Below are 72,089 nucleotides of genomic sequence, written 5' to 3'. Positions count from 1 at the left end.
ACTTTTGGCATGCTTCAATAGTCTCCTTTGGAGACTAGAAGCTGGCATAGCCCGATTGCCTCTGCTACATAGAGGCAATGATCAAATAACCTGTACGTAGCAGAATATCTCACTTGCTATGAGCGCCTACCACCGGGCAGTAACAATCATAGAGGTTGTCATGCCAACCCAATTCATTATAGTTAGATACCACCCAATTCATTATAATAACATACCCCAAATTCATTATAATTACATACCTCCATTCATTATAATTACATACCCACGATTCATTATAATTACATACCCCCATTCATTACAGTTACATACCCCCAATTCATTATAATTTCATATCCCCAATTCATTATAGTCACATACCCCCCTATTTATTATAGTTACATACCCCCAATTCATTATAGTTACATACCACCCAAATCATAATTACATATCCCCAATCCATTATAGTTACATACCCCCAATTCATTATAGTCACATACCCCCCCAATTTATTATAGTTACATACCCCCAATTCATTATAGTTACATACCACCCAAATCATTATAATTACATATCCCCAATCCATTATAGTTACATACCACCCAATTCATTATAGTTACAGACCCCCAATTCATTGTAATTACATACCCCCAATTCATTATAATTACATACCCCCGATTCATTATAGTCACATACCCCAATTCATTATAGTTACATCCCCCCAATTCATTATAATTACATACATAGTTTTTTTTACATAGTTACATAGGTTGAAAAAAGACTTAGGTCCATCAAGTTCAACCTTTCTTCGCTCATTTTGTCACTAAATTACCACATTCTGACTGATCTAACTGTAAAGAACCCTTTCCTATTTAACTGTCGGAATCGCCTTTCTTCCACCCGTAATGAGTGTCCCCTGGTCGTTAGTATGGCTCTTGGAAGGAATAAATCATGCACCAATGTATTGACCATACATCTACTATATAATTGTCTAAGGGTCACTTCCGTCTTTCTGTCTGTCTGTCTTTCTGTCTGTCACGGATATTCATTAGTCGCGGCCTCTGTCTGTCATGGAAATCCAAGTCGCTGATTGGTCGTGGCAAAACAGCCACGACCAATCAGCGATGCGCACAGTCCGGAAGAAAATGGCTGCTCCTTACTCCCCGCAGTCAGTGCCCGGCGCACGCATACTCGCCTCCGGTCAGCGCTCACACAGGGTTAATGGCAGCGTTGACCGCGGTGTAACACACTCGGTTAACGCTGCTATTAACCCTGTGTGACCAATTTTTTACTATTCATGCTGCCTATGCAGCATGAATAGTAAAAAGATCTAATGTTAAAAATTAAAAAAAAAAAAAAAGTTACATACTCACCCTCCGTTGGCGCCCGGATCGAAGCGGCCGGTTACCGATGCTCCTCGCGCTCCGGTCTGAAGAGTGCATTGCGGTCTCGCAAGATGATGACGTAGCGGTCTCGCTTCCCAAATACTCCCTGACCTGTAGATCTGAAATTGTACGAGTATCTGGCTTATTTGACAGAACATGATCCAGTAGATCACCTCCCCTGAATTATAAATAAGAACTTGCAGCTTTTAGCACAACCAGAAGATTCTATGTCCAATTGAATGTCTGGATAGCTAAAATCCCCCATATCCCCCTATTAATATTTGCTGTCTTTTTAATTTGGTGGAGCGTTTACTCCTCTACAGTTCAGCTATATTATGAGGCTTGTAGCAAATTCCAATTAGCAGCTTTCCATTATTGCCATCCCCATGTATATTTACCCATACTGACTCTACAGTGTTGCAGCTCCCCCCAATGTTGTCATTGAGCACTGGTCTTAAGTTAGATTTAATAAAAATACATACCCCCTCCACCTTTTCTGTCTTTCCTGTCCTTTCTAAATGTAGTAGAACCCTATATGTTTGGCCTCCAGTCATTGCTTTTGTCCAGCCAGGTTTTCGTAATGCCCACCACATCGTATTCAGTGGCTAACATAAGAGTCTCCAGTTCATTTGTTTTGTTTGCAAGACCTCTTGCATTTTCCAGTAATACTATGAGCACATTTATTACTCCCTCTCACCTTCCTATGTTCCTTTCATGTCCTAACCCCCTTTAAATCCTCATTGACCCCTGCTGTCACACTCTCTCTATCTACTCTATCTACCCCCTTTTCAGTACATCTACCCTCCCCCCAGATCCTAGTTTAAAAACTCCTCCATCCTTCTGATCATTCTTTCCCCAAGCATAGCAGCACCCTCCCCACTGAGGTGCAACCCATCCCTACCATAGAGGCTGTAGCCGTCAGAGAAGTCGGCCCAGTTCTCCATGAACCCATACCCTTCCTTCTTTCACCAATTTCTAAGCCACTTATTTATCTCCTTAAGTTCTTGCTGTCTTTCTAGTGAAGCTCGTGGCTCCTGCAGTATTTCTGAAAACACCACTTTGGAGGTCCAGGCCTTCAGTGTCTCTCCTACTTCCCTGTAATCGTTTTTAAGGACCTTTCAGCTCCCTCTAACTTTGTCATTGGTACCAATGTGTACCATGGCCACTGGATTTTTCCCAGCCCCTCCCAGCAATCTGTATATCCAATCCGCAATATGCCAAACCCGAGCATTCAGCAGACAACACACTGTTCGGCATTCACAGTCTTGATGGCAGATGACTCTGTCTGTCCTCCTAATTATAGAGTCGCCTGCCACCAACATCTGTCTGGCCTTTGCTGCACTCCAATTTCCCTTCTTCCTACAGCAGTCATTTTCCTGGTTGCTAGGAGCAACGTCCTGCTGTAGTGATCCCAGTCCTGGGCCAGCAATCGTAATATCAGCCAAACAGGCATATTTACTAGGTTCTGCCACTTCAGGACTAATTTCCCTGGCACTTTTCCCCCTACCCCTTCTTGTAACATTTACCCAGCTACATACTTCTCTGTCCCGATCTTCCGCACCTCCACCATCCTCCATATCACTGGCACCAGCCAGCGCAAGCTCAGTGATCTCTAAACTCCTCTCCAGGTTTGCAATGCTCCTTAGTGTTGCAAGCTGCATGTTTAGATCCATTACCTGGGCTTCCAAACATGTTGCATTCCGCGGGCACATCAAAACGACGCACGAGGATGCATCTGCATACAACACATGTCCCTGCATGTCCCTGCGTACACAATGTTAAATATTGGTACGCAAGACTTATGCGGATCTGTACACAGGCCTACGCTGCATGCAGAAACGCTAGTGTGAAACTGGCCTTAGTAACCTCTGGTTTTATTATGTCTGAATATTTCTTCTTCAGCACTGTGCTCTGTTTCTGCCCTGAGGTAATTCTTCCTCCTAGAGGTGCAGTGTTAAGGTACCGTCACACTCAGCAACTTTGCAAAGAGAACTACAACAATCCGTGACCTTGCAGCGTCCTGGATAGTGATCTCGTTGTGTTTGACACGCAGCAGCGATCTGGATCCCGCTGTGCCATCGCTGGTCGGAGCTAGAAGTCCAGAACTTTATTTCGTCGCCAGGTCGGTGTGTATCGTCATGTTTGACATCAAAAGCAACGACGCCAGCAACGAGCATAGGGGGCGTCGCAGCGCCTCCTTCTAGCCAGTCGGTACACTCCGGCTGTTTGACATGGAGCTAACAACCAGCGAGAACGAGAAGTGAGTCACCGTTACGTCACTGGATCGCTCCTGCATCGTTCTGGAGTTGCTGTGTTTGACGTCTCTACAGCGACCTAAACATATAACATACTGTTCTCTCACCCATCACCCACCCCAATTCATTCACTTAAAAAAAAGAATAATTTGCCACTTTTGGCAATCCCCTGCAGCTCTACTTCCTTCCCCTTCTTGTTTGCCCATACATGGTAAACAACACAGCCGCGTGATGACATCAAGTCATAAAGTGTCCTCATTCAGCAACCTCTGAGAGGAAGAAAGGCTCAGCACTGATGTCGGGGTAATTGGCACGAGCCATTAAGTTCAGTGATTGACTGCAGCAGTCACATGTGATACAGACATGACATCACCACTACAGCCAGTAAATAAAGACGGGACCAGCAATGAGGATCTTGCACTGGAACTGGGGAAGGTAAGTAACGATGATTGTATTATTTTTAACACAGGAATGCTGATGATGAATACAAAGTTGAAAGAAAGAAATCTCTGTAAAGAATTATCTATGAAGACAGCTTCCATGAAGATGCTTCTCTCTACCCTTGTTCAGAGCACATTGCGATGTTAAAAAATGTAATGTGCTTTGGCCTGAGAGCAAAAAGGAATGCTGAGGATGTAATAGGGTGACAGGGACTGGCATGTGCCCTACTTTCTGAAAGAAGTTTGCAAAATGGTTCTAACCTGTGATTTTATTGTTATTTTATGACTGTCATTATATATAAAGATTAGTGTTGAGCGATACCGTCCGATACTTGAAAGTATCGGTATCGGAAAGTATCGGCCGATACCGGCAAAGTATCGGATCTAATCCGATACCGATACCCGATACCAATACAAGTCAATGGGACTCAAGTATCGGACGGTATCCCTGATGGTTCCCAGGGTCTGAAGGAGAGGAAACTCTCCTTCAGGCCCTGGGAACCATATTAAAGTGTAAAATAAAGAATTAAAATAAAAAATATTGCTATACTCACCTCTCCGACGCAGCCTGGACCTCACCGAGGGAACCGGCAGCGTTCTTTGCTTAAAATGCGCGCTTTTCCTTCCTTCCGTGACGTCACGGCTTCTGATTGGTCGCGTGCCGCCCATGTGGCCGCGACGCGACCAATCACAGCAAGCCGTGACGTAATTTTCAGGTCCTTCTAGGCATTCAGTATTTTAAAATTACGTTCCGGCTTTGTGATTGGTCGCGTCGCGGTCACATGGGCGACGCGACCAATCACAAGCCGTGACGTCACGGGAGGCAGGAAACGCGCGCATTTTTTAAATTACGTCACGGCTTGTGATTGGTTGCGTGCCGCCCATGTGACCGCGACGCAACCAATCACAGCAAGCCGTGACGTAATTTCAGGTCCTGAATGCCTATTTCTGCATTCAGGACCTGAAATTACGTCACGGCTTGCTGTGATTGGTCGCGTCGCGGTCACATGGGCGGCACGCAACCAATTACAAGCCGTGACGTAATTTTAAAAATGCGCGCGTTTCCTGCCTCCCGTGACGTCACGGCTTGTGATTGGTCGCGTCGCCCATGTGACCGCGACGCGACCAATCACAAAGCCGGAACGTAATTTTAAAATACTGAATGCCTAGAAGGACCTGAAAATTACGTCACGGCTTGCTGTGATTGGTCGCGTCGCGGCCACATGGGCAGCACGCGACCAATCAGAAGCCGTGACGTCACGGAAGGAAGGAAAAGCGCGCATTTTAAGCAAAGAACGCTGCCGGTTCCCTCGGTGAGGTCCAGGCTGCGTCGGAGAGGTGAGTATAGCAATATTTTTTATTTTAATTCTTCATTTTACACATTAATGTTGTTTCGATACCGATACCCGATACCACAAAAGTATCGGATCTCGGTATCGGAATTCCGATACCCGCAAGTATCGGCCGATACCCGATACTTGCGGTATCGGAATGCTCAACACTAATAAAGATGCATAGAACTGTACAATTGTACAATTTGAGTAATGTGTATAGGAAAAGCCGAGAGCTGGGTTTAGGACATAAGGTATAGTATAAGGCTTAGAAGTTAGATTAAAAAAGGGAAATATGCAGTGGTGGGCAGATTACTTGTAGGGAGTAGTGCACAGGCAAAGATATGGTTAATATATTTGGGAATAGCTCATATATTGGGAAGCCCTTCCTGGATAGGGATCTAAGACAGTGACAGTTGGAGGTTCCTATAAAGTTTAGGTTCAAGCTGTAGAAGGTCGGAGGCACGGAAAGATACACACCGTTTGGGCAGCATGAGGTCTCACCAGAAGTCTTGCAGAAATCCCTGTGAGATTCGGGGCCTGTGGCTCAGAGTAGGTACTGGAATGTGTGTCTCATTCTCTTCTATGCGAAAGAGGTCTAACGGAGAAGTGTGGTGGATCTCAGAAAAACTGTGTTGCTGGACACAGAGTCCCTAAGACCAACAGAAGCTGTTGAGGTATGGACAGTACGAGCAAAATGGAGGCAAAGCCACGCAATGTACTATGCAACTAGAACAACAACTGGATGGTGCTATGCCCAAAACCACATGTTGCAGACTGTTGTATCTTAACTGTCCAGGGAAGTTCAGCTTGTTGAAATGACCAAGAGTCTCCTGATGTGTGTATGTCTGATTCTGGACCAATGGACATGGGATGCAGTGGGGGGCTTCCGGCCTACAAGTGAGTGCAAAGCAAATCTTCTAGCACAACACACATGGAAGCAGCAGCAGGCCCAAAGCACCAACCCTTAGCACCACTACAAGGCAATGGCCAAGAATATCCATGTGCCCTCAACCCATCTGACTAGGGTAAAATGGATTTTTTTTTCTACAATGAGCACACTTTGAGAGGTAGACAAGCCTTAGATTCAGGATTATGGTTTAGTAGTAGAAAAATTAGGACCGATGGGTGATAAACTGCCCTCTTTGTTTGCAGTGTGTGAAGATTAAAATATAATGCTGATAGTAAGGGGCTGTTATTGCAGGAAATCACAGATGAATCAATTAATAGTCACACTGACTATACAGGTACAGCACTTCGCTCTTGACTCTTTGGATTAATTTTCACTGACTGAGACTACCATTTCCAGTTTTAATATGATTCAGATCAGATCACATTCCAACTAGATGTGCACGGCCTCACTCAATGCAAGTGAATTGATTGAGGCCATGCACTTCAAAATGTAGTCAGGAGTACAGTATTGCATACTTTTCATCATGACCGTCCACTTCTGACACCAGAGAATCCTGACTGCATGCACTGTGCACATGGAGCGCCAGCCAGGGCCTTAGGGTACTTGGTAGCGGGCCAGTTCTTAAAGGGGTGGTCACGATGGCAGTGACCTGATCCGTGGCCCTGGGCGTCCAATAAAAGGAGAAAAGGGAATTGGGAAATAAAGTCTAAAGAGTAGTAGTGTTCGTGACGCCACCTGTGGTATTCGGTCAGAGATGACTGACGCTGCTTAAAGGGGTCCACTGGGGGTGATGTTGTTGCAGCAGGGACGGTATGGCTTCCCACAGGTGAAGCTTAGTCCCCAGGGCTCCCAATGTATTGGGCAAAGATGGTGTGGTGCTGGAAAGAAGTGGAGGACACAAGATTGCAGTCTCTTTACCTTTTTACTGTAGTAGGCAGCCGCAGTCCAGGGTACGAATCACAGGTGATGGTGCGGTCCGGCCAGCCTGGAAGTGATTCAGAGATCCCCTTAGCCAGGTGGGATTGGAGGTCTTCCTTTCTGCTCTGCATTGTAGTTCTTTGCTGCCTAAGGCCTCACAGAAGGTCCTCACTTTCTCTGTCCCTTTAGTTAGGCAGGTAACTCAAGCCTTTTTACAGGTGTCTCTAAGATGACTCTGGGCTCTATGTGTTGCTGTGCCTTCGGGGGTCAATGGTGGACAGGCGACTTGAAATCTGCTGTCCGCCGGTTTCTGCTGTGGGGAATACAGTTACTCCCTCGGTCTCCACTGGTTTCCTGCGCTTCAGCGTGGACGAAGCTCAGTCGCAGCTCCCCTCCAGTTCTTTACTTCTCCTGTGCTCCTTTCTCTTCACACTCTCTGCAAACTGTCTGTTCCTCTCTTTTCCTTTCCAGGAGCTGCAGAAACACAGGTCTGCATGTCCCCAGTTTTTCTCACAGGAGCTGCAGATCCTCTCGCCTGCACGGCCCCAGCTCTCTTCCTGACTCCTCTCTCCTCTCTCACTGACTCTCTAACAGATGATTCACTCCTCCAGTCAGAAAATATATAGAGGAGCCACCCACAAACTGGATCAGAGCTCCCCCTTCTGGCCTGGAGTCAGAACAGGTTGCATGTATGTGTATCTGTTAAAGGGATCTTTCCTCGCTTCCAGGCATGGCATCACCCTCCCTGTGAGGAAGGCAATACCACTGTAACAACCGGTTACCTGGGGTGTTACACACACTGTGAGAATTTACAAGTCTGAGTTCAAAGTAAGTAAACAGTCAAAATTAGGCAGGCAGATTTCTGCTACACCACAACAGTATATCCCTCAGATGGATCATTTCACCCAGGTGACATCACTACTTTGTCTCTGACATCACAAGTGAAGTAAGCTGATGTCACCTTCTGCAGTGAGCTAAAGAGGTATCCCACAGTTAAACATTCATGGCCTCTTTATAGGTATTCCCTGATCTCAATTTCTATTGCACAAAGCCATAGCTTGTATCATGTAGTATGAATACTGCCTTGTGTTAGACCATGCAGCCATCTTACCTCTCAGGTTTGTTTTTTTCTACCTCCAAATTAATGCCAATATTAACATATTAAAATAACAGGAAGCTGTATTATATGAAGTGGCCAATAAGTAATAGAAGATTTTTTTTTCAAAGTTCAGAACATATCGGCACAGACCCCGAACTTTCGATTTCCCAGAATTCACAGCTTAAGCCCTCATCAATTCTTATTGGATCATTTGGATTCTAAGAGGGTCTTCACGCTTAATTAATCTAAATCCACAAGCAGCAGGATGGAGACTTTGAGTTGCTCCACAACTTTTCTAAAGCGTTCCAGTTTGAATCATCCTCTTTCCTAATTTTGTGCCGTTTTCATCTGCTTTTGGATCATCTGAAGAGCTATAAAAAACCGACGCCTCCTTCTAACCCCATTAGGATGAAAGCTTTGGATTTTATTATTCATGTTTAATAGGAGGAAGCTGAAATTCCCCCAGGAAGTGTAAAAAAAGGTAGTTTTTGATGTCTCAGATACAGAGACATAGCTGCAAAGACATGATGTGAGTAGGCAGCGAAACACAGAAGACACAAGGAAATAAAGAATTTCTATTGCTTGTCCCATAAAGCCAGTGTTCATGAAACAGTTATTTTTGGACAGGTAATCCCTTTATCCTCTGGGAAAATAACATGTTTGTTAGTTGTTTTTTTCCTGGAGTAAGGAGAACTGCGGTATTGATGCAGTAAATTGTCACATCAGTATGAAATTACACTGTCATTTGAGAAATGTTTCCCATGTATTTTACCTAAGGCCGCAAATTTATTTTGTTATAACATAGGAGAGGGTTGATGACATTTGCTGTTGTAGTAAATAATCTTTTCTGTAAAAGGCAAACAAGGAAAAAGCCGTACAACCAAAAGTTTCCAGATAAATTATTCTACTCCTTCCGTGCTTGTATTAGAAAGAGGTCTTTCATTTTTTCATATATTGGTGATTTGAATATTTTATATATTTTGTTGTCTCCTCTGAAATGGACTCCATCCCTGTAATGTCACCGAATTTCCAAATTTAGAAGATTTCCCCAAAACTTCTCATCTTTATCTAGTTTTAATGGTGTATTGCCGTATATACCCTGAATTCTCACCTTAATTATCAGGCCCAGTTCATCATTTGTGTTTTCTTTTTTTTTTGTCTTATATTTGCTCGTTTGTTTTGTGCCAAATTCATCAAAATGGCACATGCAGTTCATGACTTTGGTGAAAAATCAGACATTTTTGTATCCACTTTTTCTGACTTTTTGGCACCAAAACTCACAAATGCACCTTCCGGTAATTGAAAGCTTCTGCAGAACCATTACTCTATGGGAATACTGGAGCTAGCTGTGTCAAAAGAAAGAATATTTGGTAAAAGGTGCATTTCATGAATCTGTCAAAAGCCTCATTCACACATCCGTGTTGCACATACCCATTATAATTTATGGTGCTGTTCACATGTCCACATTTCTTCAGATTACTTTTTTTTCGGTATCACGGATAAAAAGACCCAATACAAATCTGTGTGTCTGTGAAAAGCACATACAGCACACAGATGGCATCAGCGTTCCATCCGTGTCATCTGTATTTAGCATTGCAAGTATTGGAAAAGCTTTGTAATAGTTATTTCTTTATCCATCCATATAAAACACAGATGAAAAACTGAAGATAAAAACAGATGCACTGATGGTAAAAACGGACACATAGACCACACACTGATGACACACTGATGGTAAGAACGGACATATAGACCACACACTGATGACACACTGATGATAAAAACAGACACACGGGACCACACACTGATGACACACTGATGGTAAAAACGGACACACAGACCGTACACTGAAGGCAGATAGTAAAAACGGACAATACACTGATGGTAAAAACGGACACACGGACCGTACACTGAAGGCAGATAGTAAAAACGGACAATACACTGATGACCCACTTAAAGGTAAAAATGAACACACAGACCATACACTGATGACACACTGATGGTAAAAATGGACACATGGACTATACACTGATGACACACTGATGATAAAAATGGACACACGGACCACACACTGATGATACACTCATGGTAAAAATTGACACATGGACCACACTGTGATGACACACTGATGCTATGAACGGACACATGGACCATACCCTGATGATACACTCATGGTAAAAACAGACACACGAACCATAGACTGATGACAAACTGATGGCAAAAACGGACACATGGACCGTAGATTGGGGAAATTTCTCATGGTGCAAGCGGTGACGTCAGTGAGGTTAAAGCAGTTCACAGGCTGGCTCACACAAAGCTTACCCTGGGAACCGCTGCCTGTGACCTGTGGTAACCTTAATTATGTCACTGATCGTCACTGCAGCTGCGATCTCATGCTAAGCTCATTGTGTCCTTTATGTCCTGGCTGCCGTGGTGAGCGGTTCTAACACCCCAGGTAACCAGTTGTTACAGTGATGTTGCCTTCCTTTCGGGGAGGGTAATATCATGCTTGGAGGCAAGGAGGATTTCCCTTTATCAGGTAAGCACCTACATGCAACACATTCTGAATCCAGGCCAGAAGGAGGAGCTCTGAACCCGGATTCAGGGGAGCTTCCCCAACTTTAAGCATTCTGGTCTGGAGGAGGAGTTAGACAGTCTGTAGCAGACAGTGGAAGATTGAGGAGGGAGAGCAGAGAGTGGAGCCCTGCAGCCAGGAGTGTGCTGCAGCTCCAGGAACGGAAGAGAACCTGAAGGGTTGGAATGTAGTGAGCATCTGAGGAAAGGAGCAAAGGAGAAGAAAGGAGCTTAGAGGGGAACTGTGACCGGGCACCTTTTGAGCTGGAGCGCAGGAACCGGGCACCGGGAGCCCGAGGTTGTGTTGAACTCTAGGTTGCACAGCAGAATCGGAGGACAAAGGACTTTATGTAATTTGTCCGCACCCACACCTGAAGGTGCAGCAGTACACAAAGAGCCTGGGTCATGATAGAGACCCTATAAAAAGGCTCACACTGCCCACCATTCAGGTATCTGTCCCTGGACAGGAGAGAGAGGACTTTGTCAGGGAGCCACAGGCAGCAAAGACCTCGCATACGAGCGTGAGAAGGAAGGCTTACGCACCTCACCTGGGAGAGGGACTCACCATTGCCTCCAGGCTGTCCAGACCACATCACCACCGGTTACTGGTACCCTGGACCAGGTACAGACAGGGGCTGAAATTCAGCCCTGGCATTTGAAATCACACAGGCCCAAGCTGTCTCTGCCCCCAAGCACCAGATGGGCATATATTACTAATATTACCCTGGATGGAGGAAAGGAAGATTTACTACAAGACCAATATTTCTAATGATACCCATAGTCTGTTAGATAAAGTGACTCAGCGACTTTGTGGTCCGTCAGAACTCTTAACAGTATGGGTGTCTTGAGAACACAGATTCAGCTAACAACGTAGCAGACAAGACAGCCCACGACCAGACAGGCCCTTCTGGTATTTGCCAGTATTGCCAGATGGTCAGTCCGGCCCTGCCCTGGACTGTGACCTGCTACCACCAGTAAAGCAGGTAGAGACGTTACAAACTTGTGTCCTCTGTTTATTTGCCGGCATTCACCACCCTTGCCATACACCTTGGGAGCCCTGGGGACCCTGCTTCACCTGTGGGAAGCATCACCATCTTGGCTGCAGTAATATCACCACAGAGGACCCCTTTAAGCAGTGTCGGTCAATTCTGACCGAAAACCAAAGGTGGCATCACAAACTTTTACCACCTTACAATTCCCTTTAACAACTATCCCTTTCACTTGGGCGCCCAGGGCCACAGACCGGGTCGCTGCCACCATGACCACCTCTTTAATTGTGACCGGACCGGGTACCGAGTATCCCCACTGCCCTGGCGGGCGACTCACGGTCACATTACTGATGTCACCGCTCACCAAACAATCCGAATGTAGCAGAGTTGGGGATCGTCATGGGACCACATCATTATGGATTAATGATGGACAGGTGGGGACTAGAGTTGAGCGACTTACTTATTTCGGATCGAGTAGGGTTTCGCGAAACCCGACTTTGTCAAAAGTCGGGTCGGGTGAAATCGGCCGATTATTGTGAAAAGTCGGGGGCCGACTGAAACACGAAACCCAATGCAAGTCAATGGGGAATCAAAGTCGGCAGTGAGTGGAGGACAGGAAAATACCTACAGTGCCCATTTTAATGCCAAAAACATCAATTCTTATTACTTAAGCTTGTCAATCTTAATTTACTTTATAATAATAGTTAGGCATTGAAAACTGGGGGTCATTTGGCTAAAGTTGTGGGGGGGTAGGGCTGGCTCAAGATTGTCGTGGGCCAGGAAACGCGGAATACGTCACGGCGGTGGAGCAGGGAGAGGTAAGTATTTCAACTTTGCAAGTGCTGTGATCCTGAGCAAGCAAGGGGGCCCACTCATTCGTAGGAAGGTGCAGATGAAAGTGCAGGTTCCTTCATCAGGTGGGGGGCATACTCGTTGGCGATGGCACAGGACCCCTCATAGTATGGCGGTGTGTTTGACGGCAGGTGGCGCCTCCCATTGGCAGAGAAACTTTTGCGTACTATGAGGGGCCCTGTGCCAGTGACATCGCCAATGAGTATGCCCCCCCACCTGATGAAGGAACCTGCACTTTCATCTGCACCTTCCTCTTTGTCCCCGTGTAAGGTGGTATAGTATGTGGGAAGGGGAACCTGACTTTCAGCAGGGTCAGATTCTGGCTGTGTAGAGTGCAAGAGGAATGTAGTGGTCTGGGTCAATGTACCAGCAGATTCATCTAGCAGTGGCTGGGCAATGGGCAGGATGAGGAGGAAACACAGTTAGTAGGCCCAAATAATAAAGTGGGATAAATGCAGTTCAAATGTGGTAACAGGACTAAACAGGCGGAATTGCTTTGTTCAGTGGAGGAAAACTGTATTGAGTGGCAGACACAGTTAGTAGGCCCAAATAATAAAGTAGGCTAAATGCAGTTCAAAATTGGTAACATCACTAAACAGGCGGTATTGCTTTGTTCAGTGGAGGAAACCTGTAATGAGTGGCAGACACAGTTAGTAGGCCCAAATAATAAAGTAGGCTAAATGCAGTTCAAATGTGGTAACAGGACTAAACAGGTGGCATTGCTTTGTTCAGTGGAGGAAAACTGTAATGAGTAGTGCAGCGCCCCAGAGTCCTGGTTGTTGCAGTACTGATGCTCCGCTGCTAAGAGGAGTGATGGTACGTCTGATGGCACTGAAGGAGTTCACCTGACCAGGTATCACAGACACCAATACACTTCACAGTCTGGCCTCCAGGGGGAGCAAAGGGCACTATGTATTAGGCCACTCCTCACAATCTGGTAAAACTGGGGGTTGGATAGGAAGTTAGTTAGAAGCTGACTGGGTTGGAACCAGGCAACATCCTGTGGCAAGGGGTGTTGCAGGGGAAAGATTCAGGGGGGTCCCTGTCAGGGGTGGGATCCTGACAGAGGCCTAGCAAACAAGACAGAGCGTTAAGGAACCGCGCCTGCACTACATTGCGACGGTATCTCAAGAAAGGACAAGAAGCGAGGTTTATTGTGAAGAGTGAGAAACGAGATCACAGCAAAAACGAGATAACACCAGTAGGAGTCGTGCCGTAAGATCGAGGCAACATCCTACTGAGGCGCGTAGCCGGTGGCCGGAACGCCGAGGAAGTATTGGGCTCCAAGCATTACTTCAAACCAACAGCAGGACAGTTAATTATAGGTTGGCTGTCTCACCTAAATTACCTAAGCAGACATAGGGGGCAACTGTGGGAGAGGGGCGTCACTAGGGTCCCGGAAGAACTCCAGGCCTACCCGTCATATGGGTGCGTCCTAGCCATATCATCTGGGGGACGGAGAAGAACATCAGAACAGATATAAGTTGTGAGAAAGAACATCAGAAACAGACACAACAGTTGTGAGGACTATCCCGTGGTGCTCAGCAGGGAAGTACTACAACACACAGGCGGTAGAAGGTAGGCACAGATTTCCACCTGCAAAGGGAACTCTGGAGGTGCCATCGGACCGGCCGGACTCAGCCAGCCCTGTTAACAGTACTCTGGATTGAGGATCTTGAAGCCTTCAGTAAAGAGGTAAAGAGACTGCAACCCTGTGTCCTCGTTATTCACCGCGACCTACACCACGCACCACCATCACATATTTCATTGGACGCCCCTTAGCAGGGTCACGGACCGGGTCTAGCCACCATGACGACCCCAAGACCGAGACAGAGAGGCCCGGTACCGAGTACCCCGCGGCCCTGCGTCTGGGGGCGCTCCAAACTTGGCGTCACGAACAGGATCTACTTAAGCCTGAAGGATCAGGTCATGTGTGCCTTGGAACTGTGTCTGAATTTTGCTTGAACTGTGATTTAACGCAAAGACTGTGTATTGCCACTTGCCGCCAAAATGCCCGCCAAAACTGCCGCCATTGCAGCCCTACAAGGAGCGCAGGAAGAAGAGGGGCGTGGAGTGGGCGTACATGAGTTGGAGTGCGCGAAAGGCAATGGCCGCCCAGTCTGAATATTTCTGTATCTTGAGGACGTGTCCGTCAGCAGCGGAGACCCGCCTCCTGATCCTCTATGGCGGGCGGAGACCGAAGAAACAAAACTATAACTCAGATGAGGTGCGACTGGAGACCAGAGAAGGCCTAAGGAAAAGGATGGCCCCGCACCGACCCCTGTCACCGGAGGATTACCCCAACATGCCCCCGTTGGAGGATTTGGATCCATGGGAGCCGTCGATGGGGCATCCTGTGCCTGAACAGTCCCCGGTCCGTGTGCCTCCCTCAGGAGAGTGGAGTGGCGTCAGAGGAGTTACCTTAAGTGAAGGTACTCAGTGCCGCGACCCCCAGGGATATCGCCTCACCTCCACACCAGACCCGGCCGCCGCTGCGACCACTGGTGCCCCAGTGTCCCCGCCACCTGGCCCCAAAGCACCGGGGGGGCATGACCTCGGGCCCTTCCCTTGGGGAGAATATAGGAACCATCTGATCGCGGAGTTCCAGCGGGAAGTAGAGCGGGAGGCGCGAGGTGAGCTGCTGGAGGGCTCCCTGCCGAAATGGGGCGTAGTGATTGTCTATCAGCCCCAGGAGGGGAAAGGCTTCGTCCAGGAAATTGGAGTGGCCCTGAGAGTCGGCATCACCCGGGACGAGGTGGAGCCCTGCCTGCGCGGAGATGGTGCAAAGTCCCTCCTGAAACCTGGAGACGTGGTGACGTATAGCCGGCACCTGAAGGGGAGAAGCTGGTGGGCCCGGGGCATGCAGCGCTGTACAGCCATCCTGGCGGTCTCCAGAACCAAAGGGGAGGAGCTTGCCGCTGAAGCAGCTGCCGCAGCCACTGCCGCCGGCATCATCCACCGGCCCACACAGACACTCATCGCGGCGCACGACCAGGTCGTGCAGAAGACCCAGACCCATGGGGTACACCTGGCAGCGGGAGTAGACTTGGAGTCGAGCCTACCTGGGCCGCAGAGGGCCACCTGCCAGGTAAAACCTCGGTGGAGGCCGCCAGAACCAGAGTAAGACACTAATGCTCTGCAATTGTAAATAGTTCATTTAACTGTTTGATTCCCTACTTTTTGCTGCTTTAAACCCGACTAGGGTTATTCTTAAAGGGATCCCTTCCTTTACCCGGGATCCCTATTGCCTTCTTATTTTTGTTTTTATTTCCTTTTCTGCTTTTTGGTTCACCCCTGTTGCAAAGACTACCGAATCATGGACGGTGAATGGTTCACAAACTGTAATGTAAATAGTTTGCACCCTATTAAGGGTGCCCCCTACTGGTTTTACAAGAAAAATAACTCTTTTCGAAGAAACTGTTCCTGGAAACAGTACAGGAGTTCCTGCCGTACACGGACTTGCAACTTGAGAAGTTGCACTACCTCAAAGAGACTTGGTCCCCTCTTAAAGGGGAGGTTCACCAGTTGCACTTAATGTATAATGTTGCCTTAAAAGAAAGTGAATAGTCATAATGTTTTACATAGGAGTATTATGTAGTTAGCTATACAGTTATAGAAAATGTTTGATAATGTTGTTAAAAGATTGAGGACAGGAAGTAAACCGTAGGGGTTAGTGGGTGAGTCCTCCTAGGAGCCATAGAGAGATGGCTCAGTGATTCTGTACTAAAAGAAGAGGCAGTAGGCCTGGGCAGATAGACAGGCGGTCCTGCATAAGACAAATCAGAGAGTAGGAAGAAACTGTTGCACTTAGAGGAGAAAAATAAAGAAAAAGTTAATTTATACTTAGAGTTTTATAATAAGCCTTTAGTGGATCCAGCTTATACGTCCTTAAAGGCAAAGTTAAATTATTGTTCAGAATTTGCACTTAGTAGAATACCCGGCTGGGTAATAGAAGTTATTTATAGTATGTTATTTAAAATATTTAACCATGTTTTGTTTGTAACGTTCAAGAGTCCTCACCTCCCATAAAGGGAAGCACTGTTATTATTACTTATTACTTGTTTATTGCATTTCAAAATTTGTATGTCTTTTGCTGACATGTATTGTTGTTTTCTTCCCAGTCCGGGAGTACTGGATTTAACCGGGGGGGAGTGCAGCGCCCCAGAGTCCTGGTCGTTGCAGTACTGATGCTCCGCCACTAAGGGGAGTGATGGTACGTCTGATGGCACTGAAGGAGTTCACCTGACCAGGTATCACAGACACCAATACACTTCACAGTCTGGCCTCCAGGGGGAGCAAAGGGCACTATGTATTAGGCCACTCCTCACAATCTGGTAAAACTGGGGGTTGGATAGGAAGTTAGTTAGAAGCTGACTTGGTTGGAACCAGGCAACATCCTGTGGCAGGGGGTGTTGCAGGGGAAAGATTCAGGGGGGTCCCTGTCAGGGGTGGGATCCTGACAGAGGCCTAGCGAACAAGACAGAGCGTTAAGGAACCGCGCCTGCACTACATTGCGGCGGTATCTCAAGAAAGGACAAGAAGCGAGGTTTATTGTGAAGTGAGAAACGAGATCACAGCAAAAAGGAGATAACACCAGTAGGAGTCGTGCCGTAAGATCGAGGCAACATCCTACTGAGGCGCGTAGCCGGTGGCCGGAACGCCGAGGAAGTATTGGGCTCCAAGCATTACTTCAAACCAACAGCAGGACAGTTAATTATAGGTTGGCTGTCTCACCTAAATCACCTAAGCAGACATAGGGTGCAACTGTGGGAGAGGGGCATCACTAGGGTCCCGGAAGAACTCCAGGCCTACCCGTCATATGGGTGCGTCCTAGCCATATCATCTGGGGGACGGAGAAGAACATCAGAACAGATATAAGTTGTGAGAAAGAACATCAGAAACAGACACAACAGTTGTGAGGACTATCCCGTGGTGCTCAGCAGGGAAGTACTACAACACACAGGCGCTAGAAGGTAGGCACAGATTTCCACCTGCAAAGGGAACTCTGGAGGTACCATCGGACCGGCCGGTCTCAGCCAGCCCTGTTAACAATACTCTCGATTGAGGATCTTGAAGCCTTCAGTAAAGAGGTAAAGAGACTGCAACCCTGTGTCTTCGTTATTCACCGCAACCTACACCACGCACCACCATCACATCTTTCATTGGACGCCCCTTAGCAGGGTCACGGACCGGGTCTAGCCACCGTGACGAACCCAAGACCGAGACAGAGAGGCCCGGTACCGAGTACCCTGCGGCCCTGCGTCTGGGGGCGCTCCAGTAGCAGACACAGTTAGTAGGCCCAAATAATAAAGTGGGCTAAATGTCTGCCAAAAAATTGTTCATAAATAAACAGGTGACATTGCTTTGCTCAGTGTCGGAAAATTGTAATGAGTAGCAGACTAAGTTAGTAGGCCCAAATAATAAAGTGGGCTAAATGTCTGCCAAAAAATTGTTCATAAATAAACAGGTGGCATAGGTAGGTACAGGGGTGGGCTCCTCTGTTGAGTAGCAGACAGTGGTAGTAGGCGCAAAGTATTAACTGGTCTAAATGGAGGCCAGGGCCCCTGTATATTTTAACTCTCATCTATCATTTCAACAAATTTGTATTGGCAGTGCCATTGAAGGATTTAACAGCACAGACTACACAGTGGTGGAGCAGGGACAGGTAAGTATTGCAAGTGGTAGAGCACTGTTCGAGCTGGGGGGAACACTCTCTCGTGGGAGGCGGTACTGGCACAGGGCCCCTCATATTACGACGGTGTGTCTGACGTTGGTTGTGCACCACCACCGTCAGAGACACTTCATTGTACTATGAGGGACCCTGTGCCAGTGCCGTCACCCAAGAGTGGGCCCACCCACCTGTCCAGGCAAATGGCACTACCACCAGATGCACCACCACCACCATCAGTACCAGCTAGCAACCACCGCCCATGGGCTCTTCTACCAGACTTCCTCCTTTTTTGGAAAATCTAACCAAAATAACAACCGTTATATGGTACTGTAAAACAAGGTAGAAGGTGTATATAAACTTGTTGAGAATTTAAATCTCCCTTTTTTTGGGGAGACTGAACCAAAACTCAGGCCCTGTGCATAAAACAACACAATGTAAGTGGCAGAAAGTGGCTGGCTGATATACGACAAACTAACAGGACTGAAGTATATCCACTTTGTGAGAATTTGAATCTCACTTTTTTTTTTTGAGACTGAACCAAAACTCAGGCCCAGTGTATAAAACAACACAATGTAAGTGGCAGAAAGTGGCTGGAAGATATATGAAAAAATACAAGGACTGTAGTACAATTTCAATCTCCCTACAATTATCTCAGGACAAGTATGGCAGCAATACAGGACTGCTGCACACAAAAGTGTGGACAAATAAACAAGATAACTGTGCAGAAAGGAGCAACAGGATTTTTGCTTTTAAAAAAGCAGTTGGTTTGCACAGCAGCGGTGCAAACAGCAATGCAGCTATCAGGGAGCCTTATAAGGAAGCCTAATAAGCTACAGAGCTGATGCACAAAAATATAGCCTCCACTGTCCCTGCAAAAAAAAGGTGGTGTTGGACAGTGGAAATCGCTACAGCACAAGCAGTTTGGGGGTTAATCTTCCCTCCCTAACTATTTCCCTTCTTCTGATGAAGCTGCAGCAACCTTCTCCCTATGCTAAGATCGGCAGAAGTAAGATGGCGGTCGGCGTGCACACCCCTTTTTAGCCCCTGTGACGCCGCAGAAAGCAAGTCAATCACTGTCATGCCCTTCTCTAAGATGGTGGGGACCGAGACCTATGTCATCACGCTGCCCACACTCTGCGTTCTCCTTCATTGGCTGAAAAATGGCGCTGAAAGCGTCATATGAAACGCGACTTTTGCACGCAGATCGCCGACCTCATGGCCGACTCCACACTAGGATCGGGTCGGGTTTCATGAAACCCGACTTTGCCGAAAGTCGGCGATTTTTGAATTTGTCCGATCTGCTTTGCTCAACCCTAGTGGGGATTACTTTGATTTTTTATTTTTAGGTTAATAAATGGGTAAAAGAAGGCCGATGAGTGTTTTTTTTGTCTGTGTCTCTTTAGTAATTGCATCTACAGGGTTAGTAATAGGAGTTTCTCTCCATTACTAACCATTGGGCTTGATGTCAGCGAAAATAAAACAGCTGACATCAACAACAAAACTGTTACCCCGCTTGCCAATGCACTAGGACAAGTTGGAAGAGCCGAGGCTAAGTGTAAGAATTGTCGTAAGAATTGGCACATCTAATGGATGCGATATTTCTGGGGCAGCTGAGGGCTAATGTTCTTAGTGTGGGAGGGGACCAATATCCATAGACACAGCCTATTAATATCAGCCCTCAACTGTCTGTTTAGCTTTTGCTAGTTAGTAAAAAAAGGAGGGACCCCACCTCATTTTTTTGTTGTCCCCCTTTTACTAACCAGTAACTGCTAAGCAAACAGCTGTGAGCTGATATTAATAGACGTGGAATCCTTATGGCTATTGGCCCCTTCCCAGAATATTAACACCAGCCCCCACCTATTGGCTTTCCCTCAGCTGGTTAGGAAAATTGTAACCCCTTGTATCCCACGGCAGGTTTTTTATTTATTTTGCGCTATACACAGATGGCAGGTGCTGACTCCAACTCTCAGCAACATTGCCTGGTCCCGCTGTTTGTATTGAGACCAGGCGACAATGACAAGAGCTGGATTCAGCACCCGGTGTCTGGGAACAGTTCTGTGTGTCATCAGTGCATTGTGGACCGTGCTGCCAGCAAAAAATGGACATGTCAACGTGTATTGCACAGATTTGAATGGGTCTACATGTGTAAGTGTCTCCAGTACATGTGAAAACTGTCACCACACATACTGGAGATGCTGACTTGTGAAGGAGGCCACACTGATCCAAAAGGCTGATTACACTGGTACCATTTTTTTCAAGTACATGTTTAAAAACAAATGTGCAAATGAGGTCTAAAACATCTGGATAAATAAGTTTGTCAAGGAAAAAAATAAAAAAGCTTTAAAAAGGAAAGACAATTTAAACAAAATATGCAAAAGGTATAGAGAATAAGGTGCAAATACTAAAGACACATAAAAAGAGAAAATTACTCTACAAAGCTGGAGAAACAACAATGATGTATCGAGTACTGCGAATAAATATGAACATGTCAGATATGCTCAGAAATGTCCGAAATATCTTTTACTTGAAAAGACATATACTTCGGAATGTTTGTAGCCACCAATAAAGGAAGCTAAGTGGAAAAATACATTTCTATAGTTAATATTGAACCCAATTGTAGCTCAATAGATATTCAATCACAGTGCTACAATGTAGTTCAGGGCATCACAGCTACATCCCTATTGCATGCCATGTCCCCCCAGACTTCTGTCTTACAACATTAATCCACAGTTGTGACAGTCCAGAAAAGAATAAATATTTGTGCCTAATACAATAGCAGTAATACAAAATAGAAAATATATAGTTCTGGATTCTATCTCACGGTGTAGACAAAGGAACCTCATTTTGTATGGTCAATTTAGGAACGCAAAGAGAATTTTTCCTTATAGTTTGTAAATTGCAGAGTGCCCATTTTCTCCTCCGCCATGGTATACATACTGGTACTCACTGGCTAAACTGAGTGATTCACTCATTATATGGCAGACAGAAGTATACATAATGAGAGTCTCTGGCTGTCAATTATACGGACAGCTCATAATTGCTGGTGTCCAGAGATAACAGCCCTCAGGCTCTCGTTCCACATAGTGCACATTCTTTCTTCAAAGTGGATATTCATGTTTGCCTTATAAAAACCTCTGAATCCTGTCATGTCCACCAGAAAAGGTCAGGAAGGAACTAAACTAAACATTAGTTATATCCACCTTTTTGTCCAGCAAAGTATTATTAAAAAAGGCAAAGTGAAGCGATTTTAGGACTGCACAAATTACACGGCCTCGATTCTTCAAGGTGTTTTTTTGCCAGAATTCTGAAGTAAAACACCTTTAAATTGCAGAAAATGCTGGCACAACTTGAAGAGTGGCATTTTTACACCAGTCTCTGGCAGCTCTGCAAAAATGGGCGATGCTTGGGTTGGGCACACAAAGCTCTCCGAGCTAGTTCATCATATTTTACTCCAGCAAATGTATGTCAGCCCTGGATAGGGCAACATTTCTGTCAAGGGTGCACACTATTTGTAAGATGTGCCTAATTCATAAAGAAGTGTATGCCTTGTAATGAAGAAGATGCATCTTACTTCAGTGCTGCCTTAATTAAGACTGGAGCTCAAGACCTGTTGTCTTAGGCTGGTTTCACACTAGCGTTTTGATCTGCAGCGCTTTAGCGCTAAAAAACGCATGCTTTTTTTTTCCTATACTTAACATTAAAAACCCCATGCGTTTTTTAGCATGCGTTTTGACACGTTTTCGGCAACGCATGCGTTTTTTGACACGTGCGTTCAGTTGCAGAAATGCAACCTGTAGTAATTTCTAGCGGCGTTTTTTTGCCGCAAAAAAACGCATGCGTTTATTCGCGGCAAAAAAATGTATTGCTGTCTATGTAAACACATGCGTTTTTAAGCACATGCGTTTGCTTGCGTTAAAAACGCATGCGTTTTTATAGAAAAACACAAGAAAACACAAGAAAACCCTAACCCTAACCCTAACCCTAAACACAAGAAAAAACAAGAAAACCCTAAACCTAACCCTAAACACAAGAAAAAACAAGAAAACCCTAACCCTAACCCTAGGGTTACTAGGGATCCTAACCCTAACCCTAAGGTTAGGATCCCTAGTAACCCTAGGGATTATAACCCTAACCCTAACCCTAGGGATCCTAACCCTAACCCTTAGGGTTAGGGTTAGGATCCTAACCCTTAGGGTTAGGGTTAGGATCCCTAGGGTTAGGGTTAGAGTTAGGATCCCTAGGGTTAGGGTTAGGGTTAGGGTTAGGATCCCTAGGGTTACTAGGGATCCTAACCATAACCCTAACCCTAACCCTAGGGATCCTAACCCTAACCCTTAGGGTTAGGGTTAGGATCCTAACCCTTAGGGTTAGGGTTAGGGTTAGGATCCCTAGGGTTAGGGTTAGGGTTAGGGTTAGGATCCCTAGGGTTACTAGTCATCCTAACCCTAACCCTAGCTATTTCTGTTTATAGTGGGTTTTCTAGTTGATTTTGATGATTGGCAGCTGTCACACACTTCTCAGCATGCGTTTAAAAAACGCAAACGCAAGAAAAAACGCATGTAAACGCGGCAAAACGCCGCGGTTTTTTTTCTGCATGCAAAAACGCATGCGTCTAAAAAACGCGGTGTTTTGCCACGTTTACATGCGTTTTTTCACCACATGCGTTTTTTTTTTAAACGCTGCAGATCAAAACGCAAGTGTGAAACCAGCCTTAGACTTTGTTCACACTTCAGTCAGCTCTTTTCCATCAGGTTTTCTTTGCTTTATAACCCCTTTATGACATATGACATGTAGGTACGTCATAGATCCTGTCCCTGGATTCCATGCGTGTTCCGGCACTGAGCCTACATGTTTTAGGGCACATGACAGCAGATTTCATCACCTGACATGTGCCATTAACAACCGCGGGTGGAATTGCGATCCACGGCGTAAACGGTGTAATGAGAAAAAAATCAAAACACCAGAATTATGTTTTTTTGGTCATCACAACATTGCAATTAAATGCAATATCGGGCAATCAAAACATGGTATCTGCCCCAAAATGCAAAATGATATAAATAAAAACATCAGCTTGGTGCACAAAAAATAAGCCCTCACCCAGCCACAGACTTATTTTTTTTGTTTGCAAACTTTGGATTTATTTTCATCACTTAAATAAGAAAAGAACCTATACATATTTGGTGTCTGCGAACTCGTAATGACCTGGAGAATCATAATGGCAGGTCAGTTTTAGCATTTAGTCAATATGGTAAAATACAAAAACAAATGCAATTGCACTTTTTTGCAATTTCACCGCACTTTTAATTTTTTCCCAGTTTTCCAGTACACAATATGGTGAAACCAATTGTTTCTTTCAAAAGTACAACTCATCCAGCAAGAAGCAAGCCATCACATGGCCATATTGACGGAAAAATAAAAAAGTGCTCTGGGAAGAAGGGGAGCAAAAAACGAAAACGCAAAATCCTAAGGACGTGAAGGGGTTAAAAAGCATTTCATGCTGCATTATTCTATATCCTAATGGATTGCTATGGGTCATGAAAAAGCATCTATGAAACAGTTCTTAACTCATTATGAGGATGTTTCTATGTTCCTATAAAAGCTAAAGATAGAACACCAATGTAAAGAAAACGTTAAATGACATCTATACATATTGTATGTTCACATTTAGTACAGGCAACTATCTGTCTATGGATCACTTATAAGCTACAAATGAGAAAATCAATAGTTCATACCTCGGAAATTTTCCAACCTGGCAAAGGAGTTGTCAGTCAAGTAGGAGAAGTTGGTGATGGTCATGGAATAGAGCTGGAGTGACAGAGGCTTCAGATCTACCATAACTATTTGCATATCATTTTGCACACTGTTTTCTCAGTAATGGAGGAACAGACTGCTCATGTAAAGGTATTGCTGGTCTATGTCTTTGAATGAGATGCATTCACATATCAGTAGTTTGGGCTGTGGAATCCTGCAAACAGATTCCGCTTAAAGAGGATCTTCAACCACATTTGACATGCTTAACTGGCCACATCATGATAAAAAGGACTAAAGATCAAAATAAAATATATTTCCTAATTTGTCATCTCCGTTGTGGAGATATAAGTTTGTAAACTATGGCAGTTTCCACTAAAGCCAAGGGTTGTTAATAGTGCTTCTTCTCCAAGGAAAAAAAGAAATCAACTCAAGAGAAGGAGGTTAAAGTTCCTCTTCAAGTCCTCTCCTCATTTTTCTCTATAAAGCACCTACTGGACACACACTTTTTTATATATTTCTTTTAATAATGGAACTTGCACCATCTAACAACTTACCTAATTGTGAAAAATATTTGCATTTTTGTGTGTGGCACTACCATAACTTCTAAGTAGCATGCACACTGTCTTGGGGTTATGTTTCTCTGAGATCTGCCCTTCACTCCCTATATGCAGTCATTTGAATGCTTTTGCCAGCTGCACCTCAAAAATATACCCAGAATCTGCACTTTTCTTACTGAGGAAACTGCCAAAACTTCTATTCACTCAAGTATTAATTATTGTAACTAACCATTAATCAATTTTCTCCACTCTAATCCATCCTAAATGCAGCAGTCAGGCTCATCTTTCAGTCCATTTACTATAAGGGTACCGTCACACAGTGAAATTTTGATCGCTACGACGGCACGATCCGTGACGTCGCAGCGTCGTATGATTATCGCTCCAGCGTCGTAGACTGCGGTCACACGTTGCAATCACGGCGCTGGAGCGATGCCGAAGTCCCCGGGTAACCAGGGTAAACATCGGGTAACTAAGCGCAGGGCCGCGCTTAGTAACCCGATGTTTACCGTGGTTACCAGCGTAAAAGTAAAAAAAAAAAAACCGTACATGCTCACCATCTGATGTCCGTCCGGTCCCTTGCTGTCCGCTTCCTGCTCTGACAGATCCGGCCGTACAGTGAGAGCAGAGTGCAGCGGTGACGTCACCGCTGTGATCTGCTCTCACTTTCCGGCCGGCAGACAGTCAGAGCGGGAAGCGGACGGCAAGGGACCGGACGGACATCAGATGGTGAGCATGTACGGTTTTTTTTTTTACTTTTACGCTGGTAACCACGGTAAACATCGGGTTACTAAGCGCGGCCCTGCGCTTAGTTACCCGATGTTTACCCTGGTTACCAGCGAACGCATCGCTGGATCACTGTCACACACAACGATCCAGCGATGTCAGCGGGTGATCAAGCGACGAAAGAAAGTTCCAAACGATCTGCTACAACGTACGATTCTCAGCAGGATCCCTGATCGCCGCTGCGTGTCAGACACTGCGATATCGTAACGATATCGCTAGAACGTCACGAATCGTACCGTCGTAGCGATCAAAATTGCACTGTGTGACGGTACCCTAACAATGGCTCTACCCAGTAACAGTTACAGTTCTGATTGTCTACCAATATAGAATAAAAAGGAAGCTATTGCAAACAAAACCTTGCATCTATTATTTTAAATGCTATTTAGTTATTATTCTTTATTATCTGATTTTGTTTGCACATATACCCTCCAAATTGTAAAATGTTGCAATGCATGTTGGCACTGTATAAGTATATATATTAATAGTAGTAGTATTGATCGTTTAACACCACCAACGTATTACCCTGGTGTTACGTAAGTACCATAATATACAGCTCACACTATACTGCAATGGATTGGACATAGTCAATGGAAATGTATCATCTATGTCTTTTACTAATAAAACCAGTGATAAATATTCTTTTTTTTTAATTTCTGATTGCGTATTTTTTGTATCTATTTTACTGTACATGATCATAGGGACAATAAATATCTGCTTTACTGCAGCCTCACAGACCAAAGGAAACCATCTGGCTTCCATGGGAGAGTTTTCTAGACATGCTCTCTGTTATGTGCTGACTCCTGCTCTTCGGCCATGAACAGAAGTGGAGCAAATTTCCTGAGCGGCAGGGTTCCTCAACACAGCATTTGATTCGCTGGCCCGGCGTTACGTCATCTGTTCATTATGCAATCCTGAGATGGAAATCATGTTGACCAAACTCTTGGCACATGAATCATTTAAATTCTCATTAAAGACTATGTTCGCACACAGACTTTTGTTTTTTTTTAATTTTTTTGCAGCCAAACCCTGCTCTGTAAGCGGTAAAGAAAAACTTGCTCAATTGTAGACTTTTTTTAAATAAATTTCAAGGATGGCCCACTACTTTTGGCCTCCTATGATTTGAGTTTAACATCCCTGATAGATAATCCCCATACGGCATCACGATTGCTTCGGTACCTATCCAAGTCAAACCCACCTGTTTTCTTAGCTGTTTTTTTTACCTTTTCATTCCATTCTTCATTGGTTTCATCTTTCACTATAGAGGATTTTTTTCTGTTTTTAATTGGGAGTGGACTGATTAGTATTGTCAATATGGACCTTAAAAAGAACATTTAAGAATTTTATTTACATGAAAGAAATAAAATGATTTTCTGGAGAGTTGCGATCAATGCTATAGACTGAAGACATACCATTCTGTGTAGAGCTGTAAAAAGATTAATGTACTTTTTTTTTTAAAGAAATTAGTAGCTTAATGAAGTGGATAAAACCGCTGTCATAGTTTTTATTGGATCTAAATTGCATGGTAGTGTAATGGTATAATGAGTCATGACTGGAAGCTGGAAGGCTAATTTGCCCTTAACTGACATGAGATCCAACGAATTAACATCTCTGTAGTTTCAGCCAGAAGAAGGAGCATTATTTCATTTTACAGCTAAGTTCTTAACAAAGCTGTTAACAGCAGGTTTATTGATCTCGACTTCTGCGAAATGATGAAATTGGAATTTAAAGAAAGACGCTTTTTAAGTTATTGTTCTTTGCTTGGCGCTGAGTGCATTGTGATCTGGGGAAGGAACTTTCACTGTGAAGAAGGTCCAGGAAATTTTAACATTCACCCAAAATAAGAAAAGGGTTTTCATTTTACTTTATTTCTTCAATTATTATCCTAAGAAAAAGATGAGATAAATGTGAGTGTGACTGCTGCATGGAGAGCTGATAAAACGGACAGCATCAGATATATGATATGTTTGAAATAAATAGATAACTTTGTACATTGCTTTATATTATAGGGACCAGTGATGTGTGAACGTGCTCAGATAAGGAGTTATCATGGCACGCGTGTGTGATAATAGAGTGTCTTCGGCGTGCTCGCGGCTGTCATGGATTACCTGTTTGTTTGGCAATCGCCGCATGTGTTGTGGCCATTGAACAGCCGAGAGAATGCAGCCACAGGGACTCCAACATAGTATCCGAGCACGCCGAAGACACTCTGTTAGCTCGCGCGCGTGCCATGATAACACCTTATCCAAGCATGTTCACTCATCACTACAATATTAAGGACCAGAAAAGTTACTGTACCTTGGATTTCTTTGGTCTCTAGAAAATATGAGTTGGCAATTTCCGAGGAACTAACCCTAAAGGGGTTTTCTAATAAATTAACCCAATAAAGTGGTCATAGCGTAATAATAGCATCCGTATCTACTTCCAAGTAAACAACATATGTTGATCAACCAGAGCACATGACTAAGTATACATTTTACAACTATATTCCAGCTAAAAAGATCAACATTTAAGATACCCCACATAAAATAAAGGAGACCAATAATTGTATGTGTTCACAGTGTATTTTTAGATAGCTAAAAACATCTTGTTTTTCAAGTGAAAGATGGTTCAGGAAAGTCGTTTTTTCCTGTCATTTTGAAATCCTGAAGCACCTTTTTTTCCCTTTTCTTAGCTCTTTTTTTTAATATTTTTTACCACATTTGTGCAACCTTTTTGGATGTCTTTTTACTCTTTTTCCTCTGAAAACAGTTTTTTGCTGTAATTTATGCAAACTTTTGCTGTATTAGTTTAGTAAAACTGTCAGTTTTCATCAAATTTGTTATGCTCTGATGACTTTTTAAGAAGTGTGTCAATTAAGGTGTAGAAGTAGTAAAAGTACAAAAAGTCAAAAATTTTGCTCAGGCATGGCTAAGTTTTTGATATTGCAAATTCAGTTACTTTCTTTTTTATAACGTTTTTGACTTTGCGTTTTTTGTCTCTTCTTGATATGTCATATTTTAAATAAAGCTGGTTTGTCTTTGATACTTACGCAAAAAAAGCACAGAAGGCATGAGATTTCTATAAATCACATTCACTTTACTGGAACTGCATTACAATATGCTGCATTTTTGCACAGCAAAAATAGGCAATGTCAAAAATTCATCAATAACTCATCATGGAAAAATATTTAGAATTGAGAGTCCTCAGTGGTTGATACCTTTCAATGGCTAACTGAAAAGATCGTAACAAATTGCAAGCTTTCGAGACTACACAGGTCTCTTCATCAGGCAAAGACTAAAAGAAATTCTGAAGAATCATATTTATGCACAACACAGCACAGAAAAACAAACAAACAAAAAAACAAAACAACCATGGACATGATGAAGAGACCTGTGTAGTCTCGAAAGCTTGCAATTTGTTACCATCTTTTCAGTTAGCCATTAAAAGGTATCAACCACTGAGGACTCTCAATTCTAAATATTTTTCTATCTACTGGCTAACACGGTACCAAGATATATATCTTTCCTGTAACTCATCATGGTAACTTTATCTGTATTTTCACTTACAATCTCACATTATTTTTGTTTCTTCAGATCTTTTGGGTCATTCTGATGAAATACTGGCTTTGGTTTTACTCATATATAATTTTGTATCTGCCTAGTGCACATTAGTCCTCATGGTGTTTACCTCTACTACAGCTCCCAACTTTTGAAGAATAGAAAGAGGGACAAATCATGCAGCACGCATAGAACGCCTTAGCAAATTCTGACCACTCCCCTAGCCACACCCCAATCCATGCCATTTACCATTTCTTTTCATCCTGGCAGGAGGAGATGTCAGAGGGGCTCTGGCAGTGAGGGAAATGCAGCAGATGCCCGAGACTGCAGGGTGTAGACCCAAATCCGGGACTGTCCGCTGTGTCCAGGACAGTTAAGACTAGAACTGAGCGGATCTATTCACGAGTCTCCGGTTCAGCGTTCAGATCAGTGCTATCTGGTGGCTTGACAAAAGGCCCACAAATTTCTTACCTCCCCATCTATTATGGGTTTAATAGATAAAAAAACAATCATGTCATTTTTTTACGCCATTCACCGATCACCATAAATAATCTAATCGCTGTATTGTGTGGGTCGTAATGATTACAAGGATGCCAAATATGTCAGTGTTATTTGCTGATTTGTGATGTTTATTATTTTAAAAAAATGCATTAAAAATGACATTATTGGAAGTGTTTTTCATTATTTTTTACTGATTTTATAGGAAGAAAAAAATCTTCCTATTATTTTCCCTCTAGAATACAAGTAGATTGAAATACACTGATATATACAATGTAGTTCTTTGTACCAGTATAATCTGCTTGTGTGTTTGGTGGCTGCAATGTAGCTTCAAATATACAAAATTCTCCCAGCTATCTTAATGAAGTCTTTGTTTTATAGCTTTAGTTATTGCCTACAATGAAGCAAATTAAACAAATTTACAAAATGAAGGAAATCCTGAGGCAGCTGGTCCTTGAGACGTTCCGGGGTCGGCACTGGAGGTGCCTCACGCAGGGCTGCAATTTGCTGCACCAACAAGTTATTGGTCTGTTGCTGTTGTTGCTGCATGCGGCATCTTCATCGCTGACCTCGGAACATCGCGAGGACCAGCTGCCCCAGGATTTCCTCTATTTTGTCCGCAGGCCTGGGTTGCAGTGTGGCAGGCCTAATGACAGATTTGCAGCTGGTGTTGGGGTATGCCTCAATTCACACTGCCTGCATTCTCCACCAACTGTAGTGCAGCGGTGCAGTGAAGAGGCAGTGACCCAGGAAAGTTCAAAAGTAAGCGTAGCTTTAATGTCCAAACTCACAAACAGAACACACAGTATCCTCCGGATCGCAGCCAGGATGCAAGACAGTCCATAAATGCGTCTGGTTGCCGAGGGCGATTGGACGCTGCAGGGTGCTAGGAGTTCTCTCTGCTTGACTCTGAATTCCCTCACACAGGCTGAGCTTTTGCATAGCCGTCTGCTCTGCACCTTGTAAACTCCACACTGACACAACCAACCCACAGCAGCAGGGGTTTTTACAATGAACCTGTGGCCGTAGGTCACATGGAAAACCCGGCCGGGGAAGGAAACGGACCGCACCACTACCTTCCTGTAGTCCATTTACAAAATAAAAGCCCATGGCAGAATTTCCTAAATCTGCCTTGGACAAATAGCTTGCCCAAGACTATTCTGGATTGCAATCACAGCTATGCCTGTGACTGCAATACACTCCCACAGCCTCAATATGCTTCTGAGCGCATCCTGGGGGACACATAGCGACCCTTGCAAATAACACCGGTGACTGTCTCACATAAGACATTTAACAAAACCCTCAAATCCATGCTAAATAAAGGTGGCTGCCAAGGACGGGAGGGATTGGGACATGTTACTGCTCTATCTAATGTTTTCGCTATCCGTGAGGTACCACAGGCGTCCACGGGGTTCTCCCCATTTGAGCTATTGTATCACAGGCACCAGAAGGGACTGCTGGATGTAGCCAAGGAGATGTGGGAACAGTCTCTGCATAAGAGTGTCAATAAGCATGTGGCAAGCATGCAGGACCGGATTGCGGCAGTACGGCCCATAGTAAAGGAGCATCTGATGGATGCCCAGGCTACACAGAGCCACGTGTATAATAATAGAGCCATGGACACGTCCTTTAAAGAAGGGGACCGGTTGTTGGTACTAGGGCCCACCGCAGAGAGTAAGCTCCTGGCCTAGTGGCATGGGCCATATGAGATACGGGGGAAGGTGGGAGAAGTAAATTATAGAGTTTTCCAGCCCAGGAGAAGAAATTCCGAACAGCTGTATCACGTCAACCTGTTGAAAGCATGGAAGAACCATGGAGGCGACTGGTTGTACCAACAGGGAATCCTCTGTCACCAGCCAAGAACGACACCGAGAGAGAGATAAAAATAGGAGACACTCTCTCAAAACAGCAGGGTCGAGAGGTTCAGAAATTAGTCCAAGAGAATGCAGATGTATTCTTGGAATTATCCGGTCGTACCTCTGTCATCTGGTATGACATTGTCATCAAGCCTCATGTAAGGGTACGCATGAAACCATACCGGGTGCCCGAGGCCTGGAGACAAGCCATCGCGAGTGAGGTAAGACAAATGCTCCAGCTGGGAGTAATTGAGGAATCCTGGAGTGACTGGGCTAGCCCCATTGTGCTAATCCCGCAGCTGGACAGATCATTACGGTTCTGTAATGACTTCTGTAAATTGAATGAGGTGTCGAAGGTCGACCTTTATCCAATGCCTGGGTGGACAAGCTGATCGAGCGCCTGGGTCAGGCCCAGTACTTCACCATGCTCAATCTGACCAAGGGTTATTGGCAGGTGCCTCTTACAGAGTAAGCAAAGACTGCCTCCATAACACCAGAGGGTCTTTACCACTATGTAGTCTTGCCCTTTGGACTACATGAGGCCCTTGCCACGTTCCAGAGGCTGATGGATATAGTGCTGGAAGCCCATCGGAAGTATGCATCAGCGTACCTAGATGACATTATCATCTTTAGTACTGAATGGCATACCCACTTGTCCCAGTTACAAGCGGTAGTAGATTCGCTCAGATCTGCGGGCTTGATGGCGAATCCCAAGAAATGTGCGATAGGGCTTGAGGAAGCCCAGTACTTGGGTTACGTGATCGGCTGTGGGGTTATCAAACCCCAAATAAATAAAATCGAGGCCATTTAGAACTGGCCCCAACCTGTTACCACCAAGCAGGTGAGAGCGTTTCTCAGAATCATTGGGTATTATTATGTTCAATAAATGCACTCAATGCTTGATCGGGGCTCCTTTTGCAACAATTACTGTATAAATGTGGTGTGTCATGGAGGCGATCAGCCTGTAGCACTGCTGAGGTGTTATGGAAGCCAAGGTTGCTTTAATATAGCAGCCTTCAGCTCGTCTGCATTGTTCGGTCTGGAGTCTGTCATCTTCCTCTTGACAATACCCCATAAATTCTCTATGGGGTTAAGGTCAGGCAAGTTTGCTGACCAATCAAGCACAGTGATACTGTTGTTTTTGAACCAGGCATTGGTACATTTGGCAGTGTGCACAGGTGCCAAGTCCTGCTGGAGATGGAAATTTCCATCTCCAAAAAGCTTTTTCTATTGCTCATGAGTGGCTTGACACAAGGAATGTGACACTTGAAGCCTATGTCCTGGATACGTCTGTGTGTGGTGGCTCTTGAAGCAATGACTCCAGCAGCAGTCCACTCCTTGTGAATCTCCCCCAAAATTTTGAATGGCCTTTTCTTAACAATCCTTTCAATGCTAGTGGGCACGGCCTTGCTCATTACACCTGTCTAGTGGGCGTGACCTCACTCAATTCACCCGTCTATTGGGCGCAGCCTCACTCATTACCACCGTTTAGTGGGCATGACCTTGCTCATTACACCCGTCTAGTGGGCGCAACCTCACTCAATTCATCCGTCTAGTGGGTGTGACTTCGCTCAATACGCCCATCTAGTGGGCGCAGCCTCACTCATTACCACCGTTTAGTGGGCACGACCTCGCTCATTACACCTGTCTAATGGGCGCGGCTTCGCTCAATACAAGGGAAAACTGGCCGATAATTTGTTTTTTTCCAATGGAATATATATATTATAATTTCACCTCTTAAGACCACTTTCACAGATCAGTTTCCCACAGTAAATTTGGTCGGTCTTGATTGATTCAGTTGTTGTCTATGAAGCCAGACCACGTGTTCACTATTACTTCCATACACTCTATTATTTGACCCCTCATGGAAAGCCTCCAAATGCCTTGTTGACCTTTTATCCATCTTTTCATATCTGCATATAAAAAAATCGCTGCAATGTTCATCCCGAAAAGTTGGCCGACTGACATGCGTATGTCCTGCATATGTCACTCCCTATGAAATGTGAGTGTGCGATTTTTTTTTTATTGCCTAGCATTCGTATGACATGTTTTTTTAACATCTTTTATATACTATAATGCTCTATGTAAGTTAAAGCTAGTTTACAAAAGTAATAAAGCAATCTTATATAAAGATATACTGTAGATAGATGAAAGACATATATTAGATTTATGATAGATCCCTCCTCCTCCAGCGGTGGGACAGCTCTGGCTAGCAGCCTGAGGCTCTGGAGGTGACTGAAACCCATGCTCCTTCGAGGAGGGGATTCCCTTGAATCAGGCTGGACAGGTGATGGCACTGATTCACTTAGAGACGACCTGAGCGGCCCGTGCGTGGAATGCTCCCAACAGGCCCCCCTCACCTGGGTTATGCTGCTACTTGGGAAGGAAGCACCTTTTCTGAAATAGCTCCCCTCCAACTGCATTAACAACCCAGCTGGGCTCCTAGCCAAACTCCCTCATCTGTCTCCTGCCCTCAGTTACCCTGCATTTAAGATCTATAGACAGCTGTTTCCAATTGGATGTCCCCAGATTTGAAGTTACAGGGGCTTGTCGTTCCTATTCTACACCCACGTTTATTCCCCATAGTCTGAGACTGGGCTAAGCACAGTTTGGCATCATTAGAGTTAATCCTGTGCTTGTTGAAATATACAGTAGGCTACTGCTGACATCTAGTGGCCATCCACTATAATTACACTTTCAGTCACAAAAGTTACTTACAACCCAAATTGTCTTTTAAGAGAGGAAGATGATTGGAATTCTAGTGCCACCTATTGGAAGTAGCAATCCTAATAGTCAATGTCGACCCTTTAATGAGCCTCGTCACACGACTTAGGATATGGCTTAGGTGTCTGTTTAACACTAATAATTTTTCCTCACATGCATCATATCTTTAATTCACTATCACTTTATATTTATGCAGTGGAAACTTTATCATGTACATAACTTTTTCATTCAGCTTTTTTTAGCATTCAAATTGCTGCTCTATTCTGATTGACCACTAGAGGGCGGAAATCCATGTGGTGCCTTTTTTTTTTTGCACGGACACTGCACTTTTCTTCATCTTTTAATATATATGTTCATTAAAGATTATACTTTTTTTATTACTTGGGCGTTGGAGCTTCCCTCCTCTCTGTACAATAAGAAGTACGCTTCTGTTCTTATTCCCCTGGGCTTAGTGGGTCCACAACACAGCATGAGCCGAACAGCCTGCAATCAGAGCAAGCTCACTGACAGATTCATGGTTCTCCTCCTGCCAGCTATGTACTGTGAGATGCACAGGCAGCAGAAGACAAATAGTTCAAAACTAGATCGCCGACATGGTTTTCAGACAAAATTATATGAATTTAAATAAATGTAAATTAGTCCATGTTTTCTCAACCAACTGGCCTTTAATGTGCTAGGTCAGAGGAGCTGAAAGACCCCTTTAGTAAGGGAAGTATATTTTAATGGATGTGTCACCCAGTTTTTGAGTTGGTGAATATGTCTATTTTTGACATATATCTAAAAAAAAAGATTGGTTATTTGTTTTGAGCTGTGATTGTTGAGGCTTAGGCCAAGTTCACATGTTGCAGATTCTGCACCACAAATCCACAGCAATCTGAAGTACAGGTAACTGACGTTTTAAAAATCCTTTCTACATGTTGTGAGAAAAAAATCTGTATGAAAATAAAATGGTGCAATGTTCAGATTTTACATTTACAGCATGGTCAATCTTTTCACTGCAGATTTCACCCTAATCAATGCTTAACAGTGAGGAAGGTGAAAGCCACAACAAACTCCACAGGTGCAAATCCTGTCTATGGATTCTTTGTGGAATTAGTCATGGATTGGTGACCCAATTACCACATACATTTTCTATAACCTGTGACCCTGCGTTTGGTGTTACACATCCAATATGAGCGGGTGGAATTCCCACTCCTGCTGAAACACTGGAGTGCATCAGCTTGTTTTGTTACTGTAAGTGCTCCCACTGTAGCCCATCTCCCCAGCCGCTGCAACCAAATGACAGGGGTGAAGGGGAGGCAATACATTGTCATGGCTGCCATATTATTCTTGGATTCAGACCCTACCCAAGGCAGGACCTAATAGAGAATACCCCTTAGCTTAAAGCGGGGGTGAGCAATTAATTTTCCAGAGGGGCCGCATGTGAGGAGGACCGAACCAATAGCCTGAAATTAATTCTGCTCAATATTAATATCAACATGTTAATTATAAATCTTTATATTAATTGTATCATTTAATATTTCCCAGAATTAAGTATGCCGACATCCCCTATATACCGTATGAGCCCACGCACAGCCCCTATATACCATATGAGCCAGCATACAGCTCCATATACTGTATGAGCCTGCACACAGCCCCTATATACCCTAATACCATATGAGCCTGCATACAGCCCCCTATATACCATATGAACCCACACACAGCCCCCCTATATAACGTATGAGCCCACACACAGCCCCCTATATACCGTATGAGCCCACACACAGCCCCCCTATATAACGTATGAGCCCACACAAGCTCCCTAGATACCGTATGAGGCCACACACAGCCCTCTATATATCGTAGGAGCCCGCACACAGCCCCCTATATACCGTATGGGCCCGAACACAGTCCCCTATATACCGTATAAACCCACACACAGCCCCCCTATATACCGTATGAACCCACACACAGCCCCCCTATATAACATGAGCCCACACACAGCCCCCTAGATACCGTATGAGGCCACACACAGCCCCCGATATATCGTATGAGCCCGCACACAGCCCCTAAATACCATATGAGCTTGCACAGTCCCCTATATATCGTATGAGCTCGATCACAGCCCCTATATACCGTATGAGCCCGCACACAGCCCCTATATACCGTATGAGCCCGCACAGAGCCCCCTATATACAGTATGAGCCCGCACAGAGCCCCTATATACCGTATGAGCCCGCACAGAGCCCCCTATATACCGTATGAGCCCGCACAGAGCCCCCTATATACAGTATGAGCCCGCACAGAGCCCCCTATATACAGTATGAGCCCGCACACAGCCCCCTATATACCGTATGAGCCCGCACACAGCCCCCTATATACCGTATGAGCCCGCAGAGCCCCCTAGATACCGTATGAGCCCGCACACAGCCCCTACATACCGTATGAGCCCCCCTATATACTGTATGAGCCCGAACACAGCCCCTATATACCGTATGAGCCCGCACACAGCCCCTATATACCGTATGAGCCCGCACACAACCCCTACATACCGTATGAGCCCCCCTATATACCGTATGAGCCCAAACACAGCCCCTATATACCATATGAGCCCGCACAGTCCCCTATATACCATATGAGCTCGATCACAGCTCCTATATACCGTATGAGCCCGCACACAGCCCCCTATATACCGTATGAGCCCGCACACAGCCCCCTATATATCGTATGAGCCTGCACACAGCCCCCTATATACCGTAGGAGCCCGCACAAAGCCCCTATATACCGTATGAGCTTCCACAGTCCCCTATATATCGTATGAGCTCGATCACAGCCCCTATATACCGTATGAGCTCGATCACAGCCCCTATATACCGTATGAGCCCGCACAGAGCCCCCTATATACCGTATGAGCCCGCACAGAGCCCCCTAGATACCGTATGAGGCCACACACAGCCCCCTATATATCGTATGAGCCCGCACACAGCCCCCTATATATCGTATGAGCTCGATCACAGCCCCTATATACCGTATGAGCTCGATCACAGCCCCTATATACCGTATGAGCCCAAACACAGCCCCTATATACCGTATGAGCCCGCACAGAGCCCCCTATATACCGTATGAGCCCGCACACAGCCCCTATATACCGTATGAGCCCGCACACAGCCCCTATATACCATATGAGCCCGCACAGAGCCCCCCTATATACCGTATGAGCCCGCACACAGCCCCTACATACCGTATGAGCCCCCCTATATACCGTATGAGCCCGAACACAGCCCCTATATACCGTATGAGCCCACACAGTCCCCTATATACCATATGAGCTCGATCACAGCTCCTATATACCATATGAGCCTGCAGAGCCCCCTATATACCGTATGAGCCCGCACACAGCCCCCTATATATCGTATGAGCCCGCACACAGCCCCCTATATACCGTATGAGCCCGCACACAGCCCCCTATATATCGTATGAGCCCGCACACAGCCCCCTATATACCGTAGGAGCCCGCACACAGCCCCTATATACCGTATGAGCTTGCACAGTCCCCTATATATTGTATGAGCTCGATCACAGCCCCTATATACCGTATGAGCTCGATCACAGCCCCTATATACCGTATGAGCCCGCACGGAGCCCCCTATATACCGTATGAGCCCGCACACAGCCCCTATATACCGTATGAGCCCGGACAGAGCCCCCTAGATACCGTATGAGGCCACACACAGCCCCCTATATATCGTATGAGCCCGCACACAGCCCCCTATATATCGTATGAGCTCGATCACAGACCCTATATACCGTATGAGCCCGCACAGTCCCCTATATACCATATGAGCTCGATCACAGCTCCTATATACCGTATGAGCCCGCACAGAGCCCCCTATATACCGTATGAGCCCGCACACAGCCCCTATATACCGTATGAGCCCGCACACAGCCCCTATATACCGTATGAGCCCGCACAGAGCCCCCCTATATACCGTATGAGCCCGAACACAGCCCCTATATACCGTATGAGGCCACACAGTCCCCTATATACCGTATGAGCTCGATCACAGCTCCTATATACCGTATGAGCCCGCACACAGTCCCCTATATACCGAATGAGCCCACACACAGCCCCCTATATACCGTTTGAGCCTGCACACAGCCCCCTATATACCGTATGAACCTGAACACAGCTCCCTATATACTGTATGAGCCTGCTCACAGCCCCTATATACCATAGGAACCTGAACACAGCTCCCTATATACCGTATGAGCCCGCTCACAGCCCCCTATATACCGTATGAGCCCGCACACAGCCCCTATATACCGTATGAGCCCGCACACAGCCCCCTATATACCGTATGAGCCCGCTCACAGCCCCCTATATACCGTATGAGCCCGCTCACAGCCCCCTATATACCGTATGAACCTGAACACAGCTCCCTATATACTGAATGAGCCTGCTCACAGCCCCCTATATACTGTATGAGCCTGCTCACAGCCCCCTATATACCGTATGAGCCTGCTCACAGCCCCCTATATACTGTATAATAAAATGACAAAAGGGGAAGCATATGATGCAGGCATTCAATATAACAAATCTGCACAAGAACCAAAAAAAGGTGAACCCCCCCCCAGTAATATTTTTAAACTAATAAATCTTTATTCATACAATTATTTAAAAACAGATGAAAGAAAAGGTGCTGTACAGATAATAAAAGTGGTATCCGGGTTGCATATGAGATGTCATTTTATAATAATTAATCTCCCACATTCCATGAGGAAACTCAAAAACATAGGGTAAGGACAATAAATGTGCCCCATCTTAACACGAATGGGGCACCCCCCCCCCCCCCCCCCCGAGTCCAGAAGAACACCCAAGAATTTCTTCCTCAAAGACGGATGAAGTTCCGACTTTTCCAGGTTCGGAATCCACCCCAGGGATCTCAGGATGTCCAGGACCTTCATCACATCCAGATTCAGACGAGGAATGGATGAAACGACAATAAGAAAATCATCCAGATATGGGATGATACAGATCCCCTGTTGTCGGATGAAGATTACTGCTTCTGACAGGGTTTTGATAAATATCCGCGGACCTGACGAGACTCCGAATGGCAGGACATTGAATTGATAATGGCTGACCCGATGACCTTGGGAAACTGCAAACCTGAGGAACTTTCTGTGGTCGGGATGGATCGGCACATGATGATAATGCGTCCCTCAGATCTACCGTAGCCATTACTCAATCCTGACCAATAAGCGGGATTGCTGATCTGATCAATTCCATTTTGAATCTTTGATACTTGATTACCTGATTTAGGGGTTTCATGTTTATGATGATCCGATGATTCCCAGAGGGCTTTTTTTTAACCAAAAATAGGTGAGCATAGTGACCCTCCCCTATTTCCTGATATAGTACCCGGGAAATCACCTCTGCCTGAAGCAGACCCTGGAGATCCAATAGCAAGGATTCTCGAAGATGTGGAGACTGTAGGGAGGTAACCGTCAAGCGATGACGGGGAGAACTCTCAAATTCTAACCTCAGGCCTTCCTGTATGGTACGCAGGACCCACTGGTTTGCAGTGATGGCATGCCATTGGGTGAGAAAACCCGAGGGTAATTCCACAGACCTGATTTACCATTACCCTTGTAATCCCTCTGGGGAGCTGGCTCACGGGAGGGACGAAACAAGCATTTCCTAGAGCTTCTCTGCTCTGGAAGAGCTTTCTTTTTATCTGTAGCCTTGTCTAAAATTTCATCAAGGGCCGGGCCAAACACAATGTCCCTGAAAGGGAATGCCGCACAGTTTAAACTTGGAGGTAATGTCACCTCCCCAGGATTTAAGCCATAGAGCTCTCCTAGATGAATTGGAGAGGACTGCAGACCTAGCGGCTACACGGACAGACTCAGCAGAGGCATCCGCAGGGAACCCCGTTGCCTTCTGAAGTAGAGGCAGAGAGTTTAGCATCTCTTCCCCAGAAGTCCATTGAGAAAGGTGATTTTCTAATGTATGTAGCCAGAGGAATAGGGATCTGGCAACACATGTTGAGGCCACATTTGTTTTTAGTAGATTGGTGGATGTGTCCCAGGATTTTCTTAACAAGCTCTCGATTTTCCGATCCATGGGATCTTTGAGCGGAGAGGAATCTTCAAAAGGAAGAGCCGTCTTTTTGGTTACCCTAGACACCTGTACGTCTACCTTGAGGGTCTCCCATAAAGAACAGTTCACATCCAGAGGGAAGCGATTCTTTAAATCTTAAGGAATACTCAGACCTTTCTCTGGAAGGCCCCATTCATGAAGGACAAGGTTCTCAATGTTTTCATGAATGGGAAAACCTTTTTCGGTCTTGGGTTTTAACCCTCCAAACATATCGTCCTGAACAAAGTGACTCACTTCCTCCTCCTCCACCCCCATGGTGCCCCTCAACCCAGTAATTAGCTCTTCCATATCTTCGGAAGAAAAAAGATATTTTTTATTATCTGGTTTGGGGGTGGAAGTGGAACCCTCATTCTCCCAAATGTCCTCCGAACCCGAGGTACGGATCTCGCCTGAGTCAGATTCTATGGGAGCAATCTTCCTTTTCTTAGGAGGGGGATGTGGTGTCGGGGCCTGGGAAAGGGCCAGCATAGAGGACTGAACCTCCTGTCTGATGAGGGTTCTGATACTGTCCAGGAGAGGGGGCTGTTCATTACGTAGCACTTAATCTGTGCATGGTTGGCAGAGCTTCTTCCTATATGCGGAGGGAAGCTTGGAAGCACACGCACCACACTTGCGGCTGGGCTTCTTATCCTTATTAGGGGCAGCGACCTTGTCTCCTTAAAAAGAGAACGGTAAACTAATATATATCATCGAGGTCTCCAGCGTGATTTGATGCTCCTCCTCCCCATGGTCCGTAGGGGGTAATCCATAGAAGAAAAGCCTGTTATGGCTGCTGCTGGAAAAAATGCCTAAGATTGAGAATTTAACAACTAATGCGGGAAACATGAGCCCATATCGGTGTCAGCTTATAGAGGAAGTTATTCAATTGGAAGGACAATAAAAACACTTCTCAAAAAACTGAAGGGCACACTTAAATCACACATCAGAGGCATCATGATAAATGAATGTTTCAATACTTTACTGATAATTGTGTAATTCATTGAGAACAAAAATTACCTATAAACGGTCAGTGGAAAACACAATCATCACCAACTGAGTGCTGGATTCCAAGCCACTGTGGAAATCAAAGTGAAAATAACTAAATTTACGGCAGCTCATAAAGTGGCTTATCAGGGCGTATGGCGCCCACCAGTCTGTATGCACTGCTCACGATGCATGCTGTGACCCCAAGGGTACTGCAACAAGCAAATTGCAAAAAATCAAAGTTCGACTATTTGCAACTTGCTTCTCGTGGTCGGAGTACGCATGAGGTCACAATGCGACCCCAGTCACTTGTATATGTGACACTCAGGGAACTTGACTGCGCAACATGTGTGATTGGCAAAGTCGCTGTGTAGCCCCAGGATCAAGGTTTGTGTTATCTTTCAAGGATATGCCACCCCAGACAAATACTGACCCACCGCCAAACGGCCATGCTGGATGATGTTGCAGGCGGTGTGACATTAACCGCTGTCACAGCCTTTTGCTAAGTAAACTACAGGCATTGTCAGGTTGGCAGTGTTTAAACTGATAAAATGATACCTGGGATGAAGAAATAAGTCTTGTGGTTCTTGTGTAATCAGTTAGAAGTTTTCAGTTAATCAGTTGCCCGTGCTTCGGGGCAGGACTGTAGGCAGAGTCTTATCTTACTGCTCTAAGCCAGAGAAACCAAGGAAAGACCTGCCCACAGGCCACACCAAAGCACAGTTTGTCTTTTTCTGTCTCTATGATGAGTAACATGTTTGTGCTTCGAGGGTCCTGTGGGGAGGTCTTTCCTTGGTTCCCCTAGCTTACGGCACCAAGATAAGACTCTGCCTAGAGTCCCACCACAAAGCACGGGCAACTGATTAACTGAAAATGTCTAACACTGATTACCCAAGAATGATTTCTTCACCACAGGTATCATTAAATTGCTGTTGCAGAGACTAGCGTTTCCTCAAGAGAAATTGACATGCTGCGGTCCGGAAAGATGATCCCCAAGTCAGTTTGCATGGGTGATCCGCATGCATGCATAGTGGACATGGGATTTCTACAAATCCTATCCACTATGCTGTCACATCTGGACGCTGCATAAACATGCTGTGCCAAAACTGCAGCAATTCCGGATTGTGAACACACACCCTTAGGCCAAGTTTCAACAATGGAGTATTTGCTGAGTTTTTGATGTTGCATAATCCACGCATAAAACTCCATGTACCCATAAGAGATAAGCTGTGGATTTGAAGGCACAGTAGGCTTGAGATTTCTATAAATCCACTTTGCTGGAACTGTATGGCACCACAATTTTAGAGCAGTGAAACTACACAAGGTCAAAAACTCACCAAAATCTCATCATGGGAACTTTAAAAATGCTTCATTTATGCCCAGCCCCTCACACCCTACAATGGGCATAACAAAAGTGGTCTTTAGCCTTGAGTGGCAGCCGTGAACATCTGTTAAAGGGACATTATCATGTAAAGGCACAAATTTATAATATTAGTAAGCCATTAGAAGTATTCACTGCTTAAACAGTTTTTCCACAACAAGTTAAACAGACTGAATGAGTCAACCAGATTGATCCCATTAATTTGTGTTTTGCATTTTTATTTTTTTTTTTTAAATCGATGATGGGTGAAGCACAAGTCTCGAAACATGAAGGTATCAAGTTGAAGATTGATAAAACAGACTATCAAAATTCCAATTTTATTATTTTTGTTTTACGTTAACATCAACATTTTAAAAATATATATTATGATGGTGTCCCTTTAAGTGAGTCACTTAACCAAAGGGTGCCAAATGTACATATTGGTAGAGACAAGGTAATGTGATTACCGGACTTCTTCACAAAAGATACTTGACCACAGATCTTGTTTCACTAAAAGGGATGAAGGCTGGATGAGATCTGGGACTAGGAAACGCTTCCATGAGTAAATATGTTTATTAATAACCCTTATTGTACATTATTCAATGAAACAAAATATAAATATATAAGCTTTCCCCCCCCCCCCACAACATTTTCTGTAGCCTTTCATTCCGGTCCATAGTCACCAAATCACTGATCATTTGCAGAATGCACTCTAGTCAAGCACACAGCGTAAAAGTTCATATACAGACAAGTTACAGTGGCACTTTGTTACAGACTGATCCAGCACGAAAGGGCCTTTGGTACAGCAAGAGGTGCAACATCATGGAATAACCACCATACTAGAGTACACCAGTGGATTGAAGAAAGCAGAAGTATAAGCTGCAACAAGTAGCAAGCAAAAAAAAAAAATACATAAAAAGATGTGCAGGTTATTTGATTTGTGGTTAATGGAAGAGTAGTGTTACTGAATAAAGGGTTAACTTACCAATAAGGGTACAGGCAGAACATTTACAGCATGAGTCCCATATACCAAACCCAATTCAGTGCTTATGACAGGCAAACTAGCAGGAAGGAGGCAGAGCAACCCATAATGGCGTACCACAAAAGCGGTTTTCCAAAAAGATTTATTTCTTTCAAATAATTTGAGAAAACATGTTAATATTGCAATTTATAGAACAAGGAATGGCATAGCTTGACTGCTGATGCTCTGCACCTCCTGTGCGGTCACAGTGCCAACTTTCGCCCGACAGGCTGGTGGTTACAGATCACATCTGTACCAGCCAGCCTGGCATTATCAGGAGGATAGCTCATACACAAAGCCCTGGCATGGAGCCAACAGGTGCCAAGGATTATAGTCAGTACTCAAGCCACACTTCTCTTTTAGGTAAAGAAACTCCTTAAACATCTCCATGCAGTTCAAGAATCAGTGCGGCCATTAGCAGCTCTCAATATAATCCGCTTACACCTCACTGTACATTATATAAATCACAGAAAGCAAACAAAAACTGGCAAATTCATGACCAATATGGCACCCTATGCTTACTGTGCGCTTTATTTCACAACAAACTATGTAATCAAATAAAGAAAAAAAAAAAAAAACTATGTAGGCACCAGCCCAAAAAGGCATTTGGAATTAAGCTGAAGAACTGCAAGTTTAAAGATTATCTGACTTTGCGTATACAGGTGTGCACCTGACTAAGCAATACAGTGAAACACTACTGAAATAGAATCCCAGTTATTTCCAATTGTCTCTGGGAATGAGCATTTCTTCAGAACGTCCTCCTCGTATAGGATGAAGCACGTCACTGGATTCATGCCGGTCTACATCTCAAGCAGAGCAGGAGAACACCTCCTTCTGGAATGTTTTCAGGTCCAGAGGTTGCGTTTTGTGAACCAGGCAACCCCAGGTATTTTGTGATTCCCAAGTTTGATAATTATGACAATAGAACTGCAATGAAGTCGGCATAAACCAAAAAAAAAAAAAAAAAGTATATGAACCAGGTAAGATGACATGCGACTTCTCACATGCACACAGTTTTTTTTTTTACAATTAACAGAAGAAAACAAATCCAAACCAAAATGATCCTATTAAAATATAAAAGGGGTTGAATTGTGGCGGCAATGCAACTATGTCACTATGATCAGACACTTAAAGGATGGTGCACAGCAGACCATGGAAATCCACAAGGTTCCTTCTGTCTGTAGTATCCGGTATCTCTTGCACTGGCCTTGTCACAAGTGACGCACTCCATTTGGTGGGCAGAGCACGTGGGCTACTGGTCGGAAAGTTCACAAGGTGGTCGTTTAGATGGCGTTTGCAGGTGTGCCATTGTGAGTCACTGCATTGAGATTTGGACTGCTGGCTTGCTGGCTGAAGGTCCGATGGGTGGAAGCCCCCACCTCAAAAACTTCATGGATGGCTTTTCGAAAGCAGTGGAAATTGTAGTCTATTAATCCTGCAAAAGATGTCAAAATATACATCACCTATTTATTGAAGAAAAACTTTTGGGGGGCTTTAGTATTACAAACTCTACTTACTAACATTTTTCTCATGCTAAAAACTTAAAGTCTAATGTTAGACACAAACTGAATTTTGAGATCACTTCTACATCTTTAGGTCTGCCTTGATGATGCACCATCAGGTCTATTGCAAGATGATGGTGATGGGTCTGCTTTCTTATTAGCCCCCCAAAAATTAAATTAATACAGCATACAGTGCATACTCTGGAGTATTCATATGGTGAGCACTACCCCCATATTATCAGACAGTTTGCTATGTGTGCTTATATACAACAGTCAGCGCCCATCTCCACCCAGAGGGGAGTGATGAATATACCAAAGCGGCGATTCAAGATGTTACGGTTTAGTGGTGCTGCAATATAGACCTGGATGTCTCCCGTACGGCAATATGCTTACCTTTCCTCTCAAAGCTTTCTTCCCTAAGAATACAAACAAGAGACAGAAATTTTGTAACTTCTTTTAAATAGAGAACAGTGGTGTTGTTGAGCTTGATGATCGCCATAGACTCCTTGTCATATGCAGTCCCGTTACACTCAGCATGCAAGCTGTAGGGGGAAAAAAAAAAAAAAAAAAAAAAAAAAAACACACAACACACACATTAGACATGAAGGTAGAAATGCTTCACTTGTAGGAATAGGAGAGCGGAATATGGAGATTGTTCCACTGACAGTAAAGAAGACCTACCTTTCCTCCAAAATCCTAAGCATTCAATGCCATCTATTAACCTTTATGCATATTGTATACAACATGCCCCATAAGTATGGTCAGTCTACTGTAGGGCTATGCAAAAACCAACAGAAGGGTGTGTTGGCGAGAGGGCTGAAGCCAGGATAGTCACCAATTACCAGACCCTGCTGTAAATATCAATCTCGCACTATTCGGACTACTACAGGGAAGCACAAGCTTAGAGCCAGGCCCACACATAGCATTTAATGGATCCTTCTTCTGTGGGCCTGGTCCTACTGACAAGCCGAGGCGTTCTAATCTGCAGCTATACATCTTCTGACATTCTTATGGGGTGGTTATTCAATAGGGCATCATGTATTTGAGAAAAGGGCCCTGATGTATATCCTCTACATATAAGAAAAGTTAAAGAAAACTAACATTGGTTGTTTTTTTGCTCAGGGTTTTTATACCTGAAGGTTCTAACAGACATGGACATTTACCTGTATATACAAGATACATCTATCACCACATCAATCATATCACAGCACAGCTCGTAGGACTGCATGTCTACAGGAGAACTGTCCGTTGCAATATAGATCTTGCTGACCACATCAAATAAGAAAGCCTTTTCAATGCCAGAATTCTGAAAGACAAAGGGAGACAGGTAAGCATTGCATTCGCACGCAAAATATACGAGAAAAATCACAATTAACATATGCCCCCACAAATCGCAAACAGAAATCTTCGTTTGCAGATATAAATGAAAAATTAAATGGCAAGGTATCGATATTCTAATGCACATCAGCCATCGCTATGGTAAGCAATATAGAAGGACTAATAAAACAAAAGCAAAAAAAATCAATCATGACACGCCTAAAACATGTATGACATATATCTATAAAAAAAAAAAGGGAACAGCACAATAAGTTCTGGCGGGTGCCAGGCCTCCCAGGCAAAAAGTCCAATACTTGCCCAATATAGACAGAAGAAAAATGAAGGCAGCACTCCAAAACTTTCAAGGTGAAAAAAAAAGTGAAGTGAATCACCAGCCTTGGAGGATGCTCATTCAGTTGAATAATTTTGTAGAAAAAAAAAAAAAAAAAAAGGAGATCACAGGCATGGCACAAAACTAAAGTAATTTCAAATGGCAACTTTCTGGCTTTAAGAAACACTAAAAGAAATCAAGAACAAAAAAAAAAAAAAAAAAAAAAAATATAATGTGGTAGTCAGTAATGGTTACTTTTTTAACCAAGCATAGGGGAAAAATTATGGACTCACTCAATTTTGAGGAAAAAAAAAATCAATAAATTATGGAATCGCCTTGTAAATTTTAATTCCCAAAACACCTGCATCAAATTAGATCTGCTCGTTAGTCTGCATCTAAAAAAAAAAGAGAGTGATCACACCTTGGAGAGCTGTTGCACCAAGTGGACTGACATGAATCATGGTTCCAACATGAGAGATGTCAATTGAAACAAAGGAGAGGATTATCAAACTCTTAGAAGAGGGTAAATCATCACTCAATGTTGCAAAAGATGTTGGTTGTTCAGTCAGCTGTGTCTAAAATCTGGACCAAATACAAACATGGGAAGGTTGTTAAAGACGAAGGAAGACATCAAAGCATCAAGACCGGAAACTTAAAGCAATATGTCTCCAAAACAGGAAATGCACAACAAAACAAATGAGGAACGAATGGGTGGAAACTGGAGTCAACGTCTGTGACCGAAATGTAAGAAACCGCCTAGAGGAAATGGGATTTACATACAGAAAAGCTAAACGAAAGCCATCATTAACACCTAAAAAGAAACAAGGTTACAATGGGCTAAGGAAAAGCAATGTGGACTGTGGATGACTGGATGTAAGTCATATTCAGTGATGAATCACGAATCTGCATTGGGCAAGATGATGATGCTGGAACTTTTGTTTGGTGCCGTTCCAATGAGATTTATAAAGATGACTGCCCGAAGAGAACATGCAAATTTCCACAGTCATCAGGTAATGGCACTGGGGAGATGGCTGTCATTACATCTTCAATAAATGCACAAGTTTATGTTGATATTTTGGACACTTTTCATATCCCATCAATTGAAAGGATGTTTGGGGATGATGAAATCATTTTTCAAGATGATAATGCATCCTGCCCCATAGAGCAAAAACTGTGAAAACATTCCTTGAAAAAAGACACATAAGGTCAATGTCATGGCCTGCAAATAGTCCGGATCTCAATCCAATTGAAAATCTTTAGTGGAAGTTGAAGAAAATGGTCCATGACAAGGCTCCAACCTGCAAAGCTGATCTGGCAACAGCAATCAGAAAAAGTCGGAGCCAGATTGATGAAGAGTACTGTTTGACACTCATTAAGTCCATGCCTCAAAGACTGCAAGCTGTTATAAAAGCCAGAGGTGGTGCAACAAAATACTAGTGATGTTTTGGAGTGTTTTTTTTGTTTGTTTTTCATGATTCCATAATTTTTCCCCTATGCTTGGTTAAAAAAAAAAAGTAACCATTACTGACTACCACATTTTTTGCTCTGGATTTCTTTTAGCGTTTCTCAAAGCCAGAAAGTTGTCATTTGAAATGACTGTAGTTTTGTGCCATGTCTGTGATCTGCTTTTTTTCTACAAAATTAAACAACTGAATGAACATCCTCCAAGGCCGGTGATTCCATAATTTTTGCCAGGGGCTGTATACGACAGACAGGGCTGCATTCCAGAAAGGGCCATCACTTCATAAGTAAAATCGGCAACAATATTAATGCACGACCTGGTAGAACTTTCCAACACAGGGAACTTTAACCATTTGCCTCATTTTCATGGGACATTTTCTGGTATCCTAAGTTTGCAACGCTTTCAGACTGGTATCATCATTCCAACAATGGGAATATAATCCATAAAAAGGTCCATTAATGCAGTTGCTGCAAACTAGGACTTGTAAGTGGCAGTAAAAGACAAAGCAGGACAGCAGCAGCAAAAACAACTGTCCGTCGATTGCATATTTTTATCATCATCAACCCTTTTAGTGATGGCCACAGTACAAGTGCAGCAATTGTGCCCTATCGCTATATGGAACAGGTATAGTTTCATTTCAGGTGTAAAACACAGTGTCCACCTACATTAGGTGGTGGGAAGAAGCAGAAGATAGCAACGGGAGAACAAGGCAAGTGCTAATGGTGAATATTTAGTTCCCCCAGAAAGTCTATAAAAAATTCAGTATGCCCCAAAAATATAAAAAAAAAATGTACCACCTCAAGCTATCCCCCAAGACGACTTTGCAGAATTACTTGGAAGATATTCAACCATATAAAAGGTGCTGTAGTGCAGGACAAGACGTGCACTCTCGCTAGTGCTGGTGCAGACTGAACATGGAGGGATACTCCAGAATATAGTCCTATATAACAACAGTCGCACTCAATGAGGAGAGTTCTTCTGAATTTTGTTAGTCAAAAAACGTGGTTTCTTTATTGTGAACAAACAATATAAAAGGTGCTGTCAAGAGATGGGGGAAAACAGTGAAAAGGGGCAAAGAAAATCACCTAAGCATAGTATTTAGTTCAAGTGAAACACATGTGTGTACTGCTTTAAGGGAACGAGTGCATGCTAATAGATGCTAACAACCGCTCTTACCCAGGGCGGGCCAGACGGGTGAAAGAGAAGGAGGTAATAGAATACAAGGGTGGGCTTGATTCACTTAAACCTTCCCGGTGAGGCACGTCGTCATTGGGACCACTCCCTGCACCATATGCGACGACCGCAGATCTCCGCACCCGCCGTATAAGATGACCCCCGGACTTATATGGCAAGTATATCCCAAACTCTATATTTTAAATAGAAAAGTTGGGGGTCGTCTTATATGCCGGAAAAATGATAATTACTTACGGGTAATTTGATTTTCCAGATCCATGACAGCACCGGTACATGAGAGATGGTCCCGCCCCCAAGAACAGGAAACCTGCATAGGAGATAAAAGATGGGGGCGGCACCTCTCTCCTCAGTTTGTTTACAGAGAATGTAAGGTAACCGCTATGTTAGTTTTAGGCATATAAAAAATTATATTTAACTCTAAGACTATTTATCTATTGTTATGTTAAGTGGTTATTACCCCATCTTTCATTTGTGTCTCTTTTTTTTTTTTTTTTTTTTTGTGAATCACACACCATCACCAAGATAGGGCGGGAACTAGAGCGGTGCTGTCATGGATCTGGAAAATCAAATTACCCGTAAGTAATTATCATTTTTTCCCTTCCCCATGACAGCACCGGTACATGAGAGGAAGAAATAGAAAGAACCTCTAGGGTGGGACAACAGCAGATAGTACTTTCCTACCAAAGGCAAGATCTGATAGCCCCAGATTCAATCTATAATGGCGGAAGAAAGTAGAGGGAGAAGACCATACTGCTGCATTACAGATTTGCTCTATCGATGCATTTGCCCTCTCTGCCCAAGATGTGGAAATAGCCCTCGTAGAGTGGGCCGTAACACCAGGTGGAGGGACCTGTCCCGAAGAGGAATAGGAAAGTGATATAGCCATACGGAGCCAACGTGCAATAGTCGATTTTGTGGCCTTTTTTCCCCTGTTTGCCCCCTGAAAGGAGACAAAAAGGGCTGTAGACTGTCGCCATGGTTTTGTCACTTCTATATATTGAAGAAGGCAACGTCTGACGTCCAAGCAATGGAAGGTTTCTTCTCCCTGGGATTTTGGATTGGCACAGAATGAAGGCAAGATTATCTCCTGGTCCCTGTGAAATTTCGAGTTGACCTTAGGTAAGAAGGCCGGATCAGATTTTATAATTACCCTATCCTCCAGAATTTCAGTATACGGAGGGTCAATAGATATAGCCTGAAGCTCACTAATGCGTCTGGCTGAGGTAAGGGCAATCAGGAGAACTGTTTTTAGAGTTAGCGCTTTTTCCGATATGGAGGAAAGAGGCTCGAAGGGAGAGGAGGTCAAGGCGTTTAAAACTAAATTTAAATCCCAGGGAGCGACCTTTGGACGAGGTTTGAATGGTCTGGCTGTAAAGGAGGCCCGAATGAACCTACACACCCAGGGGTGATCAGCCAATTTTTGGTCAAACAAGGCGCTAAGCGCCGAAACTTGCACTTTTAGAGTGCTGGTAGATAATCCCCTCTCCAGACCCTTTTGGAGAAACTCTAGGATTTCAGATATAGGGACCTTCTGAACGGTATCAGTTATCCCTCGGCCTGAGAATTCTAAAAATTTTCCCCATACCTTTTGGTATTTATCAGTTGTGACTTTTTTTCTACTGGACAGTAGAGTAGTAATTAACGGATCCGAGAACCCCTTTGCTAGCAGAAGTCCCCTCTCAAGTTCCAAGCAGTGAGGTGTAGGCTGTGAACCTGAGGATGTGTCACCGGACCCTGGTGCAGAAGGTCTGGGACCTCTGGAAGTATCCACGGGTCCGAGATGGACATACGTCTGAGCCAAGTGAACCAAGCTCTCTTTGGCCAGAAGGGTGCGATTAAGATTATGCGTGATTTCTCTTCTCGGATCTTCTTCAGGACTGTAGGGATCAATGGGATCGGGGGAAACGCATAGGCTAGTTGGAATTTCCATTGGTGTAGTAACGCATCTACTCCTTCCGGGTTCTCTTTCGGGTTTAGAGAGTAGAACCTTTTTACTTTTCGATTCTGCCTTGTGGAAAAAAGATCCACTTGAGGAAGCCCCCAGACTGCACAGATTTCTCCAAATATTCTTTGATTTAGCGACCACTCGCCCTGGTGCAGGACGTGATGACTCAGAAAATCTGCGTCAAAGTTTTCCGACCCCTTTAAGTGTGTACTTGTGAGGGATAAAAGGTGGTTTTCGGCCCAAAGAAATAATCTTCCTGCTTCTTCCATTAGGGAACTTGATCTGGTTCCTCCCTGTCGATTTATATACGACACCGTTGTGCTGTTGTCGGACAATACTACTAAATGTTTTCCTTTGAGGTCTTCTTCTGATTGAAGAATTGCTTGCCTTACTGCTGTCAATTCCCTCAGGTTTGAGGAGGCTGATTGCATCTGTGGATCCCATAGACCCTGTAGGATCCGATCTGATAGGTGTGCTCCCCAACCTAACGGGCTCGCATCCGTGGTCAGTACCACCGGATTCTGGATTGACCATGGGACCCCTTTTTTTAGATTCCCGGAATCTAGCCACCAGCTTAGAGAGTCCCAGACATGTTGTGACAATACGATTTTTCGGTTTAGATTGTAGGGTATTCTTGTTTGTTCTGACAGGATCTCCCACTGTAGGTCTCTTGAATGAAGTTGTGCCCATTGGACCGCCGGAATTGTTGCAGTAAGCATGCCTAGGAGAGACATGGCTTCCCTCACCGAGACGTATTGGGCCACCTGTATTTGTGTTATTCTTTGTTTTATGACCTCGATTTTCCTGTCTGGAAGGATACAGATCTGTTTGATTGAATTTAATTGGATCCCCAGGAACTCCTGTATCTGGGCCGGAATCAATCTTGATTTTTTTAAGTTTATTATCCACCCTAGTTTGGTTAGTAGCTCTCGTACTGTCGTAACTGCTTTTATGCAATCTTCTTGATTGTCTGCTATCAAGAGGAAATCGTCTAAATAGGGCACTAGCAGAATGTTTTCTCTCCTTACGAAGGATGCTACTTCCGAAATTATTTTTGTAAAAATACGAGGAGCTACCGATACCCCAAAGGGGAGACATTGGTATTGTAGATGGGTGTAGACCTGCCCCAGCTGCACAACCAACCTCAGGAATTGTTGATGCTCTCTGCTGATTGGCACATGATAATAGGCATCGGTAAGGTCTATCACTGCCATATAACATCCTGGATACAGCAGTTTTACCGCCGTTCTCAGAGTCTCCATTTTGAATTTTTCTACTCGGATGAATTTGTTTAATTCTTTTAGATTGAAAATAGTTCTTAAAGATCCATCCAGTTTTGGAGTGAGGAAAAGGGTGCTGTAAAATCCCCTTCCTATTTCCTGTGAAGGTACTCTTACCAGGACTTTCTTGTCTAGAAGAAGACGAACTTCTTTTTCGAGAACTAACTGGTTCTTTTTGGCCACACGAGTAACTTTTATTCGGTGGGGAGGAAGGGAGATGAAATTTAACCGTAGACCGTCTGATAACAAGTTGATTATCCATTGGGACGGCTGTAAGGTTACCCACTGATGGACAAAAAACCGTAACCTTCCTCCCACCTGGAATATGGCGTCATTGTTTAGGATCTGGTTTTGGGGGTTTATTGAAAAGAAAACCTCTTTCTCTTTTCTCACCCCAGGGTTTCCCCCGTGTGGTTCTATCCGTTGGGCGGCCTCGGCCCCTACCTGATCCTCGAAAGGACCGACGATTGTCATACCAACGTCGTCTAAAGAAGGGAGGTGGAGGGAAGTGTTTTTTCTTGTCCGCCGCTTTTTCTAAAATCTCATCTAAAGCGCTGCCGAATAGATATTGACCCTCACAGGGGACTGCACAGAGCTTCACTTTGGATTGGAAATCAGCATTCCAGTTCTTTAACCATAACGCCCTTCTTCCTGAATTTGAAAGGGCACTAGCCCGGGCAGCAAACCGCACAGAATCAATGGCAGCGTCCGCCTGGAATCCCGCTGCATTTTGAAGTGGAGGGATGACTTCTAGAAGTCTGTCTCTTGGACATTTGTTTTTTATTTGGTCGCTAAGTTCCTCCAGCCATTTAACCATGGCACGGGCAGTACAAGTAGCCGCTACTCCAGGTTTAAACGCCCAAGTTGAGGCCTCCCAGGTTGATTTTAGAAAGGCATCCGCCTTTTTATCTAGGGGGTCTTTTAGGGCCCCCATGTCCTCGAAGGGAAGTGCTATGCCCCTGGAGGTACTTGCGATAGCCGCGTCCAACTTAGGCGCCTTTTCCCATTTCTCGCAAATTTCCTCACTAAAGGGATATTTACGTTTTAAGGCCTGGGGAACTGAAATCTTTTTATTCGGTTTTTTCCATTCTTTTTTAATGAGATTTAGAATGTTATCATGAAACGGGAAAACTTTTCGTTTCTTATCCTCCAAATTACTGAACATAGAGTCCTGAACTGTTTGCTTCTCTTTTGGCGTCTCAACCCCCAGGGTGGACCTGACCAGTTTTAGCAACTTCCCCACATCTTCTGATAACACATAAGGCCGGCCACACTCTTCATCTGAAGAGTCCAGGTCCGAACCCTCGTCGGGCGGAAGCTCACCCAGTTCACCCTCGGATTCTACGTCAGATGCCTGGGCAGACGTAGGGAATGGGTTTACGGAGCTCTGCAATCCATGATGTTTTAACTGCTCCTTTACAGTGCTTTGTACTTCGCTTCTAACAATATCTTTTATATTCTGAAGCAAAGATGAAGACTCTTCAGACACCGTTTTTTCTATGCATGAGCGGCACATACGCTTTTCATACGTTTTGGGGAGGCTTCTATCACAGAGTGCGCATACTTTATGCTTTTGTTTAGAGGTGACTTTTTTTCCCTGCATATATACAAAAAACACAGTGTCACTGACATGTTTTTTGCCTTACAAAGGCACTCACCCACCGGACCCTTAGTACCACGACAGGCTGTGGGATTTCAGCTGGGATCGTCGATTCCTTCAGATCTGCCATCCTGCAGGAGACTGTTCCCAGCGCCTGCTTGCCGCCTTGCACTTTTAAATATGGCGGGCAGGAAGCGGTGTGTGCGTCTCTGAACTTTCTCTCCCCCGGGGAGTGTCAGCACACCGCTTCTTCAGCGTGTAGCGTCACTTCCGGTTCAATCCCGGAAGTTCCCCCATTCAGTCGGCGCCAGCGTCGTGATGGGTACGCTCACTTTTCTCCCTCGGCCCAGCCTCCGGCCAGGAGCGGACGCCGGGGAGTCCCCAGTGGGAAAGACGCATCTGCAGCTCCAGGTATGGAGGTGACGCGCACACGCCGCCACCGCTGCTCCCACCGCGGACCTCGGTCAGAGACCAGCATAGCAAGGGAGACCTCTCCCCATGCAGCACCGCAGGTTCCCCGCAAGAACAGGAAACCAAACTGAGGAGAGAGGTGCCGCCCCCATCTTTTATCTCCTATGCAGGTTTCCTGTTCTTGGGGGCGGGACCATCTCTCATGTACCGGTGCTGTCATGGGGAAGGGAAAAATACGGTACCTATTCTCCCCTCCCGTGCCGATGCTGTTCCACTGGCGTTAGCATTCACGTTCCCGTGGCTCACGTGAGGTTGTTAGAGCCCTGCGTCCATTCAGCACAGGTGTCACTCTCCCCTCGTTATCGAGCGGTAGGGAGAGCGGTGGCTGGTTGTACATCTGAAAGCAGGGAGAGTGACACCAGTGCCCTAGGAATGGGAGATGAGGATACGGGCTTTTATTTTAACCAGGGCCAAACATGGGGAGTGAGAAGGGGTTGTCTTAGTAGTGGACAACTCCTTCAAGGATGAAAGGTTAGCAGTTTATTACATGGGTTTCAACAGCTGCTTATGAAAATTGTCTCTTCAGAGAGATTTAGAGGACTAGAACTCTAGTGCCACCTAATGGAAGTAGCAATCCTAGCAGTCAATATGGACCCTGTAACGAGCCTTGTTACAGGACTTAGGATAAAAGCCAAAACCAGAATTTCAATTTGCAGACACAGTTTCAGGGTGCTGCCCCTCATCAGTGCAAAGGGCGAGATCTGGTTTGGCTGGAGAAGAGGCCTTTGACCGGGATTTAAGGGATAACGTTTCTCCTTGGAGGAGAGTGACATGCCAAGGTGAGGAGACTTAAGCCTTGCAATGCTCCTCTGGAAAATTAAACAACAAGTGTCTGCAAATTGAGATTCTGGTTTGGCTTTTATCCCAAGTCATGTGGCAAGCCTCGTTAAACGGTTGATTTTTAGGATTGCTACTTCCAATAAGTGGCAATGTGGCACTAGAGTTCTATCATATTCCTCTCAGAAGAGACAATTTGCATATTTAATTTCCCTGAGGAGCACTGCAAGGCTTAAACATCTCCTCACCTTAGCATGTCAGGCTTGACATGTCATTCTCCGAAACATTATCGCTTGAATCAACAGCTTCTTTCAAAAGTTATGTGCACACAGGAGTGTATGAGTATTATAGTGTTGTGGAAGCAACTTTGCATTTCAAAGGGTGAAGAGTGTGGCAAATAAGCAACATTTACGCAATTAAATACTCAGAATTTCTGAATTCACACTCAATTATTCCATTTAGATCACTAGAATTCCATGAAGAAACGAGAATAAAATATACTCACAGATATGAAAATGTTTAGCAAGTTTTCTAATGTTGGCAATTGAGGAATAAGTTTCTGCACAACTTTGCTGAAGGCTTCAAATATTGAGTGGTCATAAATACTTGTCAGGTAGAAGCTGCAGGAAAAGAAAACCAGTAATATCATAAAAAGCCATCAAAATAGCTGAGAAATGCTTTAACGGACTTGGCCACATTATTTTGATAAATGTTCTGTGCACATGGTTCTGTGGCACTTACTAGTATCTAGGTATTTTAGGCTTGTCTCCTTTGGGAAGCTTCACCTGCCTGTTAGTTATGAGTTTGGTGGGAAGGCTGCACGATCAAATGCCCAACACATTTGATACAATAAAGTGGCCAACCGCTTTAAAAAATGTACAGCTGTAATATCAATGAGGGATTACACTTAGTAAGCATTTTCTTGGAGGCTTCATTGGACGGGGGAAGCACAGAAAACCATAGGTGAAGTTTGCTGCCACCTGGAGGCTGGCACTCACAGCACACCTCTCCAAAGGTCTACGCCTGGCTTTACGACACCCAGATACTACTCACTTTAGCTTGGTGTCACCTGGGAGACAGACAGGTCAGAACAGCAGCCTGGTTTTGTCCTTGGTTATGGAACATCTAACTTCCCAGTGTGAGTCAGACCCAACAAAAGAGGCATCACATCCGGGTAAATCCTGAAGATGACCCTGGACCTCCCAAGAGGTTCATCGGACCACCAGCAAATGTGAGTCAGTCGTCCCCCCCAGCAGAAACCTTACAGCAGAGGAAATTCAGCAGGTGGCCCTACAATCCAAATGCTTCTCGGACTACCTAACAGAATTATTTGGACCCACCATAAAAAAAATAAATAAATAAAAAAACGAGTCCGGACCATTAAGTTCCCCTCTCAGTATCACAATACTTTGCCTACTCTCTCCCAGAAAGGCTGAATTACCACGCAGAGTTCTCCATTGGACATAACACTGCAAACAAACCTGACTGTACTCTTGACAAGTTTCCAAATCAAACCGATCTCTTCCTCCAGGCGTTGACTTGCCTCTTAAAAAAAAATTAGTGCTACTTATTCAGAAACTGTTGTTAGTAAAGACCTGGGAGCATCGGGGCACACCAAACCCTATCAATTACCTGCAACTAATTACTATTGATCGAGGGACCAAACTAGATTTGGACAAGAGTCACTGCAGCAGCACCCGGGTTCATCTTTTTAATGAATCTATTCTTACTATCAGCACTAAGGCGGCCATCATTTAATATAACTGGATGCCTGCTGCCCTATGAAGCACTTTTCCCTATTCTTTTCAATTAGCCCTGACTACATGGCAAGCTCATATAGACATCTGTGGTCATACAGAACTATGATGGGTCATGTCGGATTAACATGTCTGATCTTGTTCCCAATGAGATCGATAAGAGGTGTCTGACAGAATGACTAAAAATGTGTGTTCGCAAAATGGAGTGTGGCGGTCAGGGGAGACAGCTGTCGGCTGACAGTCATCCACTCCCTAAAGCGGACCATATACAGGGGTTGGACAAAATAATGGAAACACCTGGAAACATCAACAAAAGTTAGTTTAATATGGTGTAGGTCCACCTTTTGCAGCGATTACAGCCTCAATTCTCCGAAGTATGGATTCATACAAGGTGTGAATTGTTTCCAAAGGAATTTTAGCCCATTCTGCAGTTAAAACACCCTCCAGTTCTTTGAGCGACGATGGCGGCGGAAATCGACGTCTAACCTGAATCTCTAAAATCAACCATAAATGCTCAATAATGTTGAGGTCTGGGGATTGTGGGGGCCAGATGAGATGCTCAACTTCATTAGAATGTTCCTCGTGCCATGCTTTAACGATTCTAGCTGTATGAATTGGTGCATTATCATCCTGAAAGATGGCGTTCCCCTCCGGGAACAGTGCTTGAACCATTGGGTGCACTTGGTTGCCCAAAATGCCTAAATAATCTCGGCTGTTAATTCTTCCATGAAGGGATATCATTGGCCCGGCAGATCTCCACGAAATAGCACCCCAGATCATCAGACCCTCCGCCATGATTTATGGTTGGGAGAAGGCAGTCTGGATGGAATGCTTCTTTCAGCTGTCTCCAAGCGTACACTCGGCCGGCGGTCAGAAATAGGGTAAACGATGATTCGTCTGAGAATATCACATGTTTCCACTGCTCGAGGGACCAACTCTGGAGGTTTCTACACCACTCTAAATGCTTGGAAACATTTGTCATTGAGAGCAGCGGTTTTCTCATTGCAGCTCTTCCATGGAATCCAGATTTGTGCAGCTCCCGACAAACAGTTTTCGTGGAAACTGGGTTCTGTAGGTGTTCATTGAGCTCAGCAGTGATTTTCGGAGCCGTGGTCTTGTGCTCCTCTCTCACAATTCGCTTTAGAGTCCGACGGTCTCTCTCAGTCAACTTTGACTTTCGGCCGGACCTGTGCTTTGCTGCAGACGTTTTTCCTGCTCTTTCAAACGCAGTCATTACTTTGGAGACACTACCTCTTGACACGCCAAGCATTCGGGCACTTTGTTACACTAGCGCCTGCCATACGAGCACCAACAATTTGGCCTCTTTGAAAATCCGAGAGGTCTGCCATTGGTATCAGGTTCTCATCATTGTTCTTACAATTATGCAAAACAAACAGTTAATTTACATACACATATCACATAACACAAATAATCAACTACAAAACATTACCATATGTCACGGTTTGCATGTTTATCACATATTCAAAGATTATGATGCCAAAACGTTAGGTGTTTCCATTATTTTATCCAACCCCTGTACATTATACAGGCTAGCAGAAGTCTTTCCCTACTCCCCACTGACCTGAAGGCTCTGCTCAGCATATAGTTGCTGTGTTCTCTATGGGAGAGTCACTGTCAGAATGATCTAACAGCAAGTCTCCGAACAAAAGGATCAGCAACTAAATCCCTACTGGCCAATCCTCACGTGCCCTGACCTAATCTAGGGAGTACTGTTGGGGGTCCCACATACACATAAGATGGTCAGCCAAGCCTGCAGAAATTGCTGGGGTCAGCAGACTTACTCATCGGCTACCGGGCCTTTTAGACCATCCCACTTCAGTACATTGCGGAGTTTAGGGGATAGGAAGGGCAGTGTGCCATCAGTAGTAACGCACCTTAAGTGAAGTTTTTCCAGTCCAACATCAGCCAGATCATCATTAGCCCTCTGGTGAATGTCCCTCTGAGTTTCTATCTTGTGGTCATCAGACAAACCGTCTACTTTGTGAATGAAAACTTCAAAATTCATGTCAGGATTTGCTTTATACGCTTTAGAGACTGTAACATGGAGTCTTGATAGGGCTTCCATGTAATCGTCCTGCAAGGACACAGCAATGAGAAGACAAGTTAGACATGGACAAGTGCTGAGCTTTGCATGTAGCGAATGATCAAGAAAATCATCAATGCAGCGACTGAGAATCCATATGCACTTGTGTATCATGGCTGCCCTGCGAAGGGTAAATTCAACAATTCCAAGCTGTGGAAGCCCGTAATGTCAGACGCCACAGTCATATTGTGTTGTGGCCGCCAGGGCTGTGGAGTCGGAGTCGTGGAGTAGGAGTCGGAGTCATGGAAATTGAGAAGTCGGAGGTTTGGCTTACCGACTCTACAGCCCTGGTGGCCGCTATATGTGCGCTGTGTTCTCCAGGATGCACAAGGACGGCATTGTTCAGTAATCACTTCCGGCTGGGGGGTAAATTTGTATATAATTGTGTAGTAGAGAAGTAGCTGTAGAAAATAACTGCATTACAGTACAGAAATAGTTTATTGACACTGAACATGGTTAAGAATCCGTGGGGTCGCTTTCTCTGGAACAGTTTTCTGGAAAATGCAGTATGTGATACAACTACAATGAGCGCTGTGCAGGAGTAGGGGCCCCCACACCGACCGTCCCTGTACAAAGGAGTGCGTGTAGAGAAGAACACGCTACAGTATCCATGAGCGCTGGGCAGACCAAGCTCCTGCACTCCTCATTGTGAGCATGCACAGGCAGTGTCTTCATTAAAGGGGCCTAATGAAGAGGTACACATCACTTAATGAGTCAGTGGCATCTTACAATCAGGCACTGAAGTACACTTCTGCAGCGAGTTACATAGCCAAAGTGGCAGAACATTGCACAAATTACCTGGGTGGGCCCTACACATGCACTAACCCACCCACTTTGGTGAAGCTGGATGGTACTAGTGTGAAAATGTCAAGAGTTTTAAAATTTGAGCAAATTTCGCGTTGCACAAAAATTGGCAACTTTTTAAAGGGGTTTTATGCCCAGTTTCTGGGTAAATGCCTTATTGAATATTGGTAAAGCCTATTTTTACATTGTTTTCTGCATGAAGTCAGCAAAATAGGGTAACCACCCCATTACAAAATCTAAAATAGTTTAGTTATTTTTTAACCCCTTGACCCCAAAGCCTGTTTTCACCTTCCTGACCGAGCCAATTTTTACAATTCTGACCACTGTCACTTTATGAGGTCATAACTCTGGAACGCTTCAATGGATCCCACTGATTTTTTGCGGGACGAGTTGACATTTTTATTGGTACCATTTTCGGGCACATGACATTTTTTAATCGTTCTATTCCAATTTTTGGGAGACAGAATGAACAAAAACCAGCAATTCAAGAATTACTTTTTGTTTATTTATACTGTTTCGTGTGTGGTAAAATTGATAAGACAGTTTTATTCTTCGGGTCCGTACGATTACAGCGATACTCTTTTTATATAGTTTTTTTTTGTCACTTTTACACAATAAAAGCTATTTTATAGAAAAAAATTATTTTTGCATCGCTTTATTCTTTCTGCTGATGGAGCTGTATGGCAGCTTGTTTTTTTGTGGGATGATGTTTTCCGCAGGACTATTTATTTACATTTGTCTTTTTGATCGCGTTTACTGCACTTTTTGTTCGGCGGTATGATAAAGCATTGTTTTTTGCCTCTTATTTAGATTTTTTACGGCGTTCACTGAAGTGGTTAACTAGTGGAACAGTTTTATAGAGCGGGTCATTATGGACGCGGCAATACCAAATATGTGTACTTTTATTGTTTATTTTTAATTTATATAAATGCAATTATTGGAAAAATGTGTTTTTTTCTTGAAAATTTTGAGTGTATAGTGTACTGCTGTTTGCGGGAACACCAGATGTCGGGTAGAGGTTAACTATAAACTTTCAATTTTACAGTCTTTGCCCAGCGGAGCCTCCAGGTAAAATATTACTGTTCCACAATCTGTGGGTACACTAATACAATACAGCATAGCACTACAGACGCCTGTGTTAGCTATATGTGGTATATCACCTGGGCATCTATCACATAGATTAATGCTCCCGTCCCTCTGAAAATCATTTCATAGTCAAACGTAGGGTCGAAAAAATCCACTTGTCCTGGAAAATCCCAGATCTGAAAATTGACAAAAGAACTATTGGAGATGTCATCCTTGTAGATCTTGTTGGTGCTCTCCAAAAACAAAGTTTCATTCGGTGACATCTTGTGGAACACCACCTGCAGGGCAAAACACAGGAACAGTTACTTGGATGATACAGACAGCTTTAAAAGCAGCAGTACTTTGTTTCTTGCACATCGCTGGAGTGGTGCTTTAAGAGAATTACATAGACATATTGTGCCATACTAAATACTTTACACTACAGTGTCCAGAAATTAGTAAAGTATCGTCCATAGATCTGTGCATCTAAACCTAGGGATGGGAATTATTTGGGGAAGAATGTTGACATTAGTCAGACACATCACGGCTTGGCTGTAGATGGATGACTTGCTCCATATGGTAAGGGTTTCGATGTAAATGGTTGTGTCCAGGAAGCGTAGCAGAGACTAGAAGGACCCATTTAAGCAGGCTGATTGACATTAATATAGCACCGACATGAGAGATGATCTGTGGTCAGGTGGAGCATTTACACTGAACAGGCTGCATCGAGAGCCCCCTGTGCGGAGGAAACGGACCCGACCCCAGGAGCAGCGCTACACTGGGGAGGCTGAGGGACCCCCCATAGCAGGTATCCGCCGCAGATATCTTGCGGCAGGGAAGAGAAAGGCTGGGCCCCCCCGATCCCCACCATCTGCACAGCACCGTCGGGGGAAAAGCTTGCCGTTCCTATCCTCAGTGGGACAGGAAAAACACTGGTGGGTGGAGTGGAGAGGGTCCTTTTAACCGCTTGTTGTTCCTGTCCCACTGAGGGTAAGAAGGACGTCCTCCAATGGTGCTGTCAGGTGGTGAACTGGAAAAAAAAAAAAAAAAGTAAAACATTTTCCTGTTTCTACAGTCTGAATTCCATCTGCTGAAGATACTGTAGGAAATAACGGTCTCCCGGGACACTTCACCCACTCTTAAAAACCCCTTCATGAAGCAAAAAAAGCATTTTCAGGAGTACTAGAGAGCATGTTTTTGAGCACCTTGGTAAAAAAAAAAAAAAAAAAAACCAATACGTGCAAATTCTCGTACTGCTTGTCTTTACTACTCTAAAGAATGGCAGACAACAAGGTAGTTCTACATAAAAGGAATAACCCACCTCCCAACATTTACACAGTACACGTCTATGTATCACATCAGAAGATAGTTCTTATGGCCGACACACCAATCTGTGACATTATGACACCCTCCATGTCCGATCCCTTGGCGTCCCCGAATAGTGTGAGCACTAGTGATGAGCGAGTATACTCGTTGCTCGGGTGGTCTCCAAGTATTTCGGCATGCTGGGAGATTTAGTTTTCGTCACCCCAGCTGCATGATTTACGACTGCTAGCCAGGCTGAATACATGTGAGGAATGCCTGTTAGGGAATCCCCACATGTATTCAGCCTGTCGAGCAGCTGTAAATCATGCAGCTGGGGTGACGAAAACTAAATCTCCGAGCACTGCAAATACTCGGAGACCACCAGAGCATGCTCGGGAAAACCCAAGCAAGGAACATACTTGCTCATCACTAGTGAGCACACAATGCCTGAACAATCTAATAAGCTCTGGTCACATTACTCAGGTTCGGCCATATCTGGTGGAACACACAGACACTGTTTTAGGCCCCATTCAGATGCCAGTGTTAAGCAAGTTTCAGCAATGTTTAGTCAGTGTGTCCGTGTTTACCATCAGTGATTTACACATATGGATGAATAAAATTCTTCTATCCATAAGGCCACGTTCAGTCAAAACCAGGAGTGGGTGATAAATACAGAAGTGGTGATGTGTTTCTATTATACTTTTCCTCTGATTGTTCCTCTCCTCAGTCCTGGCTGTACTAGTCATTTTCAGTTATGCACAAAACGTGGCTAATCATGTTTGGTGTACGTACTATTGTGCTAGGTAGCATCTGCTGATATCTGGCATGGGCAGCTAGAAATCATTCATGGATGAATAGGTGAAGCATGCCAACACCGCATCTTCTAGGCATCTACTACTGTCCTGAAGTCCCGGAGCCCAGCCTCAGCACCACGGGCAGATTTCTCCTGCCATCATACTACACAATCACAAGTGGTTTCTATTCCACATTTCACTACCTCTGTGTAGAGAGCAATGATCACATTAAACCCATGTACATTACAGAACATACTGAAACCTAAAGAGGAAATAGCACACCATTAACTATTTGGGGTGATACTTCTGGAAACACCCACCAGAGTTTCCAGCCCGGTGACTAACCTTCAAAGCCATATTCAAGTAACAGAGCTTCCCTGAAATAAAGTTTTGTGTCCCCTGGCATCAGAGCTGGCGCTACCTCAGCTTCCACTGCTGCCAGCGATACAACACATCATAAAGCCTCCTTAATGATGACTGGGAACACTCACGTTTGTTCCAAAACACAACAGGAAGTTTAATAAGCATAAAGTTCTGCATTTTGGATCCAAATTTTGTCAAAAAAAAAAAAAAAAGCTACATAGCCTGCCCTAAATTATGTGTTTGATCTCTAGAAATGGGGAACTGATAAGAGGCTCAAAATCGTTGACATGTTCCATTTTTGGCACATAATTTGTGATGAGTTAACGTGCTTGAATAAGGTGTTAACAGGGCATGCAAGGGTGCGGACAGTGTGTTCGGCGTGCTCGATGAGCCACAATATATGCCACGATAGTCCAACAAGCATGCAATCCCTGCTTGTGTTGCACCTGTCGAAATTGTTAAGTTTTGCAAGAAGTGCAGGCGCGGGGACTCGAACATATTATTCAAGCACGCCGAAGACACTCAATTAGCACAAGAGCATGTTCAGATAACACGTTATGCGAGCACCTTCGCATAATACAAGTGTAAATGGACACCAGCCAAGAGGTGTCCTAAGATGACTAAGGGTACCTCACAGTGGCACTTTTGTCGCTACGACGGTACGATCCGTGACGTTCCAGCGATATACATACGATCTCGCTGTGTCTGACACGCAGCAGCGATCAGGGACCCTGCTGAGAATCGTACGTCGTAGCAGATCGTTTGGAACTTTATTTCGTCGCTGGATCGGTGTGTGTGACACCGATCCAGCGATGCGTTCGCTTGTAACCAGGGTAAACATCGGGTTACTAAGCGCAGGGCCGCGCTTAGTAACCCGATGTTTACCCTGGTTACCATCGTAAATGTAAAAAAACACAAACCGTACATACTCACATTCTGGTGTCCGTCAGGTCCCTAGCCATCTGCTTCCCGCACTAACTGACTGCCGGCCGGAAAGTAAAAGCAGAGCACAGTGGTGACGTCACCGCTGTGCTCTGCTTTCACTTTACGGCCGGCACTCAGTCAGTGCGGGAAGCAGACTGCAAGGGACCTGACGGACACCGGAATGTGAGTATGTACTGTTTGGTTTTTTTTACATTTACGATGTAACCAGGGTAAACATCGGGTTACTTAGCGCGGCCCTGCGCTTAGTAACCTGATGTTTACCCTGGTTACCCGGGGACTTCAGCATAGTTGGTCGCTGGAGAGCTGTCTGTGTGACAGCTCCCCAGCGACCACACAACGACTTACCAACGATCACGGCCAGGTCGTATCGCTGGTCGTGATCGTTGGTAAATCGTTTTGTGTAACGGTACCCTTTGGAACTGCACTAAAAGGATTATGGCTCCAGCCATGGTGATAGATTTTGCCCTAATTGGCACCACTTTTAGAATCTTGTAAATTGATGCCCATTATTACAATTGTCCCGTCAAAAGGGCAAACATACAAGTAGGCCTCAGTAGCCATAATACCAAGGCATCAGCGCCTATAAGCAGAAACTTGCCAGAGTTCCATGGGGCAGGGGACGGTGCAAGGGGCAGTAGTGGCTACAGCTGGCAGAGTAAGTCTATGGGCCACAGCCTTCTAAAAAAATCTGTGCCATGAAGACGAGCGGACAATTCTACAGACCCCAATCTAGAACATGAAACTGGCTAAAATGCAAGAACTCGTTGGCCATCCACATGCTGGGGAGTTTTTTTTTTCCTGAAGTGGTTTTGGCGTCAATTTTATTGAAAGCCAGGTGAAGAACTGTCAGGTCACTTCACAGCTTTTGAAGCTTGAAAGGTGGTATAAAAAAATCTAAATAAAATATGGAACATATGTGAAGCAAGTGTTTTTTTCATTGCTGTGTGTTAAGTTTATTGAGCACTTTCTATGGCGGATTCCAGGCAGAACCCTCATAAAAAAAAGGCTGCGCGTGCACATACCCAAACATGCAGTGCATTTACAGAATTTCATTTACAGATTGATGCAGGTTTTTTTGTCCCAGATGAGCCCACAAATACAAACTGCTGTTAATTCCCCGAAAGGGAAGATTTGAAGCCCGCCTGAATAGGTGGCACACCACAGGCAGATTGGCACCACCGAACAGATCCTATCCATATGCAGATCCACTTTGCTTAAAACTGCAGAAATGCCATAGTCACCTGCAAAATCCACTTTGCATTCCAAGCAAATGTTTTCTTGATTGAGCCTACAATACCACCATGTGTGGCCATAAGGAGAAAAAAAAGGGGAGAAGCCAGCGCTGCTTATGGTCAGAACGCAAAAATGTCTCATTTTTGAAACTCAGAAATCAATATGTGCACTTTATGTTTTGTGTTCTGACCACAAGCAGCGCTGGCTTCTCCCCCTTTTTTTACTTGGCCATAGGGAGAGCCTTGCTGAAAATTACATGATTGATTCCATTCACTAACAGCAAGCAGCGATGAAATGTGCAAGAAACTGACACGTTAGCAATTTGCTGAATCTGGCATTATTCAACAAGTGTGTTTCAAAGGGGGCTGTCCACTACTACAATACTGATGACCAGCACCAGGCTCCCCCATTAATCAGCTCTGGTGCCGGATGGAGCGGAATAGCAGAGCTCAGCACAGTGCGTACTGGCCATTCCCGAGTACTGTCACTCAGCTGCTACTCACACCAATAGGAGACTGGCCACTACAAACTGAACAGATCCAAGCTACTCCGCTCAGTACCAGAGCTAGCCAGTAGGGGAGCGAGAGGTCTGCCCCCACTGATCGAATATCGATTTTCCAATAATGGGTCTAAACATAAGCAGGCCACACTTCAATCCACAATGCAAAAAGCAAGGTACAGTATTGGCAGAGGTGTGAGCAATATTTCAGCTCCGGAGCATGCCCATAGCCCAGGAGCCTGCACCCACTGTTTCCATAGCGCTATTTTGCAGTTAGGTCATAGGTTGGGTGATCCATTTTTATAGTAATTGACAACTCCTTAAAACACATAAAAGCCAATATACCACTAAAGCATACACGGATTTTCTAGAACGTTAGAAACCGCATTTTGTAACAATAGTTATCCAGCCCTGAAATGGACAAAACTTCTGGTCACTACTCGGATCAGTACGGGACAATTAGGGCTCTTTTCCATCTGCGAGAAACACGTCCGTGTCTCGCATGTGAAAACCAAGCTCTGGCGCCGGCACTTTGGAGCAGAGCGTGCAGCTCTATGTATTGCTACGCGGCCGCACGCTCCGCTCTGAAGTGCCGGCGCCAGAGCTTGGTTTTCACATGCGAGACACGGACGTGTTTCTCGCAAATGGAAAAGAGCCCTTACAAAGGTATTCTCAAGTTTGGAAGTGGTTCCGTCTGTAGGACAGCGGATAACTTCCTGATCACAGAGGGTCCGAGGGCTGAAACTCCCACCAGACCTGAGACTGGTGCTCTCAGAGCCCCAGGAGAACAGAGCGCTGGTCAATCATGTGCTATGCATCCATTCATTCTTACGGGAATGCCAAGGAACAGCACTCAGCTATCTCAGGAGGTCCCATTGAGAATGAATTGCGTGGCAGAGCGCATGATTGGGGGTCTGACTGCTGAGACCCCACCAAATGGGAACTTATCTCCTATCCCATGGATTAATCACAGCATTATTCACAGAGGGCCCTTCAGAGACATGTTTCTCGGGATCAGTGTGGGTCCCAGCAATCAGGAAATTATACCCCATCACATGGATAAGCCACCACTTCATTCACAAAGGGATCTTCAGAACCCTGGCTCTCGGGATCAGCGGGGGCCCCAGTGGTCAGCATCTTACTCCCTATCCCATGGGCTGACCATCATTTCATACACAGCCCTGGCTCTCGCGATCAGCGGGGGTCCCAGTGGTCGGGAGCTTATTCCCTAGCCCATTCGTACACAGTCCTGGCTCTCGGGATCAGCGGGGGTCCCAGTGGTCGGGAGCTTATTCCCTAGCGCCCCTTCGTACACAGCCCTGGTTCTCGGGATCAGTGGGGGTCCCGGTGGTCGGGAGCTTATTCCCTAGCCCTTCATATACACAGCCCTGGCTCTCGGGATCAGTGGGGGTCCCGGTGGTCGGGAGCTTATTTCCTAGCCCCGTCACACAGCCCTGGCTCTCGGGATCAGTGGGGGTCCCAGTGGTCAGGAGCTTACACCATATCCCATGGATCGCCAACTACCTTCACAAGGGGCTCGAGCCCTAGCTCTCGGGATCAGTGGGGGTCCCGGTGGTCGGGAGCTTATTCCCTAGCCCCTTCATACACAGCCCTGGCTCTCAGGATCAGTGGGGGTCCCAGTGGTCCGGAGCTTATTCCCTAGCCCCGTCATACACAGCCCTGGCTCTCGGGATCAGTGGGGGTCCCGGTGGTCGGGAGCTTATTACCTAGCCCCTTCGTACACAGCCCTGGTTCTCGGGATCAGTGGGGGTCCCGGTGGTCGGGAGCTTATTCCCTAGCCCCTTCGTACACAGCCCTGGTTCTCGGGATCAGTGGGGGTCCCGGTGGTCGGGAGCTTATTCCCTAGCCCCTTCGTACACAGCCCTGGCTCTCGGGATCAGTGGGGGTCCCGGTGGTCGGGAGCTTATTCCCTAGCCCCGTCATACACAGCCCTGGCTCTCGGGATCAGTGGGGGTCCCGGTGGTCGGGAGCTTATTCCCTAGCCCTTTCGTACACAGCCCTGGTTCTCGAGATCAGTGGGGGTCCCGGTGGTCGGGAGCTTATTCCCTAGCCCCGTCATACACAGCCCTGGCTCTCGGGATCAGTGTGGGTCCCGGTGGTCGGGAGCTTATTCCCTAGCCCCTTCGTACACAGCCCTGGCTCTCGGGATCAGTGGGGGTCCTGGTGGTCGGGAGCTTATTTCCTAGCCCCTTCATACACAGCCCTGGTTCTCGGTATCAGTGGGGGTCCCGGTGGTCGGGAGCTTATTCCCTAGCCCATTCGTACACAGTCCTGGCTCTCGGGATCAGTGGGGGTCCCAGGGGTCAGGAGCTTACTCCCTAGCCCCTTCATACACAGCCCTGGCTCTCGGGATCAGTGGGGGTCCCGGTGGTCGGGAGCTTATTCCCTAGTCCCTTCATATACACAGCCCTGGCTTTCGGGATCAGTGGGGGTCCCGGTGGTCGGGAGCTTATTCCCTAGCACCTTCGTACACAGCCCTGGTTCTCGGGATCAGCGGGGGTCCCAGTGGTCGGGAGCTTATTCCCTAGCCCCTTCATATACACAGCCCTGGCTCTCGGGATCAGTGGGGGTCCCGGTGGTCGGGAGCTTATTCCCTAGTTCCTCCATATACACAGCCCTGGCTTTCGGGATCAGTGGGGGTCTCGGTGGTCGGGAGCTTATTCCCTAGCCCCTTCGTACACAGCCCTGGTTCTCGGGATCAGCGGGGGTCCCGGTGGTCGGGAGCTTGTTCCCTAGCCCCTTCATATACACAGCCCTGGCTCTCGGGATCAGCGGGGGTCCCAGTGGTCGGGAGCTTATTCCCTAGCGCCCCTTCGTACACAGCCCTGGTTCTCGGGATCAGTGGGGGTCCCGGTGGTCGGGAGCTTATTCCCTAGCCCCTTCGTACACAGCCCTGGCTCTCGGGATCAGTGGGGGTCCCGGTGGTCGGGAGCTTATTCCCTAGCCCCTTCATACACAGCCCTGGTTCTCGGGATCAGTGGGGGTCCCGGTGGTCGGGAGCTTATTCCCTAGCCCATTCGTACACAGTCCTGGCTCTCGGGATCAGTGGGGGTCCCAGTGGTCAGGAGCTTACTCCCTAGCCCCTTCATACACAGCCCTGGCTCTCGGGATCAGTGGGGGTCCCGGTGGTCGGGAGCTTATTCCCTAGTCCCTTCATATACACAGCCCTGGCTTTCGGGATCAGTGGGGGTCCCGGTGGTCGGGAGCTTATTCCCTAGCCCCTTCGTACACAGCCCTGGTTCTCGGGATCAGCGGGGGTCCCAGTGGTCAGGAGCTTACTCCATATCCCATGGATCGCCAACTACCTTCACAAGGGGCTCGAGCCCTGGCTCTCAGGATCAGCGGGGGTCCCGGTGGTCGGGAGCTTATTCCCTAGCCCATTCGTACACAGTCCTGGCTCTCGGGATCAGTGGGGGTCCCAGTGGTCAGGAGCTTACTCCCTAGCCCCTTCATACACAGCCCTGGCCCTCGGGATCAGTGGGGGTCCCAGTGGTCGGGAGCTTATTCCCTAGCCCCTTCATATACACAGCCCTGGCTCTCGGGATCAGTGGGGGTCCCGGTGGTCGGGAGCTTATTCCCTAGTTCCTCCATATACACAGCCCTGGCTTTCGGGATCAGTGGGGGTCTCGGTGGTCGGGAGCTTATTCCCTAGCCCCTTCGTACACAGCCCTGGTTCTCGGGATCAGTGGGGGTCCCGGTGGTCGGGAGCTTATTCCCTAGCCCTTCATATACACAGCCCTGGCTCTCGGGATCAGTGGGGGTCCCGGTGGTCGGGAGCTTATTCCCTAGCCCCGTCACACAGCCCTGGCTCTCGGGATCAGTGGGGGTCCCAGTGGTCGGGAGCTTATTCCCTAGCCCCTTCGTACACAGCCCTGGTTCTCGGGATCAGCGGGGGTCCCGGTGGTCGGGAGCTTGTTCCCTAGCCCCTTCATATACACAGCCCTGGCTCTCGGGATCAGTGGGGGTCCCGGTGGTCGGGAGCTTGTTCCCTAGCCCCTTCATATACACAGCCCTGGCTCTCGGGATCAGCGGGGGTCCCAGTGGTCGGGAGCTTATTCCCTAGCGCCCCTTCGTACACAGCCCTGGCTCTCGGGATCAGTGGGGGTCCCGGTGGTCGGGAGCTTATTCCCTAGCCCCTTCGTACACAGCCCTGGTTCTCGGGATCAGTGGGGGTCCCGGTGGTCGGGAGCTTATTCCCTAGCCCCTTCGTACACAGCCCTGGTTCACGGGATCAGTGGGGGTCCCGGTGGTCGGTAACTTATTCACAAATATTCGGGGCCAACGTCCCTAACGTTTGGAGCATTGCCGTTTCCATGGCAGCCCTGAGGATGTGGACGCGGCTCCTTCTCGGCGCTCCCACGGGAAGTGACCACAGCCTCCCAGCACACGGCCGCCACCGGCCAGACCTGGAGGAGCACACAGGCTACACCGGGGATGGAGCCCGCTCCGCTCCGCACGTCTCCTGGGAGGAATGCTACTGTGTCCGCATAGGCACTGCATGCTGGGAGCTGTAGTCCCCGCCTCACCTTCTGGATGGAGGACTTGCCGCTGCGCCTCATGCCCATGAGGAGAATCCGAGGCTTGCTGTCTGACGCTGTGGAAGTCTCGTCCATTTCCGACTCATCAGCCCCGTAACCAAAGTCCTTGGGGAAAGAGTCGGCAACCCCGTAGCTGCCGGACATCGGCTCCTCCACAGAGTACTGAATAGACATTGTGGGCTGTTATAGACGCAGGCGCCTTGTTCCGGTCACCATAATCCGGCCAGCACTGTCACGTGACGCACGGCTCCCGGTAGCCCGTTCTCCGCAGACCTGCCCCACCTGGCGGCGAGTGGTATGACAGCTGATCCGAGTCTTCTCCTATTGTTATTATCGTACCGGGAAATAATTACTCCGCTCTCTGTTTCTTTTTCCTATAGCTACCAAACCCTCAGAGCAGCGCACGCCCAGTTTTTGCGTAGCGCCTCCTCATTGGTCAGTGACTCACGGCTTGCGGCTGTCTGATTGGTTGACAACTCTAGTCATTCACCAGTCCCTCAACAAAGCTAGGTTGTAGCAGGATCATGTGGCTGGCAATCACCTGACCGAATGCACAGTGGCGGGGGTGAGGGTGTCACACGTGACCTTTAACCTAGCTGATCGGCACTATTAAGTGCAGAGTAAGCAGTGCCCATTGTGAGGGTCACGTGTGCCAGCATGCTGCGTGTAGGCCATACTCTACATAGACTATAGATACATAGTATAGATACATAGTATCCCGGATAGCAGTGAGGAGCCCGGTGTCAGAAAGTCCTGGTCACTCGTGTCCCCAGTGATACCAGCAACCAGCCATTAGTGTCCCAGTTCCCCTCCCCCATACTATACATAGTATCCCAGAGAGCCTGGTCACTCGTGTCCCCAGTGATCAGCCATTAGTGTCCCAGTACCCCTCCCCCATACTATACATAGTATCCCAGTGAGCCTGGTCACTCATGTGTCCCCAGTGATCAGCCATTAGTGTCCCAGTACCCCTCCCCCATACTATACATAGTATCCCAGAGAGCCTGGTCACTCATGTGTCCCCAGTGATCAGCCATTAGTGTCCCAGTACCCCTCCCCCATACTATACATAGTATCCCAGAGAGCCTGGTCACTCATGTGTCCCCAGTGATCAGCCATTAGTGTCCCAGTACCCCTCCCCCATACTATACATAGTATCCCAGAGAGCCTGGTCACTCGTGTCCCCAGTGATCA

At 45.6% G+C, this 72,089-nt stretch overlaps 1 protein-coding gene across 1 annotated transcript; it reads right to left on the bottom strand.

The window, feature by feature from the left end:
• Positions 1–44,084: 44,084 nt before the first annotated feature.
• On the bottom strand, positions 44,085–71,302 carry RRAGC (Ras related GTP binding C). The gene is made up of 7 exons (XM_077295936.1): positions 70,884–71,302; positions 61,293–61,496; positions 59,120–59,319; positions 55,973–56,087; positions 46,254–46,396; positions 45,484–45,632; positions 44,085–45,023 (listed from the first exon to the last, which is right to left on the bottom strand). The coding sequence occupies exons 1-7, from the start codon at positions 71,067–71,069 to the stop codon at positions 44,872–44,874; spliced, it is 1,149 nt and encodes a 382-aa protein (XP_077152051.1). The 5' UTR covers positions 71,070–71,302; the 3' UTR covers positions 44,085–44,871.
• Positions 71,303–72,089: the final 787 nt, after the last annotated feature.

The sequence above is a fragment of the Ranitomeya variabilis genome, chromosome 3 (assembly GCF_051348905.1).
Source record: "Ranitomeya variabilis isolate aRanVar5 chromosome 3, aRanVar5.hap1, whole genome shotgun sequence".
Lineage (NCBI taxonomy): Eukaryota > Metazoa > Chordata > Amphibia > Anura > Dendrobatidae > Ranitomeya > Ranitomeya variabilis.
The sequence above is the reverse complement of the archived record's forward strand: the minus strand, read 5'-3'. Positions and strand labels throughout refer to the sequence as shown.

What these genes read in the sequence shown, in the direction of transcription:
- RRAGC (XM_077295936.1), bottom strand. Translation starts at nt 71,069, where the DNA reads ATGTCTATTCAGTACTCTGTGGAGGAGCCGATGTCCGGCAGCTACGGG. An exon ending in CTGGAAAAACTTCACTTAAG is followed by an intron (nt 56,088 to 59,119) that starts GTGCGTTACTAC and finishes CTTTTCCTGCAG; the next exon opens with CTTCTACCTGACAAGTATTT. An exon ending in AGAAAGCTTTGAGAGGAAAG is followed by an intron (nt 45,024 to 45,483) that starts GTAAGCATATTG and finishes CATCTTTTGCAG; the next exon opens with GATTAATAGACTACAATTTC.